The 72,089-nt window shown below is 43.8% G+C and overlaps 3 protein-coding genes across 4 annotated transcripts in view; 2 read left to right on the top strand and 1 right to left on the bottom strand.

The window, feature by feature from the left end:
* Positions 1 to 11,637, top strand: part of LOC306942126 (mirror-image polydactyly gene 1 protein-like) — a 41,211-nt gene extending 29,574 nt beyond the window's left edge. Inside the window, exons 6-8 of the mRNA XM_079527855.1 lie at positions 987 to 1,081; positions 3,812 to 3,985; positions 11,292 to 11,637. Coding sequence (XP_079383981.1) covers positions 987 to 1,081; positions 3,812 to 3,985; positions 11,292 to 11,358 — 336 coding nt within the window. The 3' untranslated portion in view covers positions 11,359 to 11,637. The remainder of the gene's footprint in view (positions 1 to 986; positions 1,082 to 3,811; positions 3,986 to 11,291) is intronic.
* Positions 11,638 to 43,567: 31,930 nt separating this feature from the next.
* On the bottom strand, positions 43,568 to 52,253 carry LOC306941611 (uncharacterized protein). Of its 2 annotated transcripts, XM_079527155.1 has the most exons (9): positions 52,057 to 52,253; positions 51,672 to 51,771; positions 50,542 to 50,663; positions 48,579 to 48,717; positions 46,676 to 46,797; positions 45,690 to 45,800; positions 45,388 to 45,494; positions 44,446 to 44,536; positions 43,568 to 43,953 (listed from the first exon to the last, which is right to left on the bottom strand). In XM_079527155.1, exons 2-9 carry the CDS (start codon positions 51,766 to 51,768, stop codon positions 43,834 to 43,836), a joined length of 909 nt encoding a protein of 302 aa, XP_079383281.1. In that variant the 5' UTR covers positions 51,769 to 51,771; positions 52,057 to 52,253; the 3' UTR covers positions 43,568 to 43,833. The 2 variants fall into 2 exon arrangements, with proteins under 2 accessions (XP_079383281.1, XP_079383280.1); XM_079527154.1 differs by lacking the exon at positions 52,057 to 52,253 and having other exon boundaries at positions 51,672 to 51,859.
* Positions 51,947 to 70,450, top strand: srp54 (signal recognition particle 54). Its single transcript, XM_079527153.1, has 18 exons — positions 51,947 to 51,964; positions 53,119 to 53,209; positions 54,574 to 54,671; positions 55,872 to 55,969; positions 57,257 to 57,348; positions 57,712 to 57,796; positions 58,194 to 58,298; positions 59,715 to 59,781; positions 60,261 to 60,318; positions 60,431 to 60,581; positions 60,682 to 60,830; positions 60,962 to 61,062; positions 62,122 to 62,208; positions 62,647 to 62,720; positions 63,091 to 63,199; positions 64,372 to 64,542; positions 65,780 to 65,875; positions 69,313 to 70,450. The coding sequence occupies exons 4-18, from the start codon at positions 55,892 to 55,894 to the stop codon at positions 69,402 to 69,404; spliced, it is 1,515 nt and encodes a 504-aa protein (XP_079383279.1). The 5' UTR covers positions 51,947 to 51,964; positions 53,119 to 53,209; positions 54,574 to 54,671; positions 55,872 to 55,891; the 3' UTR covers positions 69,405 to 70,450.
* Positions 70,451 to 72,089: the final 1,639 nt, after the last annotated feature.

The raw sequence follows: 72,089 nt of genomic DNA, 5'->3' as shown, positions 1-72,089 counted from the left end.
AAGTTATTTCAGACAAAAACGACTTCATTCTCCTAAACCTAAAAGTACTGAAATCGATGTGTATATCGATGTGTATATGAATGGTATGTTGGTTCTCCAGAATCCACTGTAATAAAGGCTATGTTTATTTTGCATTATGTCCGGCTTGTCTGCTACTCACTGTAAACATAGTCATTGCTATATTATTCCCTCAGGGGAAAACAATTAAACCAGGGCTGGGCAACTGGCGGCGCGGGGGCCACATGCGGCCCCCACCTTAGATTAATGTGGCCCTCAGGTTAATGTCAGAATACTGATATAATATTGGTTTCAGCTGTTTACAATTCCACAACATGCAAACATGACCCGCTTTAATTACTTCAGTCTAAGTTAGTAGCTCATTGCTCAACACACGTATAATTAAAGGCTTTTGAAATTACATAAAAATGTTAATTTTCAGGATTCCAATTTAAAAATGCGTCGCAGTTGCCCAACCCCTGGGTTAAATATAGTGGCCCTCTCCATGGTCATAGTTGCCCAATCCTGGGTTAAATATAGTGGCCCTCTCCATGGTCATAGTTGCCCAACCCTGGGTTAAATATAGTGGCCCTCTCCATGGTCATAGTTGCCCAACCCTGGGTTAAATATAGTGGCCCTCTCCATGGTCATAGTTGCCCAACCCTGGGTTAAATATAGTGGCCCTCTCCATCGTTGCCCAACCCTGGGTTAAATATAGTGGCCCTCTCCATCGTTGCCCAACCCTGGGTTAAATATAGTGGCCCTCTCCATCGTTGCCCAACCCTGGGTTAAATATAGTGGCCCTCTCCATCGTTGCCCAACCCTGGGTTAAATATAGTGGCCCTCTCCATGGTCATAGTTGCCCAACCCTGGGTTAAATATAGTGGCCCTCTCCATGGTCATAGTTGCCCAACCCTGGGTTAAATATAGTGGCCCTCTCCATCGTTGCCCAACCCTGGGTTAAACGCATGTGTTGTTTTGTATTCCAGCAGGAAGTTGAACACCTGGAGAGAGAGAGGGACAACGCTCTGAAGATCAATCACGCCCTAGAGGCGGAGCTCCAAACCCAACGAGCCAATCACAGGTAAGATAGAGATAGTGTGTACTGGGATGGATAACTTCATATCGTCTCTGTCAGGTGGAAACCTCATACGGTGTCAAAACTATTAACTTTTCAGGATTCAAATTCAAAAGCATAAAAAAATAGCAGATCTACTAGATCAAAACACGCTTGCAGATCTGCTACTTTTGCAGGTCGTTGTTTAAAAAACCCACAAAGAGTTAGAATATGGAGGTACAGTAGGAGGTTTCTGCCCGATGGCAACAATTTACAATTCAGGCATTTAGCAGATGCTCTTAATCCAGAGCGATTTACAGTAAGCAAAAAAAGAAAACACAAGGTAGGCCTAATACTGTACTTCAAATGCATAGAAATTGTCATCTAGGATCATAAGTAAAGTGAACCTATCATCTTTCTAACAGCAAGCAACGCTACGTCCAACCAGGGAAACTCCCCCCCTGTCAGGTGTAAAGGAGCAACTTGGACACTCAGGCATGAAGGAAGCATGAGTTCAAGTCCGTTGCTCTCCCCATGTCCCCCATATATGGGGACTAGGTTGGCAGAGGGTGTGTAGAGCCCAGGATCACATTAGATAATTGACACAGGGGTGAAAAATGGCTTACAAAATCGTGGGATAAAAATTATTAAAAAAAAAAGAACTAGGAGGAAACTGGATCCTATTGGTTCACCAATCTGAGTGCCCGCCTCCCTCCTCCCTCCCCTCCCCTCGGAGCGACAGGCCTCTGCACTTGTTATTGGTTAGTGGAATACATGTTGACTCCCACTTCCTGTGCCAGATGGGTGTCTGTCCCCAGGCTTTTTATTTTTGAGCTGAATGCGAGCGAACATCAAAGCCTGGCTCCCCAGGCTACTCTGAGTCTGAGTACGACCCGTCACTTATTTAAATGTCAATGAGAGCAAACAGGTGGAATCCATAATGGATGCAGTGTTTACCTGCTTAACGCATTAACGCCCTCTCCTCATTGGTTCATACACCCTTGACCCTTGACCTGCCGTGTTTGCGTTTAATTACACGGACCTGGCAGTCGTTAGCGTGACCTCCGTTCGTTCTGTGGCCGGTCACCTGCTGCGAGAGAGAGCTGATCAATCATCAATATCACTGTCTTATCAATAGCTCTGTTATTGACACTGATCACCCAGTGCAGTGGTCTTCAACCCTTCTCCATATCAAGGCCTATTATTTATTCTTTATTTGTTTATCCTCTCCTACCCAAACCCGTTTATCCTCTCCTACCCAAACCCGTTTATCCTCTCCTACCCAAACCCGTTTATCCTCTCCTACCCAAACCCGTTTATCCTCTCCTACCCAAACCCGTTTATCCTCTCCTACCCAAACCCCCCCAAAAGAATATTTTGTTATGTCGGATAAGATTTTGTAAAATAACACGTTCTTCTTCTATAATCTCTAATTGTGTAGAGTCATTGTATTTTAGGTAATGCAGATGTTTAACAATAATTTAACTCTTGAAAGAAGCGTAGAATTAAACCAAATGGACCCGTACGGGTCCATTTGGTTTAATTTTAAACAGACATGCCGCACGAACATTTCCACAGCTTAATAACACATTATAGTGTCTTTCTTTCTTTCTTTCTTTCTTTCTTTCTTTCTTTCTTTCTTTCTTTCTTTTATATTCAGTGCTGTTTCACAGTCTTGGGGACACTAACATTTCCACAGATTAAAATAGAACTTGCTTCTTTACTGACTGTATGTGTCGTGTCTTACTCTGAATGTAGGAGGTTTAATCCTTATCAAACCTTAATGATAATAATAATCATTCATTTGATTTGTATTGAATTTCACAGTGAATCTCTTGAGTGCTAAAATATGTAATCAATCATAGAAGGTTAAAAGCAGGATATAAAAAAAACATTTTATGTGAATTCAAGTGACCGGGGTGGTTTACCGGGCTGGCTACACAACAATTTATCACAAAAAAACATGAAATAAAAAGGTTTTTAGGCCAGTTTTAAAAGAGTCCATCCAGGGTCTGCGGTCCCCTTCAATCTGCAGCATGTTTCGTGGCAGTGATATGAGAGGCTTGAAGAATAGCGTACCTGTCCTAAGCAGGTTCTAATTATTCATTAATAATAATCATTATGGTTCTGATTCATGGATTATCGATCGGCTACTTTTTATGCTTTTGTGTGATGTCATAATGATCAAGTAAGGTGTACATTTACACACGCAAAAACTCAACGTGATACAAAATGGAGATGGAGATTTCTGCCATGATAACAGCAATGATATGGTGGTGGGAAGTAGTAAGAGAGTGATATGGTGGTGGGAACCCCCAGAGTAATGTAGTAAGAGAGTGATATGGTGGTGGGAACCCCCAGAGTAATGTAGTAAGAGAGTGATATGGTGGTGGGAACCCCCAGAGTAATGTAGTAAGAGAGTGATATGGTGGTGGGAACCCCCAGAGTAATGTAGTAAGAGAGTGATATGGTGGTGGGAACCCCCAGAGTAATGTAGTAAGAGAGTGGCGACACTAGCGTTGACTCCCATTGTAACAATGGAATGCGGAAGTGCTCATTCTATCTCAATGGGATAGTTCCAGCCATAGGAGCAATGTTTGGAACTATCGCCCATAGGTACCCGCTTTGCGGCGAGATCAAAGCGTGTCGCTACTCTCCTACTCTACGCTCTGGGAAAACCTAGAGCAAGATTATTTTACGTGCAATAAAAATTCTCTCTCTCTTTCTCTGTATCTCTCTCTCCCCCCCTCTCCTCAGCCTCCAGCTCTCCCAGCAGTCCTCAGAGACGTCGTGTGTCTCGTCCAGGGAGGAAGGGGCAGCGGAGGAGCTCTCCTCTCAGCTCCAGCAGTTGTCCACACAGCACCAGCTGACCCAGGGGGAGCTGCAGCGCTGCCAGCAGGCCGAGAGAGAGGCGCACCACAAGGTCCAGCAGTGAGTATACACACACACACACGTACAAGAGATAAAACATGAAACACTAAAGAGTAGATTCTCACCCTGCCTTCAGGTTGTTGCCCCTCAGGTTATCCCGCTGAGGGTCTGGGTTGTCAGCCCGGGCCGGTCGGTCCCACAGTAAACACAACAGAAATGGATTCCACCACCACTTTGTGAAATGTTGTTGTTGTGTCGTTGTTGTTGTAAATATCATTTTCCTTTCTCTGGCCAAATGTCTGATTGTTCATGTGATTGTACTTTTTTTTTGAGGGGCGCCAGCCCCTCTTATATACAGCTTTTGTCCCCACACGTCTCAATATTTGCCATTGACAAAGAAAGGAGAAATTACGTCAAATGTCTGCCAAATATGCGCCCCTCACGTCATTTTTTTTTGCTCCTTGTGGGAGATGTGATGACCCTCTGTCATGAGAGCAGAGAGTTGCAGCAGTGACCACATGACCTCTAGTACAAGTCCATCTCAAAGTACATTAAAAAAAAGCATTGTGCTCTTTCATGAACCTGAGAGAACATACTCACCAAGAAGTGTTCTTACTAGTGACATTGACTCGGCTCTGTGTCCTGAAGCTGGCGTTACTCATACAGTACATAATAGAGGAAGCTGTTTAATTTAAATTGCACCGACTTTTTTAAACTTCAGCGAATCGATGGATGGATGGATAGATACAGTAGATAGATGATAGAACCTCCCCATCTTCTCTACTCTCTCTTCCTCCACAAACTAAGTCTCTCTCCTCCTCACCTCCCCTCCCCTCCTCCTCACCTCCTCTCCTATCCTCCCTAAACATCTCTAATCCCCCTCCTCCTCCTCCTCACCTCCCTTCCTCCTCTCCTATCCTCCCTAAACATCTCTAATCCCCCTCCTTCTCCTCCTCACCTCACCACCTCCTCTCCTATCCTCCCTAAACATCTCTAATCCCCCTCCTTCTCCTCCTCACCTCCCCTCCTTCTCCTCCTCACCTCCCCTCCTTCTCCTCCTCACCTCCCCTCCTCCTCTCCTATCCTCCCTAAACATCTCTAATCCCCCTCCTTCTCCTCACCTCCCCTCCTCCTCCTCCTCCTCCTCACCTCCCCTCCTCCTCTCCTATCCTCCCTAAACATCTCTAATCCCCCTCCTCCTCCTCCTCACCTCCCCTCCTTCTCCTCCTCACCTCCCCTCCTTCTCCTCCTCACCTCCCCTCCTTCTCCTCCTCACCTCACCTCCTCCTCTCCTATCCTCCCTAAACATCTCTAATCCCCCTCCTTCTCCTCCTCACCTCCCCTCCTTCTCCTCCTCACCTCACCTCCTCCTCTCCTATCCTCCCTAAACATCTCTAATCCCCCTCCTCCTCACCTCCCCTCCTCCTCACCTCCCCTCCTCCTCTCCTCTCCTCCCTAAACATCTCTAATCCCCCTCCTCCTCCTCCTCCTCACCTCCCCTCCCCTCCTCCTCACCTCCCCTCCTCCTCTCCTATCCTCCCTAAACATCTCTAATCCCCCTCCTCCTCACCTCACCTCCCCTCCTCCTCTCCTATCCTCCCTAAACATCTCTAATCCCCCTCCTCCTCACCTCACCTCCCCTCCTCCTCTCCTATCCTCCCTAAACATCTCTAATCCCCCTCCTCCTCACCTCCCCTCCTTCTCTCCTATCCTCCCTAAACATCTCTAATCCCCCTCCTCCTCCTCCTCACCTCCCCTCCTCCTCACCTCACCTCCCCTCCTCCTCTCCTATCCTCCCTAAACATCTCTAATCCCCCTCCTTCTCCTCCTCACCTCCCCTCCTCCTCACCTCACCTCCCCTCCTCCTCTCCTATCCTCCCTAAACATCTCTAATCCCCCTCCTCCTCCTCCTCACCTCCCCTCCTCCTCACCTCACCTCCCCTCCTCCTCCTCCTCACCTCACCTCCCCTCCTCCTCACCTCCCCTCCTTCTCTCCTCTCCTCCCCAAACATGGAGGTGTTACATTCTGTATCTCATGTCTGGTTCCTCTGCTGGGGAATATCTTCAAAACGTGCACACACACACACACACACACACACAGGCGCACACACACACAGGCGCACACACACACACACACACACACACACACGCATGCACACGCGCACACAAACACACAGTCAACTCTCTCCATTTCCATCTACAGTATCTCTCTATCATCTCTCTCTCTGATGTCATAACAACATTATGTATCAGGCCAGCAGACAGACGGAGGGACGGCTGAGAGGACAGATGGAGAGGATAGCCTGGAAGCCAGACGAGAAAAATATTTGCCCTTGGCAGATTTGGTCTGGATTTCACTCACTCCGAATTAGTGAGGGACCAATCAGGAACCAGGATGCATTGCAACATATGGGGCGGGTTTATATCACCTGAGACATTTTTTTTAAACCGTCCCTTAGAAGTTCCACACAGAGGTTCCAGGCTAATATCTATGGTGTGTGTGTGTGTGTGTGTGTGTGTGTGCGTGCGTTTGCGTGCGCGTGTGTTACATCTCTGAATTCGGGGTTTATCAGCCTACTCTGCATGTGGGAGCTAGTGATGGTGCTAGATTTTGGCAACACACACACACACACTCCTATCCTATCCTGTCTTCTCTCACCTCTCACTCCTCATCTCAGTTTGTGCGTGCGTGCGTGCGTGCGTGCGTGCGTGCGTGCGTGCGTGCGTGCGTGCGTGCGTGTGTGCGTGCGTGCGTGCGTGCGTGTGTGCAAGTGTGTGTGAAAGAGGGGAGAAAGTGGAAGAAGCACTCACATATAGGCCTATTTTACGTAAGTAAAAGTAGAAATACTAATTTAGAATAAAAGTGTACAGGCACACATATGCGTCTGAAGGGGTGTAGCCAACGCATACCAAAGTGTCAAACATTACAAACGCGTCAGACAGTTTCCCATGTTGCCTTGGGGGTATAAGGATGTCCAATATTGGCTTTTTAACACTTAGACCGCTATCATTTATTGAAAAATTAGGATCTAATTCACGCCAGCATTTTTTTAATTTGAGCTCTTATTTTGAAAAGCCGCCATTTCCGGTCCACAACCGGTAGTCCTACGTTAGGAGTTTTCACACAGCTGGATGGGCCTTGTTTACAATGTGAATCCAGGCCGGAGCTCCGGAGAGCTCTAGATTGTCAGCTCTGTGCCATCAAAGAAACGCTGTTTTGACCAAAAATGCCATCTGGGACAAGGAATAGGAGTTACAGGCGATTGAAAGAAATGGATAGAATGGATGCTTATGGCGACGACGATCTAAGATGGGCGATCCAGTCCTGTGCTAACAACACAGCTAGCTAACCGGCTAACGTGAGTAGCATTTTGGCTCGAGCAATCGAACGCGCTATAAAAGCTCAATTGCCGAAGGCCGTCGGCAATGGCGTTAAGCGCCAGTATCAAAATTAGGCTTCAATTGACTTTAATCGTCGGCAATGGCGCGGAGGGTGTTAATATACGATAATAATAAATGATATTTTCCGATATAATAATGTCATGTTCATAGCGGTCGACAATATCACAGGGCCATCTCTACGTTGTTGGCACTGCTAAATTGCTGGTAGTGTGTAGTTGGTTTGACTTTCCGTTGGAGTGGTTGAAACTAACTGAATGAACTAGCTACTAGCTAAAAGCCTGTCCAGTGGGGTCAACCATGTCCTTCTTTCCTATTGGTCAACCATGTCCTTCTTTCCTATTGGTCAAAGTTCAGCCATGTTTAACCCATTGAGACCTGGAACGCATCCATGTCACGTTAGCGTTTAACCACATTAACCATTAACCCATTTTGGGGCGGGAATCCCTTTTGGTGTTTTAAACATTGTTATAATTTAGCTATTGAAAAATAGCAGATCTACAAGCTCATAGCGCGCCACCGAGTGGCGCGCTATGAACTTGTAGGTCTGCTATTTTTGAAAAATCGTTAAAATGTGCATCAAATCTTTCCGAAAATTGTCATGATTTAGAAAACTTTTTTTTTTAAATTTCGACGTCAGGCCTGAATGGGTTAACTCCACGTGTCAAACGCAACACGCCGCAGTGGGAAGCTCCGCCCCTCTGTCTCCACGCCCATATATGGAAGTGAACGGAACGCGTCTGTTACATGTATGTGTGGTCACGCCCTACAGTGGTTTTGCCCCAGTTCGCACTCATTGGTTGCCGTTTCGTAGTTCTCTCTCCATCCACTACCATTGAAATAAGGTGTTTTTCAGTTGCTTCATATTGATATTCTGTGCGTTAAAGTCTTATTTTAAACTTGGTGTCAGTAAAAAAGGAACATCACAGGTGCAGCACGGTGACTGACTGGTCATATCATGTTTATTTTTTAGTTGTTTTTTCTTTTCAAAAAATTATGCAAATTCAACATAAACTAGGCAGAACCAGAGCGGAACAAGGCCTGCTGGGTAGTGGGTAGTCAGTCAGGGACCAATCAGATGGCTGACAAATGGTGAATTACATTATGTATCCATTTGTTAGGCTCTCTCTTTCTCTCTCACTCCCTCCACACACAAACACACACGCATGCGCACGCGCGCACGCCGCACACACACTGCAAAGTAACTGAAGTTATCAAATAATTGTAGTGAAGTAAAAAGTACAAATATTCTGCCTAAACAAAGGTAGTGGCATAGTAAGTAAGTACTGTATTGTCCCGAAAATAAGACGACTCTGATTATAAGACGACCCCCATGTTTCAATACTCGTTTGTGGAAAAAGAACATTGAATTTCAAATAGTCTAGTGCCCCATTATAATACGACCTCATTTTTTAGGATATTTCCATTGGAGAAAAAAAACATAGTCTTATATTCAGGACAATAGGGTAGAAGAAACGTAGTCTTATATTCAGGACAATAGGGTAGAAGAAACATAGTCTTATATTCAGGACAATAGGGTAGAAGAAACATAGTCTTATATTCAGGACAATAGGGTAGAAGAAACATAGTCTTATATTCAGGACAATAGGGTAGAAGAAACATAGTCTTATATTCAGGACAATAGGGTAGAAGAAACATAGTCTTATATTCAGGACAATAGGGTAGAAGAAACATAGTCTTATATTCAGGACAATAGGGTAGAAGAAACGTAGTCTTATATTCAGGACAATAGGGTAGAAGAAACATAGTCTTATATTCAGGACAATAGGGTAGAAGAAACATAGTCTTATATTCAGGACAATAGGGTAGAAGAAACAGTCTTATATTCAGGACAATAGGGTAGAAGAAACATAGTCTTATATTCAGGACAATAGGGTAGAAGAAACATAGTCTTATATTCAGGACAATAGGGTAGAAGAAACATAGTCTTATATTCAGGACAATAGGGTAGAAGAAACATAGTCTTATATTCAGGACAATAGGGTAGAAGAAACGTAGTCTTATATTCAGGACAATAGGGTAGAAGAAATGGTAACTTATCATCCGTCTGTACTTAAAGGGGAAAACCACCCATTTTCAACATTTTACTATGTCATTAATATACCTTAGAGCTGTTGTGTGGAAATAATAAAAAAGTTCCCCCATTCTGTGTTTCCTAGAACTGTAATTATGAAAAAAAACATTAACATGGTGAAACACATCTTGATGACATCATCAAGATGTGTTTCACCATGTTAATGATTGTTTTCAGACCTCTAGTTCTAGGAAACACAGAATGGGGGGACTTTTTTATTATTTCCACACAACAGCTCTAAGGTATATTAATGACATAGTAAAATGTTGAAAATGAGTGGAATGCCCCTTTAAGTGAGTCTATGGTCTGGAGCCAGGCTGGTAAATACAGACAGACACGAGTTTACTTGAGTAAATCTACTCAGTTACTTTAGTTTCCACCACAGTAGGCTGTGTATACAGACTGGTGGAGTGTCCCCCCCTCTGCCCCCCCCCCCCCCCTCTGTCCCCCCCCTCTGTCCCCCCCCTCTGTTGATCCATCATCCCTCCACCCGTCTGCTGACCAGATGTGTGCGTGCGTGCGTGCGTGCGTGCGTGCGTGCGTCCGTGCGCACGCGTGCGTGTAGTGGTTCAAACCCCTGCTGGTATGGGATCACATTGTTATTGATTGAATACTTTATTAGTCAGAAGTGTAAACAGCACGAGGTACAGACAGACGTTAAAGGTTAAAATGATAATACCATTGTGTTCCTTCCTATGTATTAAATTCATCAACATAAAACATTTACATAATATGTGTCATCAACAAATGCACTATTACACTATTACAAAGGAGAAAAGGGGGGAAACGGTGGCAGTGAATGACACCTCCTTTCAAAAGGAATTTAAATGTACCTGCCCTTGTGCATGGTCTCCTCATATATGTTATTAATTAAGGCCAATTTAGAAAGAAACCAGTGATACACACCCAGTAATGGATGATGTCAGGGCATAAAGAAACCAGTGATGCACACCCAGTAATGGATGATGTCAGGGCATAAAGAAACCAGTGATACACACCCAGTAATGGATGATGTCAGGGCAGAAAGAAACCAGTGATACACACCCAGTAATGGATGATGTCAGGGCATAAAGAAACCAGTGATACACACCCAGTAATGGATGATGTCAGGGCATAAAGAAACCAGTGATACACACCTAGTAATGGATGATGTCAGGGCATAAAGAGGATGATGTCAGGGCATAAAGAAACCAGTGATACACACCCAGTAATGGATGATGTCAGGGCATAAAGAAACCAGTGATACACACCCAGTAATGGATGATGTCAGGGCATAAAGAAACCAGTGATGCACACCCAGTAATGGATGATGTCAGGGCAGAAAGAAACCAGTGATACACATTCAACATTTTGGTGGCGTTCGTAGTAGAATGAGAATTGAGAAAAAATTATGGTGGTACAGATCATGGTCGCTATGACAGTAATGTCAGGTATGTGGTGTGTTGCATGGATGCACCTGGGACGTATCCTCAGTGATGTATCCCAAGGTCATCGGGGTGATCAAGTCCCGACTTACGTCCCAGTAGCTATACTTCGGTCAGTCGCATTAGGGCAAGACCAAGGCCACACAGTCCGTTGCTCCGGAACTACTCTGCCGGGACTGGGAGGTAGATCAATCTGGCGCGTGGAAGGACTAGAGACGCCTGGGACGTATCCTCAGATCCTGATATGATTTTATGTTTGCACCCTTTCTATGGTTCACTGTATCATTCCTCTCCTCTCCTCTCCTCTCCTCTCCTCTCCTCTCCTCTCCTCTCCTCTCCTCTCCTCTCCTCTCCTCTCCTGTCCTGTCCTCTCCTCTCCCCTCCCCTCCCCTCCCCTCCCCTCCTCTCCTCTCCTCTCCTCTCCTCTCCTCTCCTGTCCTGTCGTCAGGTTGGAACGTCTTGTGGAGGTGTTGAGGAAGAAAGTGGGAACAGGGAATGTCCGAGCAGTGATCTGAACGAGTCTTCACATGGTGGCTTTTACTCCTCAGCTCTTCTGACATCCCCCAACTCCTTCTCTCCCCCCTCCTCTCCTCTCCTCCCCTCTCTCTCCCCTCCCCTCTCCTCTCCTCTCAGGGTTAAGTACACAGAGCCTTCTACTGTTCAAACAGTGGTTAGAAATACGTCTCATTCCTGATGAGGCCCCATCTCTCTTCTTCCCTGATGCTCTCTCTCTCTCTCTCTCTCTCTCTCTCTCTCTCTCTCTCTCTCTCTCTCTCTCTCTCTCTCTCTCTCTCTCTCTCTCTCTCTCTCTCTCTCTCTCTCTCTCTCTCTCTCTCTCTCTCTCTCTCTCTCTCTCTCTCTCTCTCTCTCTCTCTCCCCCTCTCTCTCTCCAGTCCTTTTAACTGCCTTTCTTAAAATATTGTTCTTTCTGTCTGTCTCTCTGTGATTTTAACTGCACCATCCAAAGTTTATTTTTGAACTCTTAAGGCAGTTTTTGTTGGCAGACCTGGTCCCTGTTTGACCTGGTCTACAGTAGACCTGGTCCCTGACAGACCTGGTCCCTGTTTGACCTGGTCTATAGTGGACCTGGTCTACTATAGACCTGGTTTCTAAGAGACCTGGTCCCTTTTTGACCTGGTCTATAGTGGACCTGGTCTATAGTAGACCTGGTTCCTGACAGACCTGGTTCCTGATAGATTCTGCCTGATAAGTCACTGTCACGTTTATAGGTCACTATGTGGTTTTATTATGTTATTTTCTGTTGTTCATTTTTGCTGTGGTGTTTGTTGTGTTCATTTAGGAAGTCACTGTTTGTATTTGTGACTTCATTATATTTGCATGTTTTTCTATCAAATATCTTGAATATCAACTATTTTATTTGTGTCCCTGTTGCTGTTAAATTGTCATTTATGTAGAGTGATGTCGTTTGTTATCAAATCGGATACATTTCTGAAGCGTTTTGAATGGTGTAATGAAGGCATTTTACACATGATATAAGCTCAGATTACAAGGAGGAGACATTTGATCGTCTCATGTTGTTTGATGACCTTTGACTTTTCCGGAACTTTTACTGAAGTTACTTTGTGTTTTTAATGTCTTAAATAATCATACTCAATATGTTATGATAATCAACAACGTACTGATCCATTCCCCACTGATGCGTTGATCAATCAGTATTGCCGTTAGTGTCTTCTGTATGTTGGTTGTGTGAATAAACATTTTAGAGAATATTTCTAGAATCACTTCTGTTCTGTTTGATTATTCTGCTGCCATGTAGTCATTTATCTGTTGTCTGTCTTGTCCATCTAGTCCAGGGCTTCTCAAAGTGACGCCAGTCCCAGAGGCGTATCTACAATAAGGCGAGGGCAGGTGTCCGCCTGTCCAAATCCATTTCTGGCCTGGCCAAAATCCATACAATGAGAAAAAAAGAGGACAAAAACAAGACCTGAGAACTATTAATGGACAGCTGATTGGCCGTTGCGATAGAGCGCGACCCTCAATCACCCATTGGAATGTAAATGCATGCCTTTCAGCCTTTGTATCCTACTGTCTGGCAGGTATATCTCTTTGAAAACCTTTAGTGCTACGATTGTATAGACGACAATTAACACATCTTGCCTGCCCAAAACGTAATTCCTGGATACGCCACTGGCCAGTCGTGGGCACTTGTCGGTCGTTATTCTGCCCGACAGCGTGGTGTCGCATACGGTTAAGCAGTGGTGTAATGGTGATTTTGTACCACGCCTACATGTGTGCACGCACACAGAACAACTGATAGCCTATTATTAGTAGTGTTGTTTATAGTGTATGAGAGTTTTAGACACACAAACACAAAAGTAAACTTAAAATAACCCGACAACTTCTTTACTGCGCTGAAGTAACGAAACTAAGGTAAAACGTTTGCTTTGGACGAATCTGTTCTTGATGGAGGAGGTATTGTTGTTGCGTGCAGAACGCCACAGAAGCAGTAGCCTACTGGAGCCATACTGCTGTGTTGCTTACCGTGTATGAGAATGTGCGTTCAAGTAAACAGTTAAACCTGTTGTTATGTGAAGTGGTAGCCATTTCATTTGCGCACGGTACTTAGTTGACACTGTGTGAAACTAGGGGACCGTGTCCACCGGCAGTAAACCTAGACCACTGCAGGGTCCTTGGTGCGTCTTGGAAAGTCTGGTGACCCGAGGTTATAGGTGTGTCTTCTCTTGAATTGAATCTAGGGGGATGCGTTCCCCCTAGATGCGGGGGGGGGGGGGACACCACTGGGGTTACGGTTAGGGGCAGGGTTAGTAATGGAGCGAGTCGGACCAACGCACCGTCCGAATAATGACGCCAGGGTTGTCTCAGAATACTTATAATATTTGGAATTCACTTCAGTTTAACCACTCTATGATTAGTGAAATACACCTGAGTTGCACTGTACACTTACTTGTATACTGTTCTTCTTCTACCCCAACTCTCTTCACCAAAAATAGCAGATCTACAAGCTCACAACTTGTCACGTTGTGACTCGTGAAAGCAAAAGTATTTTATTCATTTTGTTTGGAAACTTTGCAAACTTTCCTTTACTTTTTTAATGGGAGATAAAAGTGCTCTCAGCTCTTGTGTTGATTCAAGGTTTGGATGATAAAGTATCCTAATTTCTAACGGTCTTAAACATATACTATCCCCTGATATTAATTTAGACAGACCTGTGACAAATCTGACTAAATTAGCCAACCTTTATTCTGTTCTATCTCTCTCTCTCTCTCTCTATCTCTCTCTCAATCTCTCTCTCTCTCTCTAGTTATTAAAATGTAACTTTTAAAGTTATTTTCCAGTAGGTCACGATGAAGCCGGTTGAAGGCAATATTCAGAAGCTCTGAATTACTCCGATGGAGATTAGTCACATTAATGAAATGGAATAAATATCTTACTGGTCGGATCTGCTATTTATGTACAGTACAATAATTGTTCATTATACAGTTGATGTGGAGACAAACGGCAACAATATTACAATATTACAATCTACAATATTCTGTTCTCCGTCTCTTCCCTATGTATCTGTACCAGACGGGAGTTCTGGAACCTTTCAGCTCACGGCCCAAGATTGACTGATTGACTGAATACTTTAGTCAGAAACTTAACCCATTTTGGGCGGGAACCCCTTTTGGTGTTAGCATTATGTTATGCTTTAGCTATTGAAAAATAGCAGATCTACAAGCCGCGCTATGAGCTTGTAGGTCAGCTATTTTTGAAAAATCGAAGAACGACTGACATAGAAACATAGCTTTTTCAGAATACTGTCATTTTCAAAAAGACATTTTTAGAATCTGATCTCAGGTAAAAATTGGTTAAACAGCACATACATGGTACAGTAATACATTATAGAAAAATAATTTTTGAGGGGTTCTAGGCCGATTTTTCCTGATCCGATATTTATTTATTATATTTTATATAACATATTTATGCCATATCACAATAGTATAATATCCCAAATCACAGACAATATCCAGTCTAATATCATGATATGGAATATTGATACTAGGGATGTCCCGGTCACGTTTTTTGGCTCCCGATCCGATTCCGATGATTTAAAAATGACGTGTTCAGCCCCGATTTCCGATCACCCGATCCGATCGGGACAAACCCTACTGAAAACATACATTTTCTCTCCCTCTCTCTCTTTCTCTCTGTAGTCTCTCTCTCTGTGTAGTCTCTCTCTCTGTGTAGTCTCTCTGTGTAGTCTCTCTCTCTGTGTAGTCTCTCTCTCTCTGTGTAGTCTCTCTCTCTCTGTAGTCTCTCTCTCTGTGTAGTCTCTCTCTCTGTGTAGTCTCTCTGTGTAGTCTCTCTCTCTGTGTAGTCTCTCTCTCTGTGTAGTCTCTCTCTCTGTGTAGTCTCTCTCTCTGTGTAGTCTATCTCTGTGTAGTCTCTCTCTCTCTCTGTGTAGTCTCTCTCTCTCTGTGTAGTCTCTCTCTCTCTGTGTAGTCTCTCTCTCTGTGTAGTCTCTATCTCTGTGTAGTCTCTCTCTCTTTCTGTAGTCTCTCTCTCTGTGTAGTCTCTCTCTCTGTGTAGTCTCTCTCTGTGTAGTCTCTCTCTCTCTGTGTAGTCTCTCTCTCTGTGTAGTCTCTCTCTCTGTGTAGTCTCTCTCTCTCTGTGTAGTCTCTCTCTCTCTGTGTAGTCTCTCTCTCTGTGTAGTCTCTCTCTCTGTGTAGTCTCTCTCTCTGTGTGTAGTCTCTCTCTATGTAGTCTCTCTCTCTGTGTAGTCTCTCTCTCTGTGTAGTCTCTCTCTCTGTGTAGTCTCTCTCTGTGTAGTCTCTCTCTCTCTCTGTGTGTAGTCTCCTCTTTCTGTTCCTGTTTTTCCAATAACTGACCGACGGACCGACGGGTCCATCCTTGTCGTTCAGACGGACCGACGGGTCCATCCTTGTCGTTCAGACGGACCGACGGGTCCATCCTTGTCGTTCAGACGGACCGACGGGTCCATCCTTGTCCTTCAGACGGACCGACGGGTCCTTCAGACGGACCGACGGGTCCATCCTTGTCCTTCAGACGGACCGACGGGTCCATCCTTGTCCTTCAGACGGACCGACGGGTCCATCCTTGTCCTTCAGACGGACCGACGGGTCCATCCTTGTCATTCAGACGGACCGACGGGTCCATCCTTGTCCTTCAGACGGACCGACGGGTCCATCCTTGTCCTTCAGACGGACCGACGGGTCCATCCTTGTCCTTCAGACGGACCGACGGGTCCATCCTTGTCCTTCAGACGGACCGACGGGTCCATCCTTGTCCTTCAGACGGACCGACGGGTCCATCCTTGTCATTCAGACGGACCGACGGGTCCATCCTTGTCCTTCAGACGGACCGACGGGTCCATCCTTGTCATTCAGACGGACCGACGGGTCGACGGGTCCATGTAAATCGCTCTGGATTAAGAGCGTCTGCTAAATGCCTAAATTGTAAATTGTAAATTGTCCATCCTTGTCATTCAGACGGACCGACGGGTCCATCCTTGTCATTCAGACGGACCGACGGGTCCATCCTTGTCCTTCAGACGGACCGACGGGTCCATCCTTGTCCTTCAGACGGACCGACGGGTCCATCCTTGTCATTCAGACGGACCGACGGGTCCATCCTTGTCATTCAGACGGACCGACGGGTCCATCCTTGTCCTTCAGACGGACCGACGGGTCCATCCTTGTCATTCAGACGGACCGACGGGTCCATCCTTGTCATTCTTGCTCTCTTTTCATGTGAACAATAAGTGCTGTTGGTGAGACGTCCGATGTCCAGCGCCGTCCACTTCCTGTGTGTGTGTGTGTGTGTGTGTGTGTGTGTGTGTGTGTGTGTGTGTGTGTGTGTGTGTGTGTGTGTGTGTGTGTGTGTGTGTGTGTGTGTGTGTGTGTGTGTGTGTGTGTGTGTGTGTGTGTGTGTGTGTGTGTGTGTGTGTGTGTGTGTGTGTGTGTGTGTGCGTGTGTTTGATCGCGTGCGTGCGTGCATATGTGCGTGTGTGATCCTACCACTTCTGATCATGTGAATTGCTTGGAACAAGTGGGTCCCATTTTTCTCTCTCTCTCTCTCTCTCTCTCTCTCACACACACCACACACACACACACACTCATAGACACGTCCTCTCGCTCGCCCGGTTGCCATGGAGATGAACAACTTGGGTGTCCTGGCCTCTTAATCCTGTCGGTCGTCTCAATCTGTGTTTCTGGATGTATTAATCCTCCCTGTCCACAATGTGGCGGATTAAACACCCAAACTTCTGATGCCACACACACACACATGCACACACGCGCACACGCACACACACATGCACACACGCACACACACGCACACTCACCTCCCCCTAGGCTTTCTGGCGGGAAACAGTTAAAAACTTAAAAAAGTAAGCAGAAAAGTTCATCTTTCTGCTGTAGGTTTGTTTGTGACTCAGTTTTTCCATCCATCTTCAACCGCTTATCCGCACTGTGGATATGATTTCACACAATGTGCGTGCGTGCGTGCGTGCGTGCGTGCGTGCGTGCGTGCGTGTCTGTGCACACAAGTGTGCAATTGTGTTGGGAGGGCTTAATTTCTCTTTACCTGGATAGCACTTGATGCTATGGTTAGCTGACCGGCTCACATTGATTTGAATTCAACACGAAAAGATGGACCAACAACTTTAAGAAATATGATTTCAACATTCCAACACTTAATGCTGCACTATGTCACTTTCCTCTTGGATACCGGATTTGAAAGTGCTGCATTTTTACCATTGAGCTAATAGAGCCTGCTTGCCTGCTTGCTCAGAGGATAAATTCAATCTTGGTCAAAACTGGTGTCAGATCCTGTGTCTATAGGTGAGACATGACCTTTGACACCATCTAAATGTCTCAATAGAAGAGCAGGGAGACCTGTATTAACGTACTCTACCATACAGATTGTATGAGTTATATTATACAGATTATATGAGTTATATTATACAGATTGGACACAATTACATTTTATTCATTAAACAGGTTACATAGTCCCTCTTAAAAAACAATTGTACGATTTTCAGATAAACATCATAAATAGATTAACAGAATAACTTTTGTTGCACGTTTACATTTTCTACAAAGTCATTAAAAGGTCAGAAAAATCAAACATAGCTGGCTAACTGAATACTTTTTGCCTTAAAACATAATTATTAATAAATCATGAACGTTTGAATTGTGTTGGTAAATCAGGAGGCAGAGTTTTCACATACCGGTATAAAATCTGCAATAAAAAGTTAAATAAAAAGCAATAAACATAATTTTGACATAAGAAATACTATAGTACCGTATACAGTTTGCAGAGTGCAAACTGCACATTGATTTCTGATACAACATTCTGATTGATTTTGAAAACCAATCCAACCATGGTAGGCTTTATGAGAAATGCTCCTCAGTCATCACAATCACATTTATTTGTCACATCACAGTTTTACAGGTGCAAACTGCAAAGCAGTGGGTGAATGTATTGTTATTGTGTGCGCTCCAGTGTGTGCGCGTGCGTGTGCGCATGTGTGTGTGCGTGCGAGCGTGTGTGTGTGTCTGAGATATAACTTTTCAACTGAACATTATTTGAATTGCTGCTGTACATTAGAGATAATGATCAGAGCAGTGGAAAGCTCCCAGTTCAGTCTGCTGAACTAACTCCAAACTAGCAAGCTAAATAGTTGCCACAAGCACACGAGCGACAGTGTACACAGTACTACACACACACACACACACACACACACACACACACACACACACACACTGTCTGTCTCTCTCTCTCTTCCCTTCCCTCTCTCTCTCTGCGGTGTGTCTCTCCCCATCTCTCTCTCTCTCTCTCTCTCTCTCTCTCTCTCTCTCTCTCTTTAACTGATGTTAATAGTGTTGAACATAATAATCTCCTATGTATGCATAATTTACAATTTAGGCATTTAGCAGAAGCTCTTATCCAGAGCGACTTACAACCAGCCACATCAGAGTAAACAGCATGAACCCCCTAGTCAACAAACCACAGGAGAAATAGAAGGAGAAAAAAAAAATACGGAACACAATTAAATTAGAATAGCAGGCAGACCTAATCTACTGGTTTAACTTGTATAGGAAGCATAGCAAGTATTTATATATACATCATGGCATACCTATAGCTGTCTAATCTAAATCTAAATGTGAACAGAAGAGCCAGTTCCTTCCTCTCACCATCACATCATGCCCTCAAACTACAACCGCTCATTCCGTATACAAGGATCGGCCTGATGCCCTCATCGGCCGTCTTCACACCCACAACACATTGTGAAGTCACTTGGTCATCGTCTTCGCTGGCGAAGGACTCACGCAGGGGTGCACAGGGCATTTCATGACTGGGGGGGGGACCGATTTGAGGCCGATTTGTTTTTTCATGTATTTTTCGCAAAAGGCAAATCTGTAGCCAATCTGATCCAATAAATACTAAAGTGTACGGATGGATGTACTGTATGTACAGATCTTATAAATTAAAATATATATCACCACATTCTGTGTGTATAAATTTGCCAAACAAGTGAAGCTAACCACATGATTATTGTTATTAGCGGAAGCAGGGCTCTCCTCCCCGCCCTGCATGTCCCGTCCGTGCCGCCAAGGGCCCCGTGTGACGGCCCCTAGAGATGGAGGGGTCCCGCATAAAGGCCCCTAGAGATGGAGGGGTCCCATGGCTCTATCATGGACCACCCAACCTCATATTAGAGACACACAAAGACTTAATAAACTTCTTCCGCATAATTTTTGATGGGAAAAAGAAAGCAGCTGCTTCTTAAAGCTGATCCGAAATGGAAAATCTCTCTGTCTTTTTCCTCGTCCTTTCTTTTCTCTCCCCTCAGTGCTGGCCCTTTGAAAAAAAACGAATCCCCCCTCCACTTCTCTTCTGCTCCCCTCAATCTCTCTCTCTCTCTCTCTCTCTTGCTCCCTATAGCCCAATTTATACTTGGTCACATGGCGGTGTCGTGCGCCCAAATTAGCCGATGCACAAGCCCACAAAGCGCCGCGGACGCGGCGCTTTGTGGACTTGTGCGTCGGCTAATTTAGGTGCGTGACACCGCCACACAACGGAGCATAGATTTGGCATCTCTCTCTCTCTCTCTCTCCCTCTTCTTCTCCCTGGGATTCTGAAGGGGTCTTTACTTTGCTCTTTTCGTTGGCCGAGCACAATCGGCCGTGTTATTGGAGATAATTAATTCTATCCCCATCAAAAGGCATTAGGGGAGGGGCCCCGCCTCGCCGCTGCCTCTTTATCAGCCAGCGAGCGATGAAAGGGAGAGAGGAAGAAAAGGAGGAGAAGAAAGAGCACGGGGGAGAAAAGGGAGGGCGGAGAGAGGGTCCACTGATGGCCGCTTTTGATGTAGGAGGGTCCGAGCCATTGTTGTCCAGATCCGTGTCCATAAGGAGCCCCAAAATGAGGGCCAGTCGCCGCCCCGCAGTGAACATATGTCACACATTACCCCGACACACACACACACACACACACACACACGGGCAAAACACGCACACATGAGCGCACACGCACACACACATGCACCGAAGAGCTGAGAAAAGGCCTGCTGGAAAAAAACTGTTAAAATGTTTAATAAAGTGATATTTAACCTGTCACAAGGTAAATGGTAAGGACAAGGATATACACCGCTCCGTAATTATGAGGTCTTATGTTTTGTTTTTGTTTTCTCGGGGAGGCAATTGTGTATCTATAATCTGTGTAATGAGTCTATGATTTTAATGTCATAAAACTTTATCCACGAGGATGAAATATCAACCGCCTCTCTAACCAGACGTGGATTCCTCTTTTATTCATTGTTATCATTTAATTGTTGCTCTGACAGACTGCAGTCAAAGATTTATTTCATGAAAATGCTGCTCTATTCTATAGTAACATTTATATATAATATACCTCAGTCTAATCACTTAAAACCCTATATAAAATATAGCTTTTCCTTCCTATATATAGGTCTATAACTTGGAGATGGACTATTTTGGCTGAATGTTCACCCCAGAATATTGAAGCGAGGGTTCATGTACTAACCTGTATTGCTTCTTCAACACTAAATCTCTTCGCCAATCATATAGCCGATCTATGAGCTTGTAGATCTGCTATTCTGTGGTTAAATGTCCCCCCCAGAATTGGGATACTGGGGTTTAAGTGGTTACGTTATATGGATGTCAATATTTATGGACGATATTACTGACAGTATAACTAAAGCTCATGAATATTAGAAGAGCTTCTTGTTTACATACAAAGTGTGGGACTGGGTCAACACCCAGGGACCACCTCTTAGCATCTGGGTCAGACTCAACACCCAGGGACCAGTACCTCTTAGCAACTGGGTCAATACCCTGCAGGGACCACCTCTTAGCATCTGGGTCAACACCCAGGGACCACCCCACCTCTTAGCATCTGGGTCAACACCCAGGGACCACCTCTTAGCATCTGGGTCAACACCCAGGGACCACCCCACCTCTTAGCATCTGGGTCAACACCCAGGGACCACCTCTTAGCATCTGGGTCAACACCCTGGAACCAGTACCTCTTAGCATCTGGGTCAACACCCTGCAGGGACCACCTCTTAGCATCTGGGTCAACACCCAGGGACCACCTCTTAGCATCTGGGTCAACACCCAGGGACCACCCCACCTCTTAGCATCTGGGTCAACACCCAGGGACCACCTCTTAGCATCTGGGTCAACACCCTGGAACCAGTACCTCTTAGCATCTGGGTCAACACCCTGCAGGGACCACCTCTTAGCATCTGGGTCAACACCCTGGAACCAGTACCTCTTAGCATCTGGGTCAACACCCTGGAACCAGTACCTCTTAGCATCTGGGTCAACACCCTGGAACCAGTACCTCTTAGCATTATAGGCTGTGTTGTTGTCAAATGACTGTCGATGAAAATGGAATGCAGAGATGATTTAGAACACGGATGATGTTAAATGGTGCATTTATATAGCGCCTTTATCCAAGGCGCTTTACATAGATTGTGCATCAATTCACCCATTCACACACACATTCATACACCAATGGCGGAAGAAACCATGCAAGGCACCAACCAGCACATCAGGAGCAATTAGGGGTTCAGTGTCTTGCTCAAGGACACTTCGACACTAACTCTGGAGCCCGGGTTCGAACAGGCAACCTTGCGGTTACCATCCAGCCACTCTACCCCTGAGCCACTGCCGCCCCACCACCGATGTTGACATTAACAACATTAAATACAAGTTATACAAACATTGACAACAAGACCGCCATGCCGTCAGAGGTTAGATGCACGTGATGATGAGCCGTGTGCAATACCCACGTCTGCCAACTCTGCACTGTACAGATAATAAGGTATAGAAATGGTCCTCAACATTTTCCACGTTCAAAGCCTCCCTCGAAACCCACCTCTTCAGACTCAGCTTTCCCTGCATCCCTATAACTCTAATCAAACCCACCTCTTCAGACTCAGCTTTCCCTGCATCCCTATAACTCTAATCAACCCTAATCATCCCTATAACTCTAATCAACCCTAATCATCCCTATAACTCTAATCAACCCTAATCATCCCTATAACTCTAATCAACCCTAATCATCCCTATAACTCTAATCAAATGTCCCTTTCTGCCCTTTAGTCTTATAGCTTATAATGTATTTTTTCTTTGCTCAATTTTGTTTTGCCTTTTTACTATTTCTCGTTTTTTTAATTAGTTTTGTAAAGCGAAAGAAAAGAAAAGTGCTTAGTCTATATTATTATTATTATTATTATTATTATTATTTTAACATGGTACATGTGAAAGGGCATCGTCAGCATCAGCATCGGAGGAGAATGGTATACTGACCGACTCCGAGCATCACAATATGATGAGCTGGGAGTTAGAATGCATTGATAGGCTGCCCTATGCCACGCCTGCAGACAGTCCTCTGACTGGGCCTATATCAGTTTATACACTATACTACAGGCCTTGACCTATAGGATATACTGTAGCCTGTATGGCTCTATACTACAGGCCTTGACCTATAGGATATACTGTAGCCTGTATGGCTCTACAGGCCTTGACCTATAGGATATACTGTAGCCTGTATGGCTCTATACTACAGGCCTTGACCTATAGGATATACTGTAGCCTGTATGGCTCTATACTACAGACGTTGACCTATAGGATATACTGTAGCCTGTATGGCTCTATACTACAGACGTTGACCTATAGGATAGCCTGTATGGCTCTACTACAGGCCTTGACCTATAGGATATACTGTAGCCTGTATGGCTCTATACTACAGGCCTTGACCTATAGGATATACTGTAGCCTGTATGGCTCTACTACAGGCCTTGACCTATAGGATATACTGTAGCCTGTATGGCTCTATACTACAGGCGTTGACCTATAGGATATACTGTAGCCTGTATGGCTCTACTGCAGACGTTGACCTATAGGATATACTGTAGCCTGTATGGCTCTACTGCAGACGTTGACCTATAGGATATACTGTAGCCTGTATGGCTCTATACTACAGGCCTTGACCTATAGGATATACTGTAGCCTGTATGGCTCTACAGGCCTTGACCTATAGGATATACTGTAGCCTGTATGGCTCTACAGGCCTTGACCTATAGGATATACTGTAGCCTGTATGGCTCTACAGGCCTTGACCTATAGGATATACTGTAGCCTGTATGGCTCTACTGCAGACGTTGACCTATAGGATATACTGTAGCCTGTATGGCTCTATACTACAGGCCTTGACCTATAGGATATACTGTAGCCTGTATGGCTCTACAGGCCTTGACCTATAGGATATACTGTAGCCTGTATGGCTCTACTGCAGACGTTGACCTATAGGATATACTGTAGCCTTTATGGCTCTACTGCAGGCCTTGACCTATAGGATATACTGTAGCCTTTATGGCTCTACTGCAGACGTTGAGACTTCTTGTACCATGCAGGCCATAGTCTTTATGTTGGGCATTAAAACAATTGCACCCACAGTCTTACACCTGTAAGTCTGACAAATAAGAGTATATTCATGATTATGATAGCATTTATAATGGGCGTCTGGGCCCTATTTTCACCTTATTATCCCTAAACTTCTCTGCCTTTTTTGAGGGCCTCCTATATATTCAATTTCGTCTTACACAAACATTAAATTCCCATTGACCATGCATGAACGGAGAATTTACATGTGTCTGAGCAAATCAGCTATTAGGTTCTAACACAAACATTAAATGCCATTGACAATGAATGGAGAATTTACGTCATATGTGTCTGAGCAAATCGGTAGGCCTATTTTTGTCCTACACAATTAACAATGACTATGAATGGGGAATTTACGACATGTAGACGAGCAAATCGGCTATTTTTTTGATAAGAGATGATAAGAGCGCCCCTCACTTCACATGGGTGCGTGATTTTTATTTATATTTAAAATTAAAATAATAATAATAATAGTAGATTGGCTATTTCATATATTATTATTTTTTTCAAAATAGTAAAAAAAATAAAAAATAATAAAGGGCAAAGAAGTTTAGGGATAAGGTACGAATATAGGGCCCATATATAGACTTTTCATGCATGCAGCCTTTTGCCTTTAAATTATACTACGGCCTATAGCATTTATATGCATGGGCTTTAGCCTTATATAGACATTAGATATATAGACTATTTTATTTTCTTTGTCGTTTTTAATGGATAGTATAATATACCCCTATACCAGACAGACCACCAGGGCTGTGACCTATAGCCAGGCCTATAAAGGCTGTATGTATTATCATTTTATCAACAGCGCTGTTCTGTCGCCAAACGCCGCTGATGTGTTTGAGATCCGTCCTCTCCTCAATGGCAGACAGAGTGTCTGGTCAATGGAGCAGGTCACACGGCGCGGATCTCCTCTCACACAAATGAAAACGTGTAATGAAGTGGAAACGGAGCCGACAAACATATTAGATCTGAAGGTTGACAGCGGCCTGTTCGCTGCTCCGCATGTTGCGTCTCTGAGCGCATTCACACATGATGAAACCATTTATTGTTTTCAGCTGTTATTGCTGTCACGGTGGCAGGGGGAAAACATGTTTGTTTATAAAGAACCATTAAAAACGCGTGTATTATTATATTGGTTTGGTATTATTTATGAGTTGTTACATATTTAATAAACTCTTTATTTTCATGGTTTAGCCCATGCGCCGTAGTAAGTGCAATAGGTTAAACTTTGATTAACCATCATCACCAACCTTTAAAACCTATTGTTTAAAACAAGAAAATCATGAAATAATGATAATAATAATGAAATAAACACATGCAGTTACAGTCATACAATTATAGCCTATAATGCGCATTGAGGAAGCGATATCTGACAACCTTATATTTTCCACCTCATGAAGCTATAACATTATCAAATGCAGTTTTGTTAATTGAATAGATCTATATAAAAGTTGCATCCGAAATAAAAGTAGACCCTTTTTTTAATATCGCAGTGTCCAAACTTAACCAAATGGACCCTCATTTGGCTCACTCGGGTCAGGACTTTACAGTAAATCATATAAATATCATAAAAACTACTATTGTAATAATATTAGTATTGTATTGATTTTATTTAGATGTGTAAATTGTGTAAACAGCCCTATATAGGCTAATATTAATAGTGTAATGCCGGCCTCGCCGCTGCGCACCGTCCATTCCACTGATCGAAGGCCGAGCGCAGCGCCGTGTTCTCCGCATGCGGCCATGCCAGCCAGCCGGTCCGCCGCTCCGCCAGCCGGGGCTTTAATATTAACACATGATAATTACACACATTTCACGCTTCTTGGGCCAAAATGCGTGTCCGCAAAATACCCACGATCAAAGTGAAATCTGTCGAGGTTCAGCCGCATGAAAACACCATAATGCGCGGAGGTTACACCCGCATTAGTGTTTTTTTAAATCCCGCTATACCTCATTTGTTTTCTGCGCCCGTGTCTGTCCACAGCACGGAGGGCTTTGCGAGCGTGTTTTAATTGTTATAATGATGTTATTATCATTCATTATTAATTGGTGTTACTGTTAGGTTTGGCCGGGGCCTCGCCCGCATCCATTCACCATCACCGCCGCGCTGCACACACACACACGGGTGGGAGAAAACACTCCATCTTGTAGCCTATAGTAATTCCCACAGTCAGATATTGATGGAGATTCATATAGTCACCACAACATAGCTGTTAAAAAAACGAATTTAATACAAAAGTGTGGATTAAAAAAATGCCTTTATCCCCTCCTTTTCGTTTGTTAATGTCCACCAGTAGAAGGAAATACGTGAAGTTATTTGATCTTATTTAGACTATATATATAGGCTAGAGGCCAACAGAAAATATGTTAAAACATAATATTGCACGCTTTTTTCTGAAATAATATTGTCACATCACGAGACACGTATACAAACACATTAACACGTCAGCGCTGCCGCCGGCCTGGATATAATCACGCGTATAATTCCCAATTTACGCTCCGCCGTACGATGGTGTCGCGCGCATACAATAGCACTTTAATAGCCTATATTATAGGTCTACATCAAAACCTACACAATTATTGCCTGAATAAATTATTGCCCGTAAAGAAATGTCGGCCTTAAAATTTACTCGAGCAGAGCAATATAGGCTATTATGGCCTATTAAAAAATACAACATGTGAATAAATCTCGTTTTCTTGTTTTATTTGAGAAAAAGAAATTAACAAGAATAAGTTAAAGAACATGCAATGTCATTAAAATCAACAGAGTGGAAAATGACACAGATAAACACATAATCAGGCACGTCATCATCATCATCATTATTATCATCATTATCATCTCTCCACATTAAAAAATAACCTCCATAGCATTCACGCTGCAGATCAATTAATATAGGCTGTAATAAATGCCACCAGAATACTTTAGATACAGCAGGAAGACAAGGTGTCGTTTATTTATGTAGGCTATATGTGTTTATGTATTCAGACAGACTATGGGTCAATGTGTCGTGTGTGTGTGTGTGTGTGTGTGTGTGTGTGTGTGTGTGTGTGTGTGTGTGTGTGTGTGTGTGTGTGTGTGTGTGTGTGTGTGTGTGTGTGTGTGTGTGTGTGTGTGTGTGTGTGTGTGTGTGTGTGTGTGTGTGTGTGTGTGTGTGTGTGTGTGTGTGTGTGCCTTGTAATAAAACAGCCAGCGAGCGTGCACGTGAACACACACTGGTTGATTTGCTGTCCATCACCTGTCTGACCCCTCATTCATGCACGTTAATGTCACTGATGGTGGAGAGACAGACTATAACAGAGAGAGAGAGAGAGAGAGAGAGAGACAGAGACAGACAGGGGGAGAGAGAGAGAAGAGAGACAGGGGGAGAGAGAGACAGACAGACAGACAGACAGACAGACAGACAACGCAGGCTCGAAGAATCTTTTTCTTTTTCTTTTTTAAATTACGCTTATAGCAACGATTTTTATACACCTTGAAATATTATATACAGTCATCATCGTTATAACACTTTTACAGTAATAATAATAATAATAACAACTCAAATATCCATTCTCCGTTGACAGTTAGGCTGGATATATATAATAACAGTCCGGAACTGCACGGCGCGTGCAAAAATAAAGTCAAATGTTTGTTTTTTTGTGGTCTTTTTTGTTTGTTTTGTTTTGTTTTGTCCCGTGTGATTTCTCTTCCCCCATGACAGTATACATCATAGCCTAATGTGGCCCGGGGAGGGGAGGGGAGGAGGGTTTTGTTGTTTATTCACTAGGAGGTGTTGAGCACGGGTCGGGCATACACACCTTGGTAATAGGAGGGGGCCTCGTGGTGCAGGACCGAGGAGGGGTCCATGAGGGGCCCCATCATGGCTCCGTGGGGCCCGTAGCCTCCCCCTCCCCCTCCTCCTCCTCCCCCGTAGTGCAGGGCCTGCTCGTAGGCCTTGTTGAGCTCCAGTCTGTGCTGCTGCTGCTGCTGCTGCTCCGACGACGACATCAGGTTGTTGATGGAGAATGGGTGGTTGAAGGAGTAGTGCGTGTGGTGAGGGTCTCCCCCGCCCACCTTCAGGCTCAGGTGGGCCTCGTGGACCCCCGCCATGGAGGACGAGGAGTGTCCCTGCACTCCCCCCAGGGACAGCGAGGTGACGGCGGCCTTGAGGTCGGACGCCCCCCGGTGAGCCTCCAGCAAACGTCCGTGGAGAGGGCTGGTGGCCGTGTGGCCCCCGGAGGAGGAGGAGGAGGAGGCGTGATCCATGTGCAGGGCCGGCCTGTTGGCGCTGATGCCCTCCCCTGTGATGATGAGGAGGGGAGACGAGGCCGAGGAGACCCCCGCCGTCCCCCCAACGCTCTGCTCCTTATTGTTATTACCGCGACCCTCCGCCTTGTTATTGTTGTTGCTGCTGCTACCGCCACCGGGCGACAACTTCTTCTCACACTTGAAGCGCTTCTGCCGCCGCAGGTAGCAGCCGTTCTCGAACATATTCCCCGAGTCTGGGTGCAGCGCCCAGTACGAGCCCTTGCCGGGCTTGTCGGGCGAGCGCGACACCTTGACGAAGCAGTCGTTGAAGGACAGCGAGTGGCGTATGGAGTTCTGCCAGCGCTGCTGGTTCTGCCGGTAGTACGGGAACAGGTCCATGATCCACTGGTAGATCTCGCTCAGCGTCAGCATCTTGCTGGGCGCCTGCTGGATGGCCATGGTGATCAGCGATATGTACGAGTAGGGCGGCTTGGCGTGCGGGTAGGAGCGGCGGAAGGACGCCTTGTCCCCGGCCGTGGCCCCTGGCCCGCCGCGGTGCGCCCGGGCCTGGCCGTACGGGGCCATGGCCACGGGGCTCATGCAGGCCACGGGGCTCATGGCGCCGTACGGGTTCAGCTGCGCGGCCGCAGCCGACATGGACGACATGCTGGACGGGCTGAGGCCGGTGGCGCCCCCCAGGCCGGCCATGGGGCCGCCGCCGCCCCCCGCCACGGCAGGTAGGCCTACCCCGGCGGGGCCCCCGTGGTGCATGCTGGTCGCCGCGGCGTTGGAGTACGAGGACATGTTGAGGTTCATGTTGGCGCCGCCGCTCGACATGTAGCTGTTCATGTTCATGCCGCTCATGGTGGCGCTCATCCCGCCGGTCGTCATCGGTGAATACACCTGAGAGAGTGAGAGAGAGAGAGACAGAGAGAGAGAGAGACACAGAGAGAGACACAGAGAGAGAGAGAGAGAGAGGCGGAGACAGACAGACAACACAAGCACTGTTTGGTCAATTCAAAATGACTTCATTTTGACACAATTCACCTGAGATCATGAACGAAGAGCATGATATTAAAGTCTGTATAGGCCTTATACCTGCAAAGAAAGGGGGTTTATTATGGGCGTCTTTTGGTGTCATTTGTCCAAATAAACGGTTCATGAAAGCTCCAGAACAGTGATTATATAGTTCCAAGTGTCACTTTAACTCGGAGAGATATGGGTCCATTTGGTTACATATAGCCAGGATATGATAGCCTATACACTCTTTGTATAGTTACACATGGATAATTTGACACTGGTTTTCAACCCTTTTTCTATCAAGGCCCATTATTTTTTTCTGCATTTGAGCCACGGACCATGCACCATTTGATGACATTTGGCCTCTCACACCCAAAACTAAAAAATATTTTGTTGTTGTTGAATACGATTTTGTCCACAATTCCATGCTTGTTGATGTTGGTGCGACAGGAGAGGACATGCAAACGTTGATCAAAAATTAAAAAAAATCTACATTCTCTAATTGTATAAACTTCTTGTAAATTATGTAATGCAGATGTTTAACAATAATTTAACGCTTGAGAGCCTAAAATGAAACCAGTTGGTTTAATTTTACACTCTCAAGAGTTCAAAGACCTATAAGGGTCCAACTCTCCATCATTTAGCATGGGGACCACCTGGAACCCCCTCAATGACCACTGGTGGTCCCCGGACCACTGGTTGAGAACCACTGATTTAGTCTATAAGGGTTAATTAATTACAGCGAAAGGAGCCTGATACATGCACGGGAACAAAGGAACGAGAGAGACGTATGGCCTATTATTCACACTGCCTCCTCATCTCCAAATCACCTCTAATTATTCAATTAAAATCTAATACAATCCCCTTCATGCTGCTGAGCTGTCCTTTTATCATGGCTACCTGAGAAAGATAAGGCTATGCGGGATAAGTCTATAAATTATAGATGTAGTTATAGCCAATAATACAAACATTATAACACAAGGTTTCATTTCAGCACAGCTTATATGAACGAGTACTGGAATATTGTACAGGTTTATGAAATGTTTGAGGTTACATTGATTCAGATCAATTATTCCAAATTGAGTCATTGTCCATGCAGCTTTGTTAGAATTATCTTTTTTCTATAAAACTAACTTTTTCAGCTCCTTGTTGTCCCAAACCTATAAAAACAATGAATCACCTAAACCTTGTTGTTTACAAAAAAAGATATATATTGAAAATCTCACAAGCTCACAACATGTTTTTCAAGAAACACATTTGATTTCTTTATTATTATGTTTTAAACATTTTAGATTTGTTTTGGCCTATTTGTAACCGAAATTAAAACGGGATATATATAGGCCTATAGTCCCGACCAATCAAAACGGGCCCGCGACCCAAAACGGGCCGCTGCCCTAATATGCTTGGGAAACACTGCTCCAAAAGCAATGAAAAAATAAATAAAATAAAAACAGAATTAAACTTGACGTTCATCATATCGTGTATATGGTTAAGAAGTCCTTATACAGGTCAAATATCCAACTGTCCTTTGTGGGCATTATGCCATAGGAGCAGACCAGTGTTATATTGCTGCATGAAGCCACATATCATTTGTATATCATTTGTATGTTGGACGCAGTTCAAGTGAATTATCTCTGTGTCAAAGAAAACCAACCGCATTTACATTTACGACATTCCTCTCCGTGAAACAGGCTCATTGTTGCTACTCTGCCGCACACACACACACACACACACACACACACACACACACACACACACACACACACACACACACACACACACACACACACCCACACACACACACACACACACACACACACACACACACACACACACACACACACACACACACACACGAACACACATACACACACACACACACACACACACACACACACACACACACACACACACACACACACACACACACACACACCACACGAACATGCATTAAATACAGAAGCATTTGATCGAACTTTGTGCTTTTTAAATTTAATTTACGACCTGTTTTAAACATGAGTTAGTGTTTTTGACCTGGCCGTTTGGCACAGGATTATTAATAATGGAAGTATTTATTTCAGTATAAGACTTTTTTAGGCTAATATCTGTTTTTTTATGGCAGATTGGAACAAATTAAACGTCACATATAGGCTATAGCAACTGTCATCAAAGTTACCGAATTACCACGCGCCTTTTTGGTTCCTATAGCTATAATAAAATAACTCACATTTGTAACCAAATGGACCCCACGCCACGGGTCCATTTGGTTACATATGTTTCCACTCTGAGTTACAACAAAGGGATAAATTGACATATGGGTTTTTATTGGTTTAATAACATAATAAAAGGCACCGACCTCTTGCGCGTCATTGTAGTAGCTGCTCCAGTCTGCCGTTTCGTGACCTTCCATCTTCACAGAGCCCAACATTGTGGAGCACAGCAGCCAGGCGCTCTGAGGGGAACCATGCGGGCTCTCTGTCTGACTACACAACAGCTCAGCTTCAAGTTCAACACCTCCCCAAAAACACCCAACCTCAACTTAAACACAGCTATAAGCGGAACCATGCAGGCTCACTTCGGTATAGCCTCTATACAGCACAAACTGAACTTATACCCGGGCAGGAAAACAAAAAGAAAGACCCCAAATATAAGCCCCAAGCGGAGCTCTCCCTCTCTCTCTCTCTCTCTCTCTCTCCTCTGGCCGCTCCTCTCCTCATGTGTTCCCCGTAAAGAACTCCACTCTGGCTCGGTGTATATGGGTCGGACGACTCGGTCCCGCACGCACGGATCTGTGGATCATGTGGATATGTGTGTGCGAGAGAGAGAGTGTATAACTGGGGCTGGACTCTGAGAGAGGAGAGGAGGCTGCTAGTGCGATAGGACTATAGGAGAGGTGAGGTGAGGAGGAGCACGCGCACATGCATTGCATGCATGCAGACACGCATGCAGCCAGGACTGGAGATGATAATAGCCTAATGTCGCGCGATGTCAGTGCTGCTGTGCGCGCGTGCGTCATTAGGCTATCACAGAGTCTCGCGTGAGTGAGTCAGTCAGTGACCGTTCGAGAAGAAGTTATAATAACTTTAATACACACCGAATAGATAGTCTAAAGTTTTTAATAGACTTATACCTTTCCGCATGAAGGAGAACGCATGAATATGCGTTGAATTGATGTGAATTAATGTGAATTATACCAATACAGATTTGATGAATAATGAATAGGTTTAATATTTAAAATAATCTCAGCCCTCAGATCTGCCCATGATGTCAATGCAATCAAATAACGGCATAGAGTAGGCCTATTTAAGTATAAGTACAAGTATAAATGTTGAAAAAATAATAATAAGATTTTTCTTTCTTTCTTTTATCAACCGGAGCCTTGATGATATTTTGGCAGAGCGGAGATGAAAAATGCAATTTCTGCCATCCGGTTATTTATGGGTTTATTATTTTAAATAAAAAAATAAACTGCAATAATTCAATTTTGTCATTTTATTAAGTCTTTAACTGTGATTCTCTACACTGTAAAATAATATAGCTAATAATAATATATTTGTTAAATACAAAATATATATTTTTTGTAAAGATAATTATTAACATTTTTATTATAAAAAAAAAGATCAAATAAAAACAATTGATTGAGCGAGAGTTAATTCAACATGCACCATGCCGTATTTAATTGTGTTGTAATTGACGAGTTTATCCTCCGTGAGACAGTCCGTGACAAATCAATGTCAACAGCGTCTTTCCAAGCGGGCTGTGCCACCGTGCGGCTCATGTCTCCGTGTCAACCCGTGTAACAGACCCTGTAATGAGGCATGATCATTCATCACAGCGCCGATAAGGAGCCGATAATAACCGTGCCGTGCATGGATGGAGCAATAAGGCAGCAAGGGGCGTCCCCGCTGCCCTGCACCCCACACCACACCACCCCACCGCCCGGAGGATTACCCAGCCCGCTCTGATCCGAGAACCAGCAGAACAATCGATTAGTTGAGAAGGCGGATTAAAAACCAGAAGAGAAGAGAGAGAGAAAACCCTTTCCCTTTTTACAAAGACCTCTGTCAGTCTGTCTGTCTGTCTGTCTGTCTGTCTGTCTGTCTGTCTGTCTGTCTGTCTGAAGATGATGTTAGTATATTTAGGCTATCGGTGAAACGTGGAGATTTCACATGTTGCTTTTAGATTTTAGTCATTTGACTTGTATTATTTATTTCACTTTTTTATCTGGCATATGCCTATAGGTAGCCTATAAGGAGTGTGGTGTGTTGATCTCTTTAGTGTCAAATGTTAAAAATAAATATAGAATCAATAATAGGATAACAATGATATAGACAACAACAAGGTCTTCACTAGGCACAACATCCCTTCTCCAACCGATTAATACTTCGTATAGGAACGTGCTGCACGACGAAACACCTGCAATTAATAATTGGTTGATTGATTGATTGATTGATTGATTGATTGATTGATTGATTGATTGAGCTTGAATCAGCTTGATTTTGGCACACACATATAGGCGCCAGTTCAGTTGATTGACATAAAGGCCTACATGTTTTTTTTTACTACATACAGTGGAATTTAACTCCGGAAGCAAATGTAGAAATTAAGGTTATGATAAACAGTTAATCAATCCTTTTACTGTTTGTTTAATTTTATTATTATTATTATCATCATTATTATTGATTATATTATTATTTGTGGATTATAAAGTGTGTTATCAGTACACTATACATTAGGTTATATACGTTAGGTTATACAAATATGATTAACCATATTTCTTTCAATATGATTTGTAACTAATATTAATAAAACATTTCATCATTCATAATTAATTATAGTAATTACATAGGTCTACAGATTCTAACCCTATAAGCCATTTATTTTAGGAAGAGAAACCTTGTTTTAATTTATAAAACAGAAATTGAAATATTAGGCCTATACAATATAACTGCATGGGGTGGTTGTATTGTGTCTCTCTGCTCTTCTATTGAGACATTTAGATGGTGTCAAAGGTCATGTCTCACTAGACACAGGATCTGACCTGAATACTGACCTGGTCAAGATTACATTTATCCCCTGAGCAAGCATGGGGCCAGCTCTATTGGCTCAATGGTAAAACATGTCAGCACATGTGCAGGAAACCGGGTTCAAATCCTGGGTAGAATAAAAAAGTTACATAAATAGTGCATGCATCGGGTGTAAATATATAGGCTAATCTTTGTTTTATTGCCTATAATGCCCAATATAAAGTAGCCTATCAGATTATATCTGGTATCAGATTGATTTAGATTTCATTTGTTTTTGTTAATTTTAATTCATCACATCATATTATTTATAATACTGTTGTAACGCCCAAGTCCCTATACTCTGGTGATACTGGTTACAGAGGAAGTTCAGACGTGTCTGATCAAAATAACTGCAATCCAAAACGTTCGCTGAATTCATATTAAAATTATATTTATTAATTATCTGACCAAAGTCCTATACCTTTGTTCTGGATACAAAATAAATCAACATAAACCATCAGATGGCACGGGATACAGCTCAAGTTCACAGTCATAAACTGCTATACCTCTGCCACCTGCAGCAACACCTGAGCCTGATTAGGGCCTCTCTCCCTGTAACCATGGCAACCTTGATTGGCAAATTGACAATGAAACCTAGAAACAATAATGGTGGCTCAAATGGCTCTTAAGGTGTTGTCACCTATACTTTCTAGTGCTTCCTTAATTTATGGTCAGAGGCATCCTACAGCTTGTTATATTATTATTATATTTATTATTATTATTATTATTATTATTATTAGTAGTAGTAGTAGTAGTAGTAGTAGTAGTAGTAGTAGTAGTAGTATTATATGCACCGTACATATATTTTATGCATTAACCACAAAATATTGTTCAACATTATTTCCTGTAAAGGTCTTTCTTTCTTTCTTTCTTTCTTTCTGAGCTGCTGGTTGCTTGGTAACACTGGGCGACAACAGGAAGAAGCCAAAATTGGAAGGTATACAGGCCTAAACCAAACGTTGTCGTTAAATAAATGCCTTTATAAAACCGCTGTCTGTGCTTATCAAGACACATCTGACACTCAGATATTTAAATTAAAGTTCATCATTTGTATTGCAATGTTGTTGTTTACATTTTTAACCAACTGTCAACTGTGACATCAAGACAAAGAAACAGTATGGCTTTTATGTTGAAAAATAACAATAATAAACTATATTTGCCGTTCCATCACTGTGGATAACTAGACTGTACATATGAATTCATAGTGTACTGTCCTAGGCTACTAGGTCTGGGAGCAGATTAGGCAGTTATTGTCCTTTTTATTGTGTTATACTTTATTATTATTTGTGCTGTATATATGGGAATGCGTTAGGGGAAATGTGTTGTGGATTTACACTGTGATATGTTATGTTTTTTGTTGCCTGTGTGTGTGTGCGTGTGCATGCGTGCGCGTATGCGTGTGTGTGTGTGTGTGTGTGTATGTGTGTGTGTGTGTGATTGGGTTACACCGCAGCAACAGTGGATCTCAAATATGTTCATGTCACTGACCCTCCAAAATGACATGTTTGACCGTAGACCTCCAGTTGAAAAGATTCGCTGCCAGGTAGCCTATAGGGACCCTGATAAGACCAGATCATGTGTTATTATATTAGATTTAGTACAGACTGCTACAGCAGTCATTATATCCCTTCTATCTCAGTGAAGTCATGGTGAAATGAACCGTGCTATCTCTGTTTTGGACATGCCCACGCCTCGTTGAACCTTCTAAATCAGGGGTGCCCAAACGGTAGATCGTGATCTACCAGTAGATCACAAAGGCTGTTCAGGTAGATCACATGACATGCCCCTAAAGAAGATTAATTTAAATATTTTGAAAAAACTATTTTTGGCATCTGCCACTTGAATTAAGGTGACTTGTGCACAAAATACATCTGTAGCATAAGCATTACAAATACAAAAAAATCTGCCCCTCTATTTCCCATTCCAAGTGCATTTGTCTTATATGTAACACAAACTCCACTATTCCAAAGCCATCTCAGGTACATATTGAAACTATTTTCAGCAATGGGCTAATATTATTTGCGGTGGGTAGATCTTGTTGAGCTGGTCATTTTGAAAGTAGCTCTCAAGTCAAAAAAGTGTGGGCACCTCTGTTCTAAATGAACCGTGCTATCTCTGTTTTGGACACGCCCACGCCTCGTTGAACCTTCTAAATGAACCGTGCTATCTCTGTTTTGGACACGCCCACGCCTCGTTGAACCTTCTAAATGAACCGTGCTATCTCTGTTTTGGACACGCCCACGCCTCGTTGAACCTTCTCTAAATGAACCGTGCTATCTCTGTTTTGGACACGCCCACGCCTCGTTGAACCTAATATAAATGAACCGTGCTATCTCTGTTTTGGACACGCCCACGCCTCGTTGAACCTTGTAAATGAACCGTGCTATCTCTGTTTTGGACACGCCCATGCCTCGTTGAACCTCCTGAATGAACCGTGCTATCTCTGTTTTGGACACGCCCACGCCTCGTTGAACCTTCTCTAAATGAACCGTGCTATCTCTGTTTTGGACACGCCCACGCCTCGTTGAACCTTCTCTAAATGAACCGTGCTATCTCTGTTTTGGACACGCCCACGCCTCGTTGAACCTTCTAAATGAACCGTGCTATCTCTGTTTTGGACACGCCCACGCCTCGTTGAACCTAATATAAATGAACCGTGCTATCTCTGTTTTGGACACGCCCACGCCTCGTTGAACCTTCTAAATGAACCGTGCTATCTCTGTTTTGGACACGCCCACGCCTCGTTGAACCTTCTAAATGAACCGTGCTATCTCTGTTTTGGACACGCCCACGCCTCGTTGAACCTTCTCTAAATGAACCGTGCTATCTCTGTTTTGGACACGCCCACGCCTCGTTGAACCTTCTAAATGAACCGTGCTATCTCTGTTTTGGACACGCCCACGCCTCGTTGAACCTTCTAAATGAACCGTGCTATCTCTGTTTTGGACACGCCCACGCCTCGTTGAACCTTCTAAATGAACCGTGCTATCTCTGTTTTGGACACGCCCACGCCTCGTTGAACCTTCTAAATGAACCGTGCTATCTCTGTTTTGGACACGCCCACGCCTCGTTGAACCTTCTAAATGAACCGTGCTATCTCTGTTTTGGACACGCCCACGCCTCGTTGAACCTTCTAAATGCATCGAGCTCCCCCATGAATCCCCATGGTATGTTGTTTTGTTTGTTATCTTGTTTCTGTCCGATGTGTTGTTGATGATGCTTATATACTGTATGCTTTGTTCTCTTGTGCTTGTTATTGTTCTGTACAACAGAAGTCATTTTTAAATGTGCTCTATATCAGGGGTTCTCAACGTTTTTGGCCGGGGACCCCCGGAAATGCTTTGGCAATGTCTCGGGACCCCCGCCCCGCCCCCTCCCGACCCCCAATATAAATTGACTGCTACAATAACCTTAAACCATTTTGGGCGGGAACCCCTTTTGATGTTTTAAGCATTGTTATAATTTAGCTATTGAAAAATAGCAGATCTACAAGCTATGAACTTGTAGGTCTGCTATTTTTGAAAAATCGTGAAAATAAAATTTAAAAATAAATCTTTTTTTTTTTTTTTTAAATATTTTGGGGACCCCTCAAAATAATTTGGCAACCCCCCGAGGGGTCGCGACCCACGGGTTGAGAACCCCTGCTCTATATGAATAAAGTTGATTTGGTTTGATTTTACATTTATTATCCCTCCATACATCTGGCCAGCTCGTTGGTGCTTTGCGGTCCTGCGTCGTTCTTGAGTACATCCACATAAATGTTAATGTGGGACGTCCTCCTCCTCGACCAGTGCCTGTGTGTTGGTTCCCACAGCACTAGTTTGCTGGCTGGCAGCTCTTGGTGTCTTTGGCAGTGGCCTGCTAGTCTCATTCTCCTGGTGTCTTTGGCAGTGTCCTGCTAGTCTCATTCTCCTGGTGTCTTTGGCAGTGTCCTGCTAGTCTCATTCTCCTGGTGTCTTTGGCAGTGTCCTGCTAGTCTCATTCTCCTGGCTGCTATTTTCTGGCTCACCCTTGGCAGTCCATTATACAGATTTGTGTTGGTAACATGTGTGCTCTTACTGATGTTGAGCAGAGTGCTGCACGCAGCATTCTGGTGTAGCACCCGTCTAGAGACTTCTGCAGGGTTGGCTTCAGGGTTCAGCCTTCACTGCCGTATAGGGTTTAGGGTTAACTCAGGCAGTCGAGGAAGTTCAAGGTCAGGTCAGGTCCTGTCATGACATCCTTCAATACTGCCCACCGCCCAGAGCATATTGACAGCTATTGGGGCCATCACTGTCTTTTTGACTTTATTAACACGATTATGAACAGTGCATATAGTAGCCTATACAATCAAAGGTTCAACACAAAAAGGGCTTGTTTTCATTAGCAATACAATACAATACAATACAATACAATACAATACAACTAGGGATGTCCCAATCACTTTTTGTTGCTCCCGATCTGATTCCGTTTTTGAGTATCTGCTGATACCGATTTTTCCCGATCCAATATTAATATTTTTATTTATAATATTGATACTATGATGTCCCGATCACGTTTTTATTTGCCCCCGATCCGATTCCGATCATTTGAAAATGACGCGATCGGCCCCGATTTCGAAAAATCGAGAGAGGTTCAGTTCCGTTACTAAAGACTATAAAAGTGGGACACAAGGCTTCCCTCCATCTTTGACAGCCATGCAGCATCAAGGGTTGGATTAGGGGTTAAGTCCCTGCTTCATATACTCTGTACTGTAGCTGTCCAACGTCATGTCCAGAGGGTGTACTTGTACATCAAGCCGCTTCCCGCTACAGAAACAGGAGATGGCTCCTGGCTCTATGGAGCCACAGTGAACGGGAACTATCATTGCCCCCCCAGCTGACTTTTTGTGAATGGAAAGCTGTCTCAAAGCCTGTTGCTCAACACTCACAAAGGGGTTTTTACGCCCCTCCCCGAGGCTGTCGGAGGGATTTCCCTCCTTGCCTGATTGAAGGTCAAAGGTCAGGGGGTGTGTGTGGTCCTGTAAAGCCCATCAGTGACTGTAGCGGTGATTCAACGGCTGTACACACACCCCATTATTACTGTACATTATCTGATGGACAGATTGCAGTTAGATGCACGCATGGCGCACGCACGCACGCACACATGCACGGACACACACACACACACACACACACACACACACACACACACACACACACACACACACACACACACACACACACACACAGGAGTGTGGTGACTCCCATCCATTAGGTGACTGACTCCTCACCACTCACTCTGTCCACATCAATCATTATGTGACCACACCTATATGCACCACCACACACACACACACACACACACACACACACACACACACACACACACACACACACACACACACACACACACACACACACACACACACACACACACACGTGTTGAAGACGTGATGTGTGCTCACATACACACATGGGCATGCTCTAATACACACACTATACACAGATGTTACTTCATGCTATTGACATGTGACTTCCATTTTGGCACTGGCATGCTATATAGTGTGCATGTGATGCACGCACACACATGCACGTGACGCACGCACACATGCACACACCACAGTTCCAACCCTTCTCAATCCTCTGTCATTGTGGGGCCACACAGTCAGTCAGTCAGTCAGTCAGTCAGTCAGTCAGTCAGCCTGCCTGCCTTCCTGCCTGCCTGCCTGCCTGCCTGCCTGCCTGCCTGTCTCCAGTGCTGTCAGACAGATTTACGGAGTGTCTCAGTGGAAGAGCCTCACTGGAGTTGTGCCAGAACAACAACACTTAACTTCCTGTCAGTGTAACATGGTAGCCGTAGCAACCAGTCCAGGCCTATTAGTCACATGGTTATGTTACGTTATACGTTTTGTAAAGCTAACCTCGACTCAATTTCTCAGGTAACTTCAGTAGGCCTAGTGCAGCTGTGTCCAAAGTGCGGCCCGCGGGCCAAATGCGGCCCTGGGGCGAATTTTATATGGCGCGCAGCTTCATACCTGAATTGTATTATGAACGGCCCGCCCAACAGTATGGGACATTTTTACATTAAGGTTTTTTAACCCTGGGCCTGGGCCGTGGCTCAGCAGTCCAGGCACCTTGACTGGTAATCCAGTCTGGTAGTGTGCCACGGGTTCGACTCCCTTTACTGCATGTCACTCGCCCATCTCTCTCCCCATTTCCTGTCAGCCTACTGTCTGTCCCTCCATAAACAAATATATATATATAAAATAAAGGCGAAAGCCACAAAAAAAACATGGGTTTCTGGGCATTTCCCAGAATATAATCAGTCGGTGTTCCTTGTATTATTATTTTTTTACCTTGCTTGTTACATTTGGTAATGTGACATAAGGCTGAAAAATGAGATACACGTTTTGTTCACAGCACACCTGATAAAAGACCATTGATATTAAATATTGATGATAGTTAAATAGAATGGTTTAAATCCGAAGGTACATTATGTAGTTGGCCCTTTGGGTGTTTTAATGAAGGTACATTATGTAGTTGGCCCTTTGGGTGTTTTAATGAAGGTACATTATGTAGTTGGCCCTTTGGTGTTTTAATGAAGGTACATTATGTAGTCGGTCCTTGGGTGTTTTAATGAAGGTACATTATGTAGTTGGCCCTTGGGTGTTTTAATGAAGGTACATTATGTAGTTGGCCCTTGGGTGATTTAACGAAGGTACATTATGTAGTTGGCCCTTGGGTGTTTTAATGAAGGTACATTATGTAGTTGGCCCTTGGGTGTTTTAATGAAGGTACATTATGTAGTTGGCCCTTGGGTGATTTAATGAAGGTACATTATGTAGTTGGCCCTTGGGTGATTTAATATTTTCTAATATGGCCCCCTTTGAAAAAGGTTTGGACACCCCTGGCCTAGTGTTTTAATGACAAAATGTAAACTACAACAGATCAATTAGAATGTGTTCAGAGGCATGATTTTAGGGCAGATTTAAATTGCAATGGGAGAATTGTATTTAATTAAAGTTTCAGGACTACTGGTAGAGATTCCACTGTGTAGTGGTCGAGGGGAATGCATTTTTTACCAATACTTTGGTTAACAATGAATAACTTGAGACCGTAAAAGAAACTGTGCACATTTTGACAAAACAGATAAAACCAGAAAGAGTGGTACAGGCAAGCAGGCATGAACGCACACGCATGCGCACGCACACACACACTCACAGACTGAGGTGAAAGGAATGTTTGTGTGATTGAAAAGCAGAGACCTGGCTGTGACCTCACAGGTTAGTGGCTTAAACATACCTGACCTAGAGAGAGAGGTGTGTGTGTGTGTGTGTGGTTGGGTTACAGCACAAAAATACTGTAAATGCATGTATTTGGGAGTCTGACCGGAAGCATGGATAAAACATGTCCCCAAATGACCAAAAAAAGCACAATAATTAGTAGCTTCAGTACTAGTGTGTGTGCGTGTGTTCACCCCACCTCAGTGCTACTCATAACTGCATATTGGTTAGACTGAACAAGTCATGCCTCCTAGTGTATGTCTATTGAAGCACGAGGTCCCTCCACTATATTATAATCATTGTAAATCATTTAATTCTCAACCGATTTCCACACAGTTTGGTTTGTACACGTACCTGTCCATCCATCTACTCACCTGTTGTCACTTCTCTCGTCAGATTGTCACTGTAAGACAGGGGTTTTTCAGTTTTTAAAGCATATGTTCCTGTTTTGGCTTCCAGGCCTTTTGTTTCTTTGTGTGGTTTTTTTCTGTCAGTATTTTGGACATACTGTAGGATTTCTTGCCGGCTCCTTTGGACATGCAGCTATAGCCTATATATATATATATATAGGCTCCAGAAAATTGTGACTGGTTGGGTTTACAATAGAAGTCAGTCAATTGGGTTTGTAACTTGTAAGGGTCTCCTGTTGACTGTATAATACATACAGTCGCATTGACTTGGAAATTGCTCTGCCCATCCCTCCGTTTGCCCGCACCCGAGTTGAACTGTCTGATGTGATGTGTGTGACTGTGTTCTGTGTGTGCACCGACCGCACGCGTTGTGTGTGTGTGTGTGTCAAACACAGCATAGACATGATTACACAACAGAGAGGGACAATAGGAGAGACATACAGTTTGATATATTTCTACAGACAGACAGCTGTATTATTATCGGGGCGTGGTAGCTCTTCCTGCCATTGATATGCACCCCCTCCCTCCCTTCTAGTTGTCGTTGTGTAGCCTATACGTCCTGAATGAAAGCACATGCCACTTATCTTCTCCTGGCTGTCACTGAGTGACAACAACTCTTCTTGACCGGACCATGCACTCGCTCCATGTCGCGATGATGCTGATGTGATTTCCATTGTGCAGGAGTGGATGATAAATCACTGGTGCTGCCATGACACAGTGGTCTGATTGGTGGAGAGACATTCCATACACATGAGTGAGCAAGTGCACCACTTTGTCAGTTTAAACCACTTAGCTGCACTCTGTCAATGTTGCTTAATAAGCTGTATTCTGACCTTCATGCAGTAGCACGTGTTAACCAGTAGGTGTCCCACCAGACCACACAATCTAATTGGCACAACGCGTTGTGTGAGCTTGAAGCTGGCTATTTTCAGCATTCATTCCTGCCAAAATACATTTCAGTCAACTAAAACTGTAGATGTAGTCGACTAAAATCATATATTTAGTCGACTAAAACATTTCAGACTAAAATACTTGTAAATCGTTTGCCAGCCAAGTCTATGGATATTTAAATGTTTGTTTATTTGTTCAAAATAGTTTTTAATTGGACGGAACTTATGAAACATACAGTATTTTGACACATTTAACATAGAAAATAAAATAGAAAAAGTATCAAACATGAGTCATTCAGAGTTTCTTCTACACACCACGAATACTGTACAATCCCATCATGGGGTTTCTTATGGCTTCAAATCAAACGTAGGGAAAGTCCTCTGCCCTCGCTGCTTATGTTGCACTTTACGTTTAAAGGGTCTTTCAAACGGGAAGCGAGGAACGCACACGTTGTTGCCTGGATCAACGACGGGTCTGCTACAGGTCTGGATCAACGACAGGTCTGCTACAGGTCTGCTTAAGAGGGGCGCGACAACGCAAGCGTAAAAAAAGAAGCTAAACAGAATCCAGGTCTGGTGAGTCGCGGGCGTGTCGCAGGTCTCATTGAAAATGAACTACAGGTGCGTTATATCGCTTCACGTTTGAAAGGCCCTTAAGGCTTCCTTGGTTCAAGACACGTTTAAAGCTACCCAGAACATATTTCCTTTGCAATTGGCCCTCATGTTGGCAATCCCTGGTCGTGGCCCTCACTTTGAAGACCTGTGCTTAGATGGATAGACTGTAGAGGTGAATGTCTGTCTGTCTGTCTGTCTGTCATAAGACTCTGTAGAGGTGGATGTCTGTCTGTCTGTCAGTCATAAGACTCTGTAGAGGTGGCTGTCTGTCTTTCTGTCTGTCATAAGACTCTGTAGAGGTGGATGTCTGTCTGTCAGTCATAAGACTCTGTAGAGGTGGATGTCTGTCTGTCAGTCATAAGACTCTGTAGAGGTGGATGTCTGTCTGTCTGTCTGTCAGTCATAAGACTCTGTAGAGGTGGATGTCTGTCTGTCTGTCTGTCATAAGACTCTGTAGAGGTGGATGTCTGTCTGTCTGTCATAAGACTCTGTAGAGGTGGATGTCTGTCAGTCTGTCATAAGACTCTGTAGAGGTGGCTGTCTGTCTGTCTGTCTGTCATAAGACTCTGTAGAGGTGGATGTCTCTCAGAGCGTCTCGGTCCGTGTCTGTTCCCAGGTAAACATCATAATCCAGTGGCAGTTCCTCCAGCCAGGAGCCTGCATCTATCCCTGCTCCCTGGAGGGAGGGAGAGAGACAGACAGACAGACGGAGAGACAGACGGAGAGACAGACGGAGAGACGGAGAGACAGACAGACAGACAGACAGAAGCATTAACACCAATCAGGGTTCCATTTCTAGACCAAAAAAAGAGGGAGGTGGGTTTGGGGAATTTGACCAATTAACCATTTACATAATTAATCATGTATATACTGTATTTACCTTGCTTATTGTAAGCCTCTCTGGATAAGAGCGTGTGCTAAAAACCTACATTGTAAATTGATACGATAAATGGGTGAAAAGAGACGATCTTTGAAATTTGAGAAATGTCACCCAAAACGGGGCTAATGTTTGTCAAACGTACTATACGTAGATCAAACATATCAGTCTACATTTACCAAAAATACTGTAAATGCATGTATTTGGGAGTCTGACCAGAAGCATGGATAAAACATGTCCCCAAAAAGTGCAATAATTAGTAGCTTCAGTAGTGTGCGCGTGCGTACGTACCTGTAGTTCAGACAGGGAGTGTTCCAGGCTGGGGACAGTCACCAGTAGAGCTCCTTTCTTACAGAAACTATTCCTAATGCTCTGCCATGCTCTGTAACATAGGAAACAATACCTGTTAATGTGTGTGTGCCTGTATGTATGTGTGTGTGCCTGTATGTATGTATGTGTGTGTGTGTGTGTGTGTACTGTGTGTGTGTGTGTGTGTGTGTACTGTGTGTGTGTGTGTACGTGCGTGCGCAGCCGCAGGGTTCAAAAATATAACTGTCTGGGAGCAAACAATTATTCTGGTGTGACCAAAATGGTCGCTTTGCCCTGCCAACACTCCTGGATCGACTCTGTGCAGTAACTGCAGTCCCATGTTTTCAGAAGGTAGCTTACGCATTTCTTTTTCCAGTTAATTTACCTTTAACTTTGTTCGAGTGGCTCAGCAGCAAATTGGAACTGTAAACACATGCAAAGGTGTCATACTTGTGTCTGGTTCAAACCTGCTGCCGTGCCAATCAAACATACCGGTAACTAGGTCAAACATCGAAACGTCATTCAAATGACATGTTCCATTCATAGACTGTAAAAAAAAAATAGGTTCCATTCCATCTTTTGAGTCAGTATTGTGTTAAATAAATGCATTGTAAATGTATTGACGCTGTCATCTATCTCATTGTGTTGTGTGTGTGTGTGAGAGTGAGTGTGTACGTGTCTGCGACGTCTGCGTACATGAGCGCACATGCGCGTGTGTGTGTGTGTCGTGTGAGTGCATGCGTGCGTGTGTGAGTGCATGCGTGTGTGTGAGTGCATGCGTGCGTGTGTGAGTGCATGCGTGTGTGTGTGAGTGCATGCGTGTGTGTGAGTGCATGCGTGCGTGTGTGAGTGCATGCGTGTGTGTGAGTGCATGCGTGTGTGTGAGTGCATGCGTGTGTGTGAGTGCGTGCGTGCCTGTCTTACAGTATTTGATCTCTTGGTTCCATGAAGAACTGAAACACGTTGTTCATGATGAGAACGTCCGACTCCTGGACCAGATGGAGCCGACAGGACACGTCTGCATGGACCACCTACAGTACATAACACAACTTACACTGTAAAGTACCTCAAAGATGTACTTAAGTACAGTACTTGAGCAACCACTTCACACCACGGATACTGTGATAGTAGACATCTACTACTACATACTGTAATTACTAGTAGTTCTGCACATGTCGAGTGCAGTAGTATGTATTGTAGACGAGAGGCGAGTTAGTGAGTCTTACCTGTATTCTGTCAGAGAGGCCGTATTTCTCCACAACCATGTTTTGCAGTCTGACAAACTCTTCATTCAGCTCCACCCCCACCAAGCGCAGCGCACTACTGTACAAGTAACCCTGAAATCATATACAATTATATTATATATACCACTGCGCTGCGGCTGAACACACATACAGTATAATGTACCACTGGAACTCAAATAATACTGAAACACACATATACCCAATAATGGTCTATCTGCAGTGTAGTCTCACATAACCAGACAACTATTCCACAATCTCCGAATGCTATATAGAGTCTGGAACTACTGTACACCTCCCAAAATCCGAGTAAGGAAGCTGGCATTTCAGTATCCTTTTCAGTAACTTTTTAATATTAATTTCTGCTAAGCGGCAAGCTATATGCTTAGATGATTTCTATTGATAATAGGATACATTTGTGAGACTGTAAAGATGAAACAGAACTGGGGAGTAGGCTTCACTTCCGCTTTATCGCTTACTCATCAATTGGCTTGTTTACCAAGTTCAGTTTGAGGTTCTCCCAGAGTAGAGGCACTCCTCCTTTTTCCTTATGAACGCTAACTAAGAGGGGGAGTTCACAAAGCTCCTCCTGGCCGGAGATAGGGCTGTTATACACTGCTATTACCACTGCAACATTCACAGCTGAATCATACAGACACACCTGAAACATAAAAACACGCGCCTTTCTGTCGTCTATTCTATTCTACTCACCCCATAGAGAACAGCTCCCAGTCTATCTACTCACCCCATAGAGAACAGCTCCCAGTCTATCTACTCACCCCATAGAGAACAGCTCCCAGTCTATCTACTCACCCAATAGAGAACAGCTCCCAGTCTATCCACTCACCCCATAGAGAACAGCTCCTATTCTACTCACCCCATAGAGAACAGCTCCTATTCTACTCACCCCATAGAGAACAGCTCCCAGTCTATCCACTCACCCCATAGAGAACAGCTCATATTCTACTCACCCCATAGAGAACAGCTCCCAGTCTAGAGCCTACATCCACCAGTAGCTTCCCCGTCAGGTCAGGGAGAACGTTGTGGAAGAGGAAGCGCAGCTCTGGGATGGAAAAGGAGTGAGAGATGAACTCTGCAGACAGACAGAAACACACCGTTAATACAACGTTAATAGTATAGTAGTTAACAATACATAGCATTTAACCACTTTATCCATTTATATGTTGGCTTTTCAAAAATAGCAGATCTTCAAACTCAAGAGATTTTGGATTGATTTTATATTATTTTACATAAATCTTCTCTTCTGGTGATCCTTGGCCGACACTGCATTTTCAGACTGGGGTCCGCGGCCAAATGCATATTAATTTGGGGTGCAGCAGGTGTCATTTTGTTACGCCCTGTATAGGCTACATTACACTGTAATCATGCAGCCCGCTCGGAGGAAAAACTACTTACGGTACATATTTCGGGTAATGTTATAAATGTTTTTTATTAACAAAATCAATAGCAGAAAATATTTTCCGGACTGGAAAAAAGTTTTTCTATGTAGAAAAACTTTTCTACAACAGAGGAGTGGTGCTGTGTGAACCACAGCTCAGACTGTAGTTTAAACTACGTACGTACCCAGGGGAGCGGTGCTGTGTGAACCACAGCTCAGACTGTAGTTTAAACTACGTACGTACCCAGGGGAGCGGTGCTGTGTGAACCACAGCTCAGACTGTAGTTTAAACTACGTACGTACCCAGGGGAGCGGTGCTGTGTGAACCACAGCTCAGACTGTAGTTTAAACTACGTACGTACCCAGGGGAGCGGTGCTGTGTGAACCACAGCTCAGACTGTAGTTTAAACTACGTACGTACCCAGGGGAGCGGTGCTGTGTGAACCACAGCTCAGACTGTAGTTTAAACTACGTACGTACCCAGGGGAGCGGTGCTGTGTGAACTACAGCTCAGACTGTAGTTTAAACTACGTACGTACCCAGGGGAGTGGTGCTGTGTGAACTACACTTCAGACTGTAGTTTAAACTACGTACGTACCCAGGGGAGCGGTGCTGTGTGAACCACAGCTCAGACTGTAGTTTAAACTACGTACGTACCCAGGGGAGCGGTGCTGTGTGAACCACAGCTCAGACTGTAGTTTAAACTACGTACGTACCCAGGGGAGCGGTGCTGTGTGAACTACAGCTCAGACTGTAGTTTAAACTACGTACGTACCCAGGGGAGTGGTGCTGTGTGAACTACACTTCAGACTGTAGTTTAAACTACGTACGTACCCAGGGGAGCGGTGCTGTGTGAACCACAGCTCAGACTGTAGTTTAAACTACGTACGTACCCAGGGGAGCGGTGCTGTGTGAACTACACTTCAGACAGTAGTTTAAACTACGTACGTACCCAGGGGAGCGGTGCTGTGTGAACTACAGCTCAGACATTGGTTTAAACTACGTACGTACCCAGGGGAGCGGTGCTGTGTGAACCACAGCTCAGACATTAGTTTAAACTACGTACGTACCCAGGGGAGCGGTGCTGTGTGAACCACAGCTCAGACATTGGTTTAAACTACGTACGTACCCAGGGGAGCGGTGCTGTGTGAACCACACTTCAGACAGTAGTTTAAACTACGTACGTACCCAGGGGAGCGGTGCTGTGTGAACCACACTTCAGACAGTATACGTACGTACCCAGGGGAGCGGTGCTGTGTGAACCACAGCTCAGACTGTAGTTTAAACTACGTACGTACCCAGGGGAGCGGTGCTGTGTGAACCACAGCTCAGACTGTAGTTTAAACTACGTACGTACCCAGGGGAGCGGTGCTGTGTGAACCACAGCTCAGACTGTAGTTTAAACTACGTACGTACCCAGGGGAGCGGTGCTGTGTGAACCACAGCTCAGACTGTAGTTTAAACTACGTACGTACCCAGGGGAGCGGTGCTGTGTGAACTACAGCTCAGACAGTAGTTTCTGCTCATCTTCCTCTCGTCACACAGTCTGTCCACCAACTCTTCATCGTACAGGAAGGAGTCCACGTGCACCGTAGGATGAGACTGCTGCCGAGTCTGACGTGCACAAACACAGCCATGCAACACGTCATCCGACCAAGTAACCCTTTGTACAAAAACAATCGCTTGATTTACTGATCTCTTTTTTAAATTGATTACTTTTGCACCCCTTATGTTATTCTCTTTAGATTTATAAGCATACAACATTTGTTCTCAAAGTGGAAAAATATTTTTGAGATGGTACATCCTCAGCCAAATACATATCATTACTTGAACTAAATGGTTTTCAAAATAGTGAAAAAGACACATACACGAAAATAGGGCCCTAAGTTTCTGAAGTGTTTGTACTCTGAACTGTTTACATTTCTGCCTAATAAAGCAATCAATCAATCAATCATTCAAACCACTGCCCTAAAAATATCCGGTACTAATCAGGACAAAAAACATACTCTCTGTATGGCTGTGGTTTCGCCCTATGACAGACACTGGTTAGTCTTATTCTCTGTATGGCTGTGGTCTCGCCCTATCACAGTCCCTGGTTAGTCTTACTCTGGCTGTATGGCTGTGGTCTCGCCCTATCACAGACCCTGGTTAGTCTTACTCTGGCTGTGATCTCGCCCTATGACAGACCCTGGTAAGTCTTACTCGCTGTATGGCGGTGGTCTCGCCCTATCACAGACCCTGGTTACTAGTCTTACTCGCTGTATGGCGGTGGTCTCGCCCTATCACAGACCCTGGTTAGTCTTACTCACTGTATGGCTGTGGTCTCGCCCTATCACAGACCCTGGTTAGTCTTACTCGCTGTATGGCGGTGGTCTCGCCCTATCACAGACCCTGGTTAGTCTTACTCTCTGTATGGCTGTGGTCTCGCCCTATCACAGACCCTGGTTAGTCTTACTCGCTGTATGGCTGTGGTCTCGCCCTATCACAGACCCTGGTTACTAGTCTTACTCACTGTATGGCTGTGGTCTCGCCCTATCACAGACCCTGGTTAGTCTTACTTGCTGTATGGCGGTGGTCTCGCCCTATCACAGACCCTGGTTACTAGTCTTACTCGCTGTATGGCTGTGGTCTCGCCCTATCACAGACCCTGGTTAGTAGTCTTACTCGCTGTATGGCGGTGGTCTCGCCCTATCACAGACCCTGGTTACTAGTCTTACTCGCTGTATGGCTGTGGTCTCGCCCTATCACAGACCCTGGTTAGTCTTATTCTCTGTATGGCGGTGGTCTCGCCCTATCACAGACCCTGGTTAGTCTTACTCGCTGTATGGCTGTGGTCTCGCCCTATCACAGACCCTGGTTACTAGTCTTACTCACTGTATGGCTGTGGTCTCGCCCTATCACAGACCCTGGTTACTAGTCTTACTCGCTGTATGGCTGTGGTCTCGCCCTATCACAGACCCTGGTTACTAGTCTTACTCGCTGTATGGCGGTGGTCTCGCCCTATCACAGACCCTGGTTAGTCTTACTCACTGTATGGCTGTGGTCTCGCCCTATCACAGACCCTGGTTACTAGTCTTACTCACTGTATGGCGGTGGTCTCGCCCTATCACAGACCCTGGTTACTAGTCTTACTCACTGTATGGCGGTGGTCTCGCCCTATCACAGACCCTGGTTACTAGTCTTACTCGCTGTATGGCGGTGGTCTCGCCCTATCACAGACCCTGGTTAGTCTTACTCGCTGTATGGCTGTGGTCTCGCCCTATCACAGACCCTGGTTAGTCTTACTCGCTGTATGGCTGTGGTCTCGCCCTATCAGAGACCCTGGTTACTAGTCTTACTCACTGTATGGCGGTGGTCTCGCCCTATCAGAGACCCTGGTTAGTCTTACTCTCTGTATGGCGGTGGTCTCGCCCTATCACAGACCCTGGTTAGTCTTACTCGCTGTATGGCGGTGGTCTCGCAGGGCAGCATGGCGTCCAGGGGCAGAGACCCCCTCAGGTCCTCCGAGATGCTCTGAAGAATCACTGTCTGGTTGTCAACGAGAACGTCATCCAACTCATCTGGAACGCATGCATGCACACACACACACACACACACACGGCACGCACACACAATTTACAAAATGTCATTCTACTTGAAGTAAACTATAGGGGGTTTTCATGACTCTGAATCCCTTGCAAGCATTTGTTTTGCACGAAAAACACTCCGGCTATAGGAATGTTTCTTTTTAACTAGCAGATCAATTGTAGATCGGCTATTTTTGTCATGTAGCTGATAGATAAAAGGTAAAGTGGTTCAACTGATTTTGCTGGGGACCCCCTGGAACCCCCTCAAGGACCCCTGGGGGTCCCCAGACCCTACTTTAAGAACCACTGCAGGCTCCCCTCTGTTTTTATTTTCATTTTTATTAAGAAATCTTTATATCAGTCAGTACATAGACATACAGTACAGTACAGTACAGTACAGTACAGTACAGTACAGTACAGTACAGTACAGTACAGTACAGTACAAAACAAAAAAACACAACTAAGTTACTAATAGGCAGCCTACAACAATACAACATCAGAGCCAGGGGGGGATTACTAACAGAAAACATAAGAGTTTGGTTTGGTTTATTTATTTAGCACATAGTACAACAAATAGACAATAACATATCAAAGAACAACAATACAATGCAAGGAAGGGAAGAAGCCAGCTGGCTTATTTGAAATCCTTTCCTGTATGGAAGAGGTCATTGATTTAAACAGATTAAAAGTTCATTAAGAACAATACAAAAGCCTACAAGTTGGCAGCTGTGCAATAAAGAGATAAAAACACAGACTGCACAAAAAAGGGAAATAATCAATACCACAACAAACACACAAAAGAAAATATAACACATCAAAGTAAATCATGTAAACTGTGAACACAAAGCAGTTATTGTAGTGTAGGCTAGTGCCTCCCTGTCACCAAGCCAGGGTGTAAACCCGATGTGTAGCAAGCAACGAGATGCCTTGTGAGCGTTGTAGATCTGCTATTTTAAAGCTAGGGTTGATGATGTGGTTTAAAAATGTAAAAACAAACCTTACCTGAGTTTTTCATCCAGTCCAAGAGTCTGGGCAGATCTTTAGGATCCACCCTGGACAGCAGCTGCTGGATCTCTGCTTTGGAGTCCCAAAAGTTCATTGTCTTGATAATAATAACAAACAACAATAACAATATTAATATGACAAGAAGGGAATCAATGAAAGTGTGTACAGCTTTGGACTGTTGTCCCCAGTGAGAGAACGTGGTGTTTCTTAAGGAGGAACGTGGTGTTTCTTAAGGAGGAGTCACGATCAAATTGACCACATTGGAACCGTTGAGTTGTTTTAAAACCTTGGTGAGCATACATTACAGACTAACTGTTTTTAGATCGTTTTGAAATGTGTCTTGGCTTTTTATTTGTAACCCTAATGTAATTCACATGTATACCTTTTGTTTTTATTTTCCTGATCTTCTGATGTATTGCGATGTTTTTTCAACGACACTGAACATGAGTTTAATTACTCAGTGTAATTTCGAGAATAAAATAAAACTTGAATGAACGAATTCAAATTAAATCTAGCAGTTTAAGGAGTGTGGTATCACTCCATTTGCGAGTGTTCAAATAAATATCCCTCCGGTGTTCAACCAATGATGAGATCATTATGATCAATAATAATATAATATTTCAGTCCACCTTTAAAAGACCGTGTGAAGTAAACACAACTCACTCCCGGAAGTACAAGGCGGCCACTTCCGAGTTCGTTTCTATAATGTCTCAAATTAATTTTACATTATATCATTTATGTATATAAATTGAAAAGTGTTTTGTTATTTTTATTTATAGCATATATCATTTGTACTTTTTTATTTTATTTATTTAAATCTGTGAAACTCCGGAAACCGGAAGTAGGCCTACACTAAGAATATGCCATATTAGTGTACTTTTTTGGGCTTGTTTAAAAAAAAATTGGTGGCTTGTTTTGAATATCAAACAAGCCAACATTTCTTTGATTTATATAATACTATAAATACCCATAGGTTTGGTATGAATCACATTACAGAATCGGTCTGGTGTCTCAACTATGTGTGGAATAGTATAATAAATGACAAAAACATTCATAATTATAGACATACATAGAATGTATAATGATAAATGCATCAAATATTTAGTTATTAGTGTTATATGGCGATATTATTGGGCTTGTTTTGGCATGTTTTTCGAGGGAGGATTTGGCTTATTTCTCTCGCCAAGAGTTGGCTTGATTCAAACACATAAAGAAATGCACAATGTATGGCAGTGCTCTGTTTGTCTGTTTTTGTTTTGTTATGTATGGTATGTTGTTGACATTGACATTATTGGCATTATTGACATTATTTTGACATGTATGAACTAAGGGATTGTTTTAAATATATGTTGGGAAAAAAGAGTTGGCTTGTTTTTGGAGGTGGGTTGGCTTATTTCTCTCACAAGAGTTGGCAACACTGTAATATGACTATGTCCGGTTGTAGGTTGGTGTGTTTGATGACGATCACTTTGTGTTGAGAGAGCTGTGAAGATCAGCGTTAAAACAGACTGACACCACTCTGAGAGATTCTACTGGTAAATATAACTATACATCATAACATCCACGATGCTGTTAGATCTAAATGTGTCTGAACCAACCTCCTCCTAGCTGCTGGCGACAGACCCGAGGCGAGCTCCGAACCGAACTGTTAACACACAGTTAGCATCGATGCTAACCTGATTCGTTACACCGCGTTTGGCGACCCGTCGAAACCTGCTGCTGTTGTTGTTGTGGTGTCTGCGGCTTGTTTAGTTTGGATTTGAGAATAATAATAACAAATGTTGGACCTCACCTGGGATTTATTTGATAAACGTAAACATAACAATTCTAATAAATTTAATAATTTGGTATCTATCTGATCGTCTCGTTCGTTCGTCAGCAGAACAGAAAAATCAGTCCAAGGTCACATAATTGCATAGGTAACCGGTTTGTGTGTGGAGTCTCGGCGTCAGCTGTTTGAGCTAAGACACGTATTTTGTCAACAACCTCCTTTTACTACTTTTACTAACACGATTGACCGTTCTGTTTTACATATCTGGTTATAGATTCATGCTACAAAGGTAAGGTGTTATTATTCAGTTATGGATATTAAGATTGCATGTCATATTAGAAGTAAGTATATTAGAAGTAAAACATGTTAAAACAATGTGATCTTTGTCTGCGTCAATGCGTTTCTGATCGTTTACCGAATTACTACAGTAACCCTGTCTGTCGAAACTGGTATTCTGCCTCTCAATACCGGTATGTCTGACTCCAGACAGACAGACATACCGGTATCGACTGTCTGTCTGGAGTCAGACTGATCTCTCTGTCGGTCCATTACTTGAGACTTTGATTGATTGATTGATTGAAAATTTTATTAACAGTTTGCAGAATTACAGTACATTTCAAGCACAAACTCAATACAAAGGCTGGACGACCCAATTAAGCATTACACTTGTTTACAACAGGGTCCACCATGTTCAATTCATCAAAACATTTAGAGACGTACAAATAGACACTTCTATATAGACAAAGAACAGTACAGGAATTCATCATAATGGAGGTAAAAAAGGGAAAAGAAACATATACAGTGAGGGGAAAAAGGGGGGGGCGGTGGGGGGGGATTCAGCTTTTACGGGGGCCAGTTTCGAATTGCAGCCATCCGTAGGTGCCCTTTGAGAGCGGTTTTGAAGGAGTCAAGGGATTCGCATGTCTTAATGACTGTTGGTAGGGCGTTCCACATTTTGGTGGCATAGGAGCGAAAAGAATTTAGTCCCTTGTTTGTGCCGAATCTGGGTTGAACATGATTCGTTGCACTCCCTCTGGTGTTGTGGGTGTGGACTTGAGATCTGCTCTCTGTCTGTATGTCCAGGCTGATCTTCTGTCTGATCTTATATCTGTCTGTCTGTATGTCCAGGCTTATCTTCTGTCTGGAGAACATCTGGGGAAGGTTCCCCCCTCATCTCCAAGGACAGACGCAGTAGGACTTGCATCTTCACGCCTGATCTAGTACCGGTAAGTTGATGTCACTGTGACCGACTAAAGATGGGGTCCAAAGGGATTCAAGGGAAGCACGCACATCTCAAAAAATTCTACAGGTATGTACAAGATATGTACAATGAGAAAGGAGGGTTGTCCGCACACTGTGTAGTTGCTCCCCGGAAACTTTATTAAATCAACAGTGATCGACTAGTCATGGTTCATCACTCAAAAGTCAAAACCCACCTCTTCAAGATAGCTTTCCCCAACTGAGGTCTGGTTAAGATGTCCCCCCCCTCCCTTTCTTTTCTTCCTTTTATGTTTATTTTATTCGTTTTGCTTTTTTGTTTTGTTTTTGAATAAAGTTTAATCCTAGTGTTTTTGTATAGCGCTTTGGGTACTTAGAAAATAGCTATATAAATTTGAGCTATTATTATTATTATGACCTTGTGTTATGGACGTCAACTATTCATAGTCCAGCTTTCGGTGAAGAGGTGACCACCGTCCGAAACGGTGGTTAGTATATACAGAGTCACCTCTTCACCCAAAACTGGACTATGAATAGGCCTTAAGCCTTAATTTGCAACACTAGATTTTATTTCCCTGCTTGAGTTGAATCAATCTAGACTAGCCCTGGTCCAGTGTGTTAGCGAGTTCTCACTAACTAAATCTAGAGTTGCAACACCCTCCATTGACAGCCCATTCATCCTAAATAGAAAAGTCTGATCTGCTTGTATTAAACAACATTAAACTCACCAACATTTCAGCTGTAGGGCAAGCTTGAATTATCCTCTTTCAATCTGCAAAGCGTTTGTTTCATTACAAAAATCCACCGTAGTCATGTTATGAGCTACTGTCAAGAAAGTGTTGGAGTTTTTGGCACATAAAAAAAAGCATAATCGAATAAGCCAAAGTAGCCCTTTCTACAGCTTGTAGAATAGGCTGCTTTTGCTTATTTTAAGATTAGAGCATGGTCGAACTATAGCATTATTTGCAGCAACATCTTCCATAAAACCCTAATCTTCTCAGATATTTCATGTAAAAGCAAAAACCTCAGTGCGATTTCTTCACCTGATTGTCAGGAACAATATCACTAAAACATAATTTAATAATCTACATATTGTGTTAATTGTTTAAGAAACAACGCTAGTAGTGTGTAGTGTGGGGGCACAATGTTTCAGTCGTGATATTTAATTTTTGCTTTAATCCATGCGTCTGTCTGGTCTGGTCTTGCAGGCGGGAGACGCGCGGTCACCATGGTGCTCGCCGACTTGGGGAGGAAGATCACCTCGGCGCTGAGGTCCCTCAGCAACGCCACCATCATCAATGAGGAGGTACAGTCATTTTCTTTTTCCTTTATTTACCCAGGGTAGTAGCTGAGCACAAGTGCTCATTTTCAGCAATGCCCTGCACATAGAAACACACAGACAGACACACATTAAAACCTGGGAGCTCACCAGTACAACCACAGACTTGGCCACTAAGCAGCTCCACTGGAGCAGTTGGGGGTTCAGTGCCTTGCTCAAGGGCACTTCAGCGGTGTTGGGTGAGTGATGACCAATCAGCCGATTTGTCCTGCCTGTCCGGGGAATCGAACCAGCGACCTTTCGGCAACAAGGGCGCTCCTCTAACTCTTAGGCCACCGCTGCCCCAAATAATGGATTTATACAATATAACGTCAGGTTTCAGATAATGTTTTTATCCCATACTAGACCTGTACGTGCCCGCCGCAGTCGGCCACCGGCCTACTTGGGAACGATGCAACTTGGGAACCTAATGATATACGTTGTCATAGCACCCGTGTTTACTGTCAGCCGGTGTCCCACATGGAGATCTGTGTATGTGCCTGTGTGTGAAGACTGCAAACTGAAAAGGGTACATGGCAATCAATTCGGCCCACTGGCAGAGCCTGATTGGTTGAGCCTCAATTGGGGGACCCCTTTTGGGTTTTCTTGTTGCTAGCTATGTATGTACAGTACATAGCGACATGTATTTTTTGTAATCTTTGAATAAATATTTGTACGTTTCTCAGCAAACTTAGGTCAGGATTTAGAAGGTGTTTGTAGAATCGGGCCCAGTCCTATACACCATAGACCCCATAGGTAGTACATCTTCCTTTCCTACTGACAGTTAGGGCAGTTAGGCTGACATTTTAGGTGACGATTAATGGTCATACAAATAATATCTTTTTAGAACTTTCACCAAAGACAGAAGTGCCTTGGAATCTTTTTCTTTGCAAGTCTGTATTTTACACCTTTTGGGAATTAAGCAGTACAACTTGGAGGGAAAAAAACCTTTTTTGTCCACAAATAATTTCTTGTTTGACCTTTTATTTCAGGCTTTGTAAACAAATCTGCAACAAACAGGACTTGTAGCATTTGTAGCTTGTAGAGTATTTGTAGCATTTTTTGGCCGCCCTATGGGTGTAATATATCAGCTAACACCGTCAGAACCTTCCCTAAAACAGCCGGGATCACGTTCCAAGCGTCCCAGACTCTTCTCCTTTCTGGCTCCCAAAATGTGTTAAATGTATGGCTCAGACCATGATGTGAATGTTGTCCTGTGTCCAGGTGTTAAATGTATGGCTCAGACCGTGATGTGAATTGTTGTCCTGTGTCCAGGTGTTGAACTCCATGTTGAAGGAGGTCTGTGCTGCTCTGTTAGAGGCCGACGTCAACATTAAACTTGTCAAACAGCTGCGAGAGAATGTCAAGTAAGTACTACTGGCCGTACTGCTCTACTTAGACTTATGTTATACAATAACTGTGTTACACTGCACTATACCATGTAAACAATACTGTACAACTCACATGTACTATACAGTATTACTATGTACTAGTATGTACTAAGTAAAACCAGCAGTAATAGTACTAGGCCCGGGTGGAATAGAAAACCAACACTGGAGTTCATTGAGGAGTCGGACCAGGGTTAAATGTGAATTATCCTTTTTTTTCAGTAGCTAGCAGGTGTAATGTAGTTTATGGTCGGTCATAGTGTGTGTTGTTCTTGAAGGTCACGGTGTGTGTGTGTGTGTGTGTGTGTGTGTGTGTGTGTGTGTGTGTGTGTGTTCTTGAAGGGCTGCCATTGACCTGGAGGAGATGGCCTCTGGTCTCAACAAGAGAAGGATGATCCAACATGCTGTCTTCAAAGAACTGGTGAAGGTGTGTCAACTATAATATTCTGTATATTTAACCGTTACTGTATTACATATATGCTACTGCTGCATTCTTACTATACTACTAAAGGTTATTATAATACTACTGGTACTACTACTACATATGATATTATGCTACTATAGAGCGTATGTGCATGCTTAAAGTGAGTGGCAAAGAGAGTTTAACATCGTTTGTCATCAGATATAGGATATAGGATTCTTCTGTTTGGATACAGTATGTGCTGTCAAGGCCAGAAAATAGTTTTTTGCCACTCAGTTGGCTTTCCCGCATAACTTCTGGGTATGATAATGATGACACGCTTATACCCTCTATACTATACTTTGCTAACATGTTGTTGTCAGAAGGTAACTGTGTGTGTATTTGCGTACGTGTGTGTGTGTAGCTGGTTGATCCAGGTGTCAAGGCTTGGACTCCAACCAAGGGGAAGAACAATGTCATCATGTTTGTTGGTCTGCAGGGCAGTGGAAAAACGACCACCTGTTCTAAGGTACACACACACACACACACACACACACACACACACACACACACACGCATGGTTACAACCACCACCTCTAAGGTACAGACACACGCACATTGTTCTCACAACAAGCCCAGTCCAGACCAATGATTCACAGCATGATGGAACCATTGCAGACGGCATGCCGTCTCATTGATTCACAGCATGATGGAACCATTGCAGACGGCATGCCGTCTCATTGCAGACGGCATGCCGTCTCATTGCAGACGGCATGCCGTCTCATTGCAGACGGCATGCCGTCTCATTGCAGACGGCATGCCGTCTCATTGCGTCGTAAGTGAGCAAGCAAAACGTTGCAGAAGCTGTCAAACGTTTAACCAGCACATACCACCACTCTCTCTGACTCACTCGCCCATACATAAACAACCAAACAGTGGCAGAGAGGGTGGAGTAGACATAAGATCTGCTTATCACCTTTTGGCAGAATTATCATGTTTATATAACGGAGCTACTCCAACCAAATTACCAAAAAAAAATGACCGGTCGTATCGTGGAGAAACCTGCAGTATGTTCTCTCTCTTTCTCTCTCGCTCTCACACACATTCTCACCACACGCACACAGGCGCTGTGTGTTTGTGTCTAAATGGTAAAATGGTAAATGGTGCATTTATATAGCGTCTTTATCCAAGGCGCTTTACATAGATTGTGCATTACATTCATACACCGATGCCGGCGGAAACCATGCAAGGAACCAACCTGAACATCAGGAGCAATTAGGGGTTCAGAGTCTTGCTCAAGGACACTTCGACACTAACTCGGCGGGAGCCCAGGTTCGAACTGGGAACCTTCAGATTCAGATTCAGATTCAGATTCAGATACCTTTATTTGCCATTGTGTAAAACACATAGGAATTTGCTTTGACATTTAGCGTGTGTGCATAAATTTTTCCTTTTTTCACATGTAACACAAAAACAACAACAACACAAATACAACACCGTGCAGGAAGTATAAATATAAAGTGCAGAGTTGATGGAACAAAAAGTCCAAAAATGTCCGGTGACACTCCCTAGGGGGCAGGGGTGGGAGGGAAACCAGAGTCATTTAGCAGCCTGGCGGCTGAGGGGAAAAAGCTCAGTCTGTGGCGGACTTTGCGGTTCCCATCTGGCCACCGCCGCCCCTGAGACACAAACGCACACACAGCTTAAGTCTTTTTTTTTTTTACCGCATGAAGGCTATCCGACGAGATGGAGGAAAGTGCCATATAATCGGTAAACTATCTCTGCTCATGCTCCTCCTTCTAGCTTTAGGATGTTGTTATCAAGTTGCAATTAGTTCTGTCGCTAATCGTTGGTTGCTCTGGACTGGGCTTAAGCGTGAACATGTGTTGACATAAGACAGTGAACAGATGACATCACAGTGACATCATGTGTGTTGTGTCTATAGCTGGCGTACTACTACCAAAGAAAAGGATGGAAGACCTGCTTGATCTGTGCCGACACGTTCAGAGCTGGTACGTCTGCCTGTCTGTCTGCCTGTCTGTCTGTCTGTCTGTCTGTCTGTCTGTCTGTCTGTCTGTCTGTCTGTCTGTCTGTCTGTCTGTCTGTCTGTCTGTCTGTCTGTCTGTCTGTCTGTCTGTCTGTCTGTCTGTCTGTCTGTCTGTCTGTCTGTCTGTCTGTCTGTCTGTCTGCCTGCCTGCCTGCCTGTCTGTCTGCCTGCCTGTCTGCCTGCCTGCCTGTCTGTCTGCCTGTCTGTCTGCCTGCCTGCCTGCCTGCCTGCCTGCCTGCCTGCCTGCCTGCCTGCCTGTCTGTCTGCCTGTCTGTCTGTCTGTCTGTCTGCCTGTCTGCCTGCCTGCCTGCCTGTCTGTCTGTCTGTCTGCCTGCCTGCCTGCCTGTCTGTCTGTCTGCCTGTCTGTCTGCCTGGCTCTGTCTGTGTGACATTTCATTTTTTAATGTATCTTAATCTTTAATAAATCTTTCTTTCTTTTTTTAGGTGCCTTTGATCAGTTGAAACAGAATGCAACAAAAGCCAGAATCCCTTTCTATGGAAGGTAACATGCACACACACACACACACACACAGACACAGTGGTCATTGTTTTCTATGTATGATCGTAATAGATCTAGTGGTAATTTAGTTACTGTATGTGTCTCATCTCTCCAGCTACACAGAGATGGATCCAGTGGTCATTGCCGCGGAGGGAGTAGAAAAGTTCAAAACGGAGAACTTTGAGATCATCATCGTTGACACCAGTGGACGACACAAACAAGAAGATTCTCTGTTTGAAGAGATGTTGCAAGTTTCCAACGCTGTGGTCAGTATTATGTATTGTAAATCATAGAATAATTGTGCAGCACTAAAAGAATATAATTGTAGTGCAGAGGATTGACAGCGTGTGTGTGTTGTGTTTTCAGCAACCAGACAACATAGTGTATGTGATGGACGCGTCTATTGGCCAGGCCTGTGAGTCTCAGGCTAAAGCTTTTAAAGACAAAGTGGACATTGCCTCGGTCATCGTTACTAAACTGGACGGACACGCCAAAGGAGGAGGAGCCCTCAGTGCGTAAGTACTCACTACACACATAGTACTCAGATCATCACACCATAGTACTCTGTGTAAAGGTATTATATTTAGTAGCAGTCAGTGTAAAGGTAATCTCTCGAGTACTAACATTGTATTCGGTGTCTCTCCAGTGTTGCTGCAACCAAGAGTCCAATCATCTTCATCGGAACGGGAGAACACATCGATGACTTTGAGCCATTTAAAACACAACCCTTCATCAGCAAACTGCTGGGTAATTAATGTCTGAAAATGAAACACATGACTTTTAATAGTAAACACAACCTAACCACTCTTAAACCCTTTACTATGTACTTCATTGAATGGGATCCCTGCCACTGTCCTCTACACCCAATCTACAAGATGCTGTGACACATTGTGAGCTTGTAGATCTACAAGATGCTGTGACACATTGTGAGCTTGTAGATCTACAAGATGCTGTGACACATTGTGAGCTTGTAGATCTACAAGATGCTGTGACACATTGTGAGCTTGTAGATCTACAAGATGCTGTGACACATTGTGAGCTTGTAGATCTACAAGATGCTGTGACACACTGTGAGCTTGTAGATCTACAAGATGCTGTGACACATTGTGAGCTTGTAGATCTACAAGATGCTGTGACACATTGTGAGCTTGTAGATCTACAAGATGCTGTGACACATTGTGAGCTTGTAGATCTACAAGATGCTGTGACACATTGTGAGCTTGTAGATCTACAAGATGCTGTGACACATTGTGAGCTTGTAGATCTACAAGATGCTGTGACACATTGTGAGCTTGTAGATCTACAAGATGCTGTGACACATTGTGAGCTTGTAGATCTACAAGATGCTGTGACACATTGTGAGCTTGTAGATCTACAAGATGCTGTGCCACATTGTGAGCTTGTAGATTGCCTATTTTCACAGAATGGTTGCCAATCATGACATGCCCAGAATAGCTACCTACACGTGAACTCAACCCTTGGCTAACCTCTATTCATATGATCAAATGAACACATTATGAAAATGTAGTTTTGAAAGGGAGTTTCTGTAGTAAATGTAATGGATGGGTTCATAACATCAAAGCTGAGTACAACAAATTATAATACAGAGTTGAGTGTTTAATCAGACTAATCCAATGTAGTTGATTTATTAGAATATCTGCGATTCGTTGATGTACAAGAAAAAACTAAATCCTGCTTCTCGATTAATTTATTAACCCACATGAGAAATATTAAGTTAAGACGGTTACTGCTTCTTGAATGTCGTTTTTTTTGCCCTGCCCTCATGAATACTGGTTTTGGTTTTAGGAATGGGAGACATCGAAGGTCTGATCGACAAAGTTAACGAACTCAAACTGGACGACAACGAGGAACTCATCGACAAACTGAAACATGGTGAGAAACCTGTCTGTCTGCCTGTCTGTCTGCCTGTCTGTCTGTGTGTCTGCCTGTCCGCCTGTCTGTCCGCCTGTCTGTCTGTCCGCCTGAATGTCTGCCTGTCAGTCTGTCCGCCTGTCTGTCTGTGTGTCTGCCTGTCCGCCTGTCTGTCTGCCTGTCAGTTGAATGCGACACAGTATTAACCCATTTTGGGCGGGAACCCCTTTTGGTGTTAGCATTATGTTATGCTTTAGCTATTGAAAAATAGCAGATCTACAAGCTCTACAAACTCACCGAGTGGCGCACTACGAGCTTGTAGGTCTGCTATTTTTGAAAAATCGAAGAACGACTGACATAGAAACATAGATTTTTCAGAAAACTGTCAGGATGTAGAAGACATTTTTAGAATCTGATCTCAGGTCAAAATGGGTTAATGTGTGTGTTGTTGCGTTGCAGGCCAGTTCACTCTGCGGGACATGTATGAGCAGTTTCAGAACATCATGAAGATGGGACCATTTGGACAGATTATGGTAAAACACTGTACTAATACATTTTGTATATAAATAAATAATGCATATGCATAGAGAGAGACAGAGAGCTCAATTTGACCTCTAGACACAGTGTCATGTCACTGTATCTGCAGGTACAGTACAGTACAGTAACTTATTAGTTACTGTACTGTTTTTAAGAAAAAAAAGAGGGCTGCATTTTTCAGATATTACAGATTAATATTTGAATTCCTTATACATTGACCATGGACTGGAAGAGGAGATCCTACTTTTCCCACTTTTTGTGAAGCTTATCCTCTTATAGTCTGAGTATGAGTGTATGTAGGCTGTAGGGAATGATTCCAGGGTTCGGCAGTGTGTTCTAATGTGTGTGTGTGTGGTGTTCTTGTAGGGAATGATTCCAGGGTTTGGCAGTGACTTCATGAGTAAAGGAAATGAACAGGAGAGCATGGCCAGACTGAAGAAACTCATGACCATCATGGACAGTATGAATGACCAAGGTACGCATGCACTAGTGTGAACACACACACACACACACACACACACACACACACACATGATTTACGATAACTCGGATGGCGCTGAGTCGACTGAAGGTGGAGCGACTCGCTCGCCTAATAGTGCAGGGGCCAACACTGATGTTTTCATGAATTTGTACCACCTAAGGTGACCATAAAATGTTTATATTTGTATTCCTAGTTTATATTTTGATATGAGAAGTCTTCCAATTCAGTTTAATTCAGTCCAGCTTAAAGGAGAATTCCATGCTAGAAGGCTTTTTTACCTTTCTTTGTAGTCGTTACGTCCCCACCAAAGAAGTCCAGGTGTATTTTTGTGCAAAAACTCCTTATTGGCTATTTCCCCTACCATAAGCCCTAAATGAATTGCATTGAATTGAATGGGGCTATGGGGTGTTGTGCTAATTCGCTTATTTCCATCGAAATAAGTAGTAAAGTGTGCCGCTTAGGATATTATTTACATTATGAAGAGAGGATATATACAAAATAATAATAATTTTGAGCGATGGAAATAAGCGAATTAGCACAACACCCCATAGCCCCATTCAATTCCCATTCAATGCAATTAATTTAGGGCTTATGGTAGGGGAAATAGCCAATAAGGAGATTTTGCACAAAATAACACCTGGACCTCTTTGGTGGGGACGTAACAACTACAAAGAAAGGTAAGAAAGCCTTTTAGTATGGAATTCTCCTTTAATGCCAGTTATATGTGACCATACTATTGACAACCTATATAAGAAATACCCATTTCAAGCATTAGTTTTGCACGAAAAAACACTCCTTGGGCTAAAAACGGTGACATTTGGCACATTTGGGCAAGCGGCTATGGCCAAATTTAGGCCATATATATCGAGAGAGTGCGTACTATATATACATGAATAAATACATGTCTGATGGACGGGAAAGGAATTGGTTGGAATAACGTGTTCCTTCCACGCGCTACGTCCTACCGCTTCTTATCACCTGTCAGGTGAAGGAAGCATGAGCTCAGTTTGGGGCTCTCCCCAGGTTGGCAGAGGATTACAGTTTAGGCAATTGGCACCGGGTGAAAAAATGGGTTACAAAATCGTGAGCTAAAAATTGTGAATAAAAATAAAAATACACGTGTGCACATAAAAGCATCTTGTGTTCTCTGTGTGTTGTGTTGTCAGAGTTGGATAACAAGGACGGCTCCAAGTTGTTCAGTAAAGGACCCAACAGGATCGCCAGGGTGGCGCGGGGGGCCGGGGTGGCCACGCGGGACGTCCAGGAGCTGCTCACCCAGTACACCAAGTTCGCCCAGATGGTCAAGAAGATGGGAGGCATCAAAGGACTCTTCAAAGGTTCACGTTCCTCCTTTACGTTCAAATCACAGCCGGTGGGGTTTTGTGTGTCGGTCGAAAGTATTATGAGTCGTTGTGCAAGTACATGTTAACCAATTATATGTAAGGGATAATATATCGGATATTATCACGCTTATTACATGGCTACCTAACCTAAATTAATAAATTGACCCAAAACACAACAAAAAAAAGTATTCCTTAAGTAAGTGTCGCGCTGTCTGCGTCTGCCCAGCTGCAGGGCTGGAGCACTGTCGGAAAACAAGGAAGTGAGTTGATCAAATAGAATCCATTTCGGCTGCTTCGTCTATTTCTTGCTCAAATGTTTTCAAAAACATTTTTGAGAGCAATGTTTAGCTGCAAATTCCATTGTGTGTGTGCGTTTACATGGCTGTCATGTTGAAAACTGCAGTAAGTCAGCGGGGCGCAGCCGGTGCTCCGAGGGTTTGATTAGGCATCGTTAACAGACCGCTGAATTCAGCCATTGACCAATCAGAATCAAGCATTCAAACCAAGCCATGTAATAAAAATGGTTAACGTAACGTATGTATAACATGTGCGTGCACGCTCGCATACATGTGGGCCGGGGTCTCAGCTTTCTCAGATGTTAGCACCTAGTGGGGGGGGGGGGGGGCTCCAAGGAAAACAGGTGGTTGGGAACCACTGCATTAACACAGGGGTTCTCAACCCGTGGGTCGCGACCCCTCGGGGGGTCGCCAAATTATTGTAGGGGGTCCCCAAATTATTTAAAAAAAAAAAAAAACATTTTTAAATTTTATTTTCACGATTTTTCAAAAATAGCAGACCTACAAGCTCATAGCGCGCCACTCGGTGGCGCGCTATGAGCTTGTAGGTCTGCTATTTTTCAATAGCTAAATTATAACAATGCTTAAAACACCAAAAGGGGTTCCCGCCCAAAATCGTTTAAGGTTATTGTAGCAGTCAATTTATATTGGGGGTCGGGAGGGGGCGGGGCGGGGCGGGGGTCCCGAGACGTTGCCAAAGCATTTCCGGGGGTCCCCGGCCAAAAACGTTGAGAACCCCTGCATTAACACACATTATGCAGACGTTAGGCCATTTTGCTGAGCACTTTTACCTTTGGTATTTTTGATGAAAATACTAGTGTTTCTACACATTGTGGTATAGCAAAAAGTCAAAACAATATGAGTAGTACTTCCACCACAGGCTGGGTTTAGCCCGTGCTCTTGCCATGCTGACGTTGTGTGTTGTGTACTTTCAGGTGGAGATATGTCGAAGAACGTGAACCCATCTCAGATGGCCAAGCTGAACCAGCAGATGGCCAAGATGATGGACCCCAGAGTCCTGCATCACATGGGTAACAATCTTTCTTATTCTTTTTACTAGGGCTGCAGCTATGGATTATTTCTCTTCTAATCTAGTGTGCTTTTTGTGAACAGCACCTAGAGTTTTAGCAGCTACAGTTTTTGCCTTTTAACACATTTTGGGCGGGAACCCCTTTTGGTGTTTTAAATATTATGTTATAATTTAGCTATTGAAAAATAGCAGATCTACAAGCTCATAGCGAGCTTGTAGGTCTGCTATTTTTGAAAAATCGTGAAAATATTTATTTCAGAAAACTGGAGGATTTAGAAGATTTTTTTTAAATTGAGGTCAGGCCTAAATGGGTTAAGAGGCTGAAATATTGCACGAAGGTGAAGTGTGTGAGTGTGATGGTCTGTGTGTTCACACGATATGCCTAAAAGGGAGCAGTGCGGACTGCAGGGCAGTGCAATAGTGTTGGTCAATCGCAGATAACGGGTTCGGCTACAGGGATCGCTGTGTTGTGGACGAGGATTTGACCTCAGTCGTCACTCAGGACGCAGACATGCATGTGATTTGACCTCAGTCGTCACTCAGGACGCAGACATGCGTGTGATTTGACCTCAGTCGTCACTCAGGACGCAGACATGCGTGTGATTTGACCTCAGTCGTCACTCAGGACGCAGACATGCGTGTGATTTGACCTCAGTCGTCACTCAGGACGCAGACATGCGTGCGATTTGACCTCAGTCGTCACTCAGGACGCAGACATGCGTGTGATTTGACCTCAGTCGTCACTCAGGACGCAGACATGCGTGTGATTTGACCTCAGTCGTCACTCAGAACGCAGACATGCGTGTGATTTGACCTCAGTCGTCACTCAGGACGCAGACATGCGTGTGATTTTCACCCTCAGTGCAGTTTGTGTAGAAACACAAGATCGACATTAGCTGAGATCTGTTCCTTTTGACAAGCCATCCCGTCGTATGGATGAGGCCTTACATCAGACTGCACTATCATTGTTTATGTTTTGTGTTGCATAACGGGTAGCCGAGTCCTGCCTTGTTTTTACTACATAAATATGGACTTTGTACTCAGTATGGGCAGTCTGAAGCCCGAGGTTCCTGCAGGGACACAGAGGACATCTTTATGACTTTAGATTTTGCCATATCAATAGTTGTGATCATCACCATGTAATGGGTTTAGTAGCCTACTGGCACTGATCGCTGTTCAAGGTGGGTGACGGGCCTTGGGAATTGGAAGGTTCCCGGTTTGACCCTGGTGTCCTCCTGAGTTACTGTGGAAGTGTCAAGACACTGAACCCCTAACTGTTCTCGATGAGCAGGCTGGTGCCTTGCGTGGTTTCAGTGTGTGAATGTGAATGCAACGCACATTGTAAAGAGCTGTTTGGATAAATAAAATGCACCATTTGGCACCCACTGGCCTAGCGGTACAACAAGCGCATGCCTCATATAGGCTCTGGCCTGCGTCACATGTTCGAGTCCCGTTCATGACGACCTTTGCGGCATTTCTCTCCCTGTCTCTCCCTCCCTCTTTCCTGTCTATCTTCACTTGTAACTATCACTGAAGGCAGAAAAGCCCAAAACAAATCTTTAAAAAGAAAAACAAATGCACCATTTACCATCTAATATTTTTTCATAAACCTACATTTACAGTTTACTTTAGTCTGTTGTTCTCGCTGTGAAGTGGGGAATGACTCTTGGTGTATTGTCTGGCTGATCAGGTCATCTGGTCATTTACTACGTATGTCGGCCAGTTAGAAAGTGAAGCATGGATTGGCGCACACAGTTCACAGTGACGACGTTAAACATCAAGGAAGCACTGTTTTCTCTGGTATTGATGAGTCATTGAGTGCAAATCTAAATAGAATGTAGAGCAACTGACTGTATAAACCTGTTATGTGGTGTTCCCAACCCAACAGCCTATCACACTGTGTTCCTTCATAAACAGGGATGAAAGTGTGACGTTTTCTCTTAGTCACACTTTCATCCCTGTTGAAACACAATGCTGATTGATTGAATCATTGGATGTCATTGTAAACTGTGTGTGTGTGTGTGTGTGTGTGTGTGTGTGTGTGTGTGTGTGTGTGTGTGTGTGTGTGTGTGTGTGTGTGTGTGTGTGTGTGTGTGTGTGTGTGTGTGTGTGTGTGTGTGTGTGTGTGTGTGTGTGTGTGTGTGTGTGTGTGTCAGAGAGAGTGTGACATTATAAAGCAAGGTCCCTTTAGGGCAGTAGGGCAATATGTTATTACCCCCCCCATAAAACATGTCTGGCAAGCATGTCACGTTATGGCCACGTGTTGTGAAAATAAGATTGACAGATTTAGCACAAGTAACCTTTTGAATACAGGCATTTAACTTGTAACGGTACTTTTACATTGTGGTATTGCTACTTTTACTTAATCCATTGAGACCTGGAACGCATCCATGTCACGTTAGCGTTTAACCATATTAACCATTAACCCATTTTGGGGCGGGAACCCGTTTTGGTGTTTTAAACATTGTTATAATTTAGCTATTGAAAAATAGCAGATCTACAAGCTCATAGCGCGCCACCGAGTGGCGCGCTATGAACTTGTAGGTCTGCTATTTTTGAAAAATCGTTAAAATGTGCCTCAAATCTTTCCGAAAATTGTCATGATTTCGAAAACTTTTTTTTTAAAATTTCGACGTCAGGCCTGAATGGGTTAAAGGGGCACTATGTCACTTATTTTATGAATGCAATTTTATTTTGTCTATCCGTATAGAAGCCCATGTCAATACAACATAACTTTGTCTCCCTGCTCTTCTATTGAGACATTTAGATCGTGTCAAAGGTCATCTCACCTAGACACAGGATCTGACACGAGTTTTGACCTGATGATCAAGATTCAATTTATCCCCAGAGCAAGCAGCTCAATAGTTAGCTCAATAGTAAAAACATGTAAGCACTTTCACAGGAAATCTGGGGTAGAAAAGGAAAAAAATAATGCAGCTTTAATTCACTTTCAAACATTTTTCCATTATTTTTTTTTATAGGTTTATTTTCTGGGTTACGGGAAAAAGTACTTATTTTCTAGCCTGGCTAATAAGCCAGACCGAATCAGCCATTGGCACAAAACAAAATTGCCTGCCGGTGGATTACGGTCTGGAGAGGCTCAATTGTACGCCCATTTCCTACACCAGAGAACTGGTGTGGCCAATCGGGACACGGTATGCAATATGGGCGGGCTTTGGTACAGTGACGTTCAATGCTTGAGACCTTTGACTGACAGTAGCTCTGACCAATTGCGTCAAAGAGAAAATGTTTGAACCCGCCCCCCGGGAAACAAGATCCATACACAGCATCTCCAGACTCAAATACCACACGACAGTGTGATTTGAGTCTGGCTTATTAGCCAGGCTACTTCTTTTCACCAATGACATAAAATTCTGTCTGTGTTTAATTTATGTCTGTGTTTGTGGTTTGTGTGTGTGTGTGTGTGTGTGCACGCAGGTGGCATGGCCGGTCTCCAGTCAATGATGAGACAGTTCCAGCAAGGAGCCGCTGGCAACATGAAGGGCATGATGGGATTCAACAACATGTGATCACGCCCAGCGGTCATGTGACCATGTGGGGGGGGGGGGGGGGGGGGTGGGGGGTACGACGAGGGGGTTTGGGCCAGGTTACTGCCACGTTAAACTTTGTTCTCATCAGTCGGTCGGTTGAATTTGTCGTCTCTTCCTTTTCCAGGGGTTCTCAAACCATTTTATTTCAAGGACCCCCCTGTTTGGTTATCATTAGTGCCACACGGACCCCCCCATAACTCTGAGGCCCCTTTCTTGGTTCCGTTCTTTTTTTCCCCTGCGTAATTTTGAACTAAATTAATTGGTTCAGATCAGATTCCTAAAGGTTGGTTTGGAACTGGAACCAAACAACAATAATAATACTTCTTCTTGCCCTGAAGTGGGAACCCAAAAGATGCAAAAAAAATAAAAAAAATAAAAATAAAGAACGGAACCGGTTGTAGAACCAACGTTATTTTGGTGGAAAAAGGGGCCTGAAGAGTGTACAAATGGAACCATATGAATCCGTAACTAAGGGTCCATTTGGTTCAATGGTTCAATGTTGTACACACTCAGAGTTACAGGGCCATCCATTTGGTTTCTAACTAATCTAGCCAAGAACCTGCCCTGGAACCCTCTCTAAGCACCCCTGGGGGTCCCCTCTCGAAGCACCCCTGGGGGTCCCCTCTCGGACCCCTCTTTGAGAACCATGGTTCTTTTCTACTGTTCAGAGAAAGGGGGGTAAAAACTAACCCTGGGACTTTAAATAAAAACCAGTAAAACTCTCTGATATTTTCAGCTTAAAACTGGTGGAGATATGTTGATGATGATGATGATCGCCATGATAATAAAAGTCTTTAATTTGTATTTTGTGTATAAGATTATAAAAAAACAGGTTTATTTACCTGTACAGTTAACTGTACTAGTTGTTTCGAGGAGGCTGGGAGGGATAATACAACATAATAATTAGTTTGTGACAATATTTTTGTCATGTTCTAATAAAGATTTGTATTGCAACATTTTAATATGCCTTGTGTGCTTTGTTTTTATTGTAAAAAAACAACATTAAACTTCTTCTGTTAAGACTTGATTGAAATGATTTTGTTGTGCTGTATGAGACATTCCCAGGGCATTACAGTTGTCTTGTGGGTGGAAACTAACCTGACCCCGCCACATGGGGGCGGTATTGATTTAAAAGCCGCTCGTTTCGATTGATGCTTTTGGGTGACTCAGCCATGATCAACAAGTAATAAAGTATGGTGTTTGTTTTCGTGGAGAAAACAAAAGTTAGAATAATGGTGATGGCAGATTTCTGCCTGACAAGAGACAACAATAGGCTAATAAGCAGAACTGTGGTCCAGGTTCCAAGTCAAAGGTTAATTGCTATGGGAGTTTGTGGCAGCTGTGGCCGAACGGATTGCGGAGCGGTCTTGATACCGGAAGGTCGCCAGTTCGAATGAAATGAAATCTATATTTACCCAGGGTATCTGGGCTAAGCTCAAGAACTTGTTTCCAGCCAGGCCCTGCTCATAGAACACATTTCATCGTAGTGGTTGATGCCTTGTTCAAGGGCATTTCAGCGGTCCGACACGTTAAAATTACCACTGCTGAAGTGCCCTTGAACAAGGCATTGAACCACTACGATGAAATGTTCTATGAGCAGGGCCTGGCTGGAAACAAGTTCTTGAGCTTAGCCCAGATACCCTGGGTAAATAGTAATCATTTCATTTCATTTCACCCACACATTGCAAAAATACATCTATAGAACTGCAGAAAATCAGGAGGTTAACCTTCTAAAAGTTATATTTTAATGTACTATATCAAAATATCAGTACTTTATGCACTGATTTAGCATTCTCCCAATGCTAAACCCTTGCCTAAAAGAAAGAAAGGTTGGGTAACTGATTCATTGATGGATGGATATTATGAACCATTTATTTTCAACACCACAGACATTTGAGTATTTTAAATACTAAGAGCTTGTTTATCAGAGATTTTGACTTGCCAGTTGCCACACTATGCCCTGGGCCCAAACAGTTTGAAAACCCACTCCACTGTACTATTCATCATTCTGAGTGCATAGTGCATACACACAAGTATATGTTGAATTAGAAATTACTATGCATTTCACATACTATTTATTTAGTAGGCTACAGTAGTACATACTAAGGTTTTTGGCATGAAAACAATGTCACCTATTTCCATAGAGTTTGCATACTGTGGTATGTATGGGGGGGGGGGGGAGGGGAGGGGGGAGGTGTATGTATGGAATTTGGGCCGCCGGGTGACCACGCCCCCTCTCTCCCTACGTGGCTCAGCCGCCATCTTGTTTTGCTGCGTTGTCAGTGGGCGGCGGGAGGTATTTTATTTTACCCTGATTATGTTGAAGGCAGCACTGCGTCACAGACACGTTAGATTAATATAACTAAACTAAACTAAGCTACTTTTACTTTTACTTTGACTAAGCTACTGTACACAAAATATACATCAATGACATGAAATTGCAGTAGCTCAAAGTACTTTACAGAGCAATAGAGGGACAAAAAAATAAAAGCAAAGGAATCCCCCCCACCGCCCACCCCTTTTTTCCCCTCACTGTATACGTTTCTTTTCCCTTTTTACCTCCTTTATGATGAATTCCTATTTGTACGTCTCTAAATGTTTTGATGATTTGAACATGGTGGACCCTATTGGAAACAAGTGTAATGCTTAATTGGGTCGTCCACT

The sequence above is a fragment of the Electrona antarctica genome, assembly GCF_951216825.1.
Source record: "Electrona antarctica genome assembly, chromosome: 18".
NCBI classification, from domain to species: Eukaryota; Metazoa; Chordata; class Actinopteri; order Myctophiformes; family Myctophidae; genus Electrona; species Electrona antarctica.
This window is presented reverse-complemented; position numbering and strand designations above follow the sequence as displayed.

Excerpts from the sequence above, each read along its gene's own strand:
- srp54 (XM_079527153.1), top strand. The coding sequence starts at position 55,892 with ATGGTGCTCGCCGACTTGGGGAGGAAGATCACCTCGGCGCTGAGGTCC. Across the intron at positions 57,797-58,193 it reads TCTTCAAAGAACTGGTGAAG|CTGGTTGATCCAGGTGTCAA; the intron begins GTGTGTCAACTA and ends GTGTGTGTGTAG. Across the intron at positions 58,299-59,714 it reads AAACGACCACCTGTTCTAAG|CTGGCGTACTACTACCAAAG; the intron begins GTACACACACAC and ends TTGTGTCTATAG.
- LOC306941611 (XM_079527155.1), bottom strand. The coding sequence starts at position 51,768 with ATGAACTTTTGGGACTCCAAAGCAGAGATCCAGCAGCTGCTGTCCAGG. Across the intron at positions 46,798-48,578 it reads ACACAGCACCGCTCCCCTGG|AGTTCATCTCTCACTCCTTT; the intron begins GTACGTACGTAG and ends GTCTGTCTGCAG. Across the intron at positions 44,537-45,387 it reads GAACCAAGAGATCAAATACT|AGCATGGCAGAGCATTAGGA; the intron begins GTAAGACAGGCA and ends CCTATGTTACAG.